The following is a 72,089-nucleotide window of genomic DNA, read 5'->3' as shown; positions in this document are numbered from 1 at the left end:
TTTGAGAAGTCACATGTGACTTCTACGACGCTGATGCGTGGGTCTAAAAAAAGTCATTATGTCAGCCTTTGGTGACGTCAAATTTTGATGTCATCCAGACGTCACCATGAGACCACAGTGAGACATTTAATTGTCGTAGTGACTTCACCGTGTAATGCAGATGTGACACATTCCCGTCTCAATTAAGTCACAAGATGACTGTGTTCAGAAGTGAATATGTCCCATCTTCGTTACAGTGGACAGCATTGAGAAGTGAATATGTCACATCTTTGTCACAAGGTGACTCAGTTGAGACTTGAATATGTCGAGTCTTTGTCATGGGTGACCCTGTTGAGGCATAAATGTGTCACAGTTTAGTCCGAAAGTTGTGACATGAATATTAATGTACTCTGTCAGACATGCATATTGAAGGCAGTGACGTCACTGCGACAAATAAATGTCTGATTGTGATCTAATGTTGACGTATTTGTGACGTCTCCAAAGGCGATCTTTTGGTCCAATCTTTTTAGACCCAAGGATGGACATCGCAAAAGTCATATGTGACTTCACAAATAAGTTTTTTGTAGCAATCTGAAAAAGGTGTTATTAGAGGGACAGAGTTTCGGTCGATTACCGACTATTCAGTCACCCAATAGTAATTTAATTTCAACCTTGATTTAGTTGACGCATTTATACAGTTCTCATTTAAAAGAAGAAAGAAATGAGAAAAAAAACTTACTAATAATATATATGGCAAACAAATTTTTTAAATTTAACAAAAATATCAAACTTTTAAATATTAAAAATAATTTATCAGAAGTAGCTCTGAATGATTTCTTATAGTTCTTTCTCCCTAACTGACGAGTTTTAACTGGTGGGTTATTAATCAGTGTTATAATTGGTGTTATTTTGTCGGGAAGAAATCTATTTCTCTAAGAAACTGGAAGAAAGTGGAAAAACTAGAAGAAATAGAAGAAACTGAACGAAATAGTAGAAACTAAAAACAACCAAATATATTTGTTACACAATTATATTTAGAGGATAGTTTAAAAAAATTTTAATTAAAAATTATTATTTTATTAATTTTTTTCAACTGCTTATCCTTTTTATAATGCAAATGTATTTTTTATGAATTATAAAAAGTAATTTTGCTTTTATTAATTTTCTTTATATTAAAACAAGCTAATATAATTGAACTATAAATTATAAAGTATTTATTTTTCACAGCAACATTTTATCTTTCACACGTTTTAGAGCAAGTGCTCAATAATTATAAATGCCTTTTAAAATGTTAATTCCCAAATTTTTAGGCATATTTTCATGATTTACAGTTCAAATAGTAAAAAACTTTCGTAACATTTTATATAATTAATCAAGGAGAAAAAAATTTAATTGGGTAATTAGTGATAAAGTATTTATTTTTCACAATAACATTTCATATTTCACAAGTATTAGAGTAAATATTCAATAATTATAAATGCATTTTAAAATGTTCATTCGCAAATTTTTTAGGCATATTTTCATGATTTTCAGTTCAAATACTAAAAAACTTTAGAATTTTTTACAACTTAAATTTCTTAAAATATTATATAATTAATCATTAATTAAAAATTCTTTTGGTTATTTTTTAAATTATAATTAACTTTTAGGATATGCGCACTAATAATTTTTTCCCCCTCAAATTGTTGAAAGTTCTTGGTTAACAAAATGCAAAATAGTTTTCAAAGTTGCATGGTCATTATAAAATAACTAGTTTCTGACAAAGAATTCTTTTCTAAATTATATTAACCACCATAAAAACAATTTATGCACAATTTTAAATCGATTCAATATTGAATGGATCATTCTATTTTTTAAATTAATAATTATTTTACAAAATTACGTGGAAAAAAATTCACAATTAAGCTAAACTAGTCAACTTTTTGAGTCGAATACTCAATATTCATGGCATAACTAATTATTAAATTTTATTTTTAAAGCACTCTGCTTTAATTTGAACGCATTTTAAGTATTAATACATAAAATTTAAACTCTAGAATTTAGATATTTATCTTCAATTTTTTTAACTGTTGCAACAATTATTAGAAATAAGAAATCAAAAAATACTAATAAATTTTAAGGAGAAATTAGTATTAAGAAAACGCTACCATATTTCACTTTCTAAAAATCGCTTGTAAAAATAAGGGGGAGATTTCCGTATGGCAGAATAATCGCCTTTAAAATTTATTCGTCACCTTGGCGATCGTAGTTAGTGCGACAAAGCACGTTACGGAAATATCCCCGTAAACACAAATAGATTTTAAACTTACAGTATTTTTTTTAAAAAAAACATATAGATGTTTGACCGGGGGTAGCTAGTTATTATGCCTTTCGAATTGGTCGTTTTATGCGATGTCTTTTTTAGTTTCCCTCGGGCTGCTGCCCGGAAGTTACCAAGACATGGTGATTATTCTGCCATACATCAAGATACGGAGATCTCCCCAAAAAAATTTTGGAAGGACCCAATATACATTTGATATTGAAAAATCAAAATTTTAAACTAAAATAAAACCCGAAATATATTAATTTCTGAACTATTCAAAAATTTATGTATTTAGTGATAAAAATACCGCTAAAATATTTCTTAAAAAATGTGCAAAAAATGAATTGCTCTACTAAAACAATTAATCTAAATTAGCAAAAAAAACAGAAAAAAAATATTGTTGATGGGTGGTATACTATTATAAAAATGAAGGGAACACTATAAACATGTGATCAAAATGAAATACCATTGACTTAACAGTCGAAAACCAACACCCAATAAGTATTAGAGAACTTAAGAGCCTTTAAACCAAATAATTAAGTTTACTTAATTAAATGAACTCAAAACATATCAATTTTCTTTAATCATCAATCTTAAAACACTAACTTATTCTAATTAACCTTAACTAACAAATACTAATTTATTCTCTAATTTAAGAGTTTGCATTCAAAAAAAAAAATAGTAATAATAATAAAAAGTGGGACTCACCCTTTAAATATGGTTTTTCTCTTTTTGCTGCAACTCCGAACAAAACGGAATGTACTAAGTTGAGAAATCACTTTTCTTCTTTTGAAGTAATAATCAAAAGATCAAAACTTCTTAAAATCACAAGCTTGGAATGCATAGCACTTTCCAAAAGAAAGAAAAAATATCATACGAGTTCTTCGTTTATAGTACAAGGAATCGAACAAAGTCAAAAAATGCCTACCATTTTTAAATATGTGGCATAACCCTTTTTCACCAAATAATACATTACAACTTAGTAACTAAACATAATCATAAAATCAACAGAACAAATAACATTTAATACAAGTGGAACAAAGCTTTTGTAAAGCAGTAACATATATCATCGTTTTCAATAGCTTCAACACAAATCAATGAATTTTAATAATGTAACATCTTTTGCAGACGACTAAAGGTTCAATTTTAAGTGATAGTATCAAAGTATCGGCTTTCTGAATTCACTCATTGGAGAAAAAATATGTGCTGACGATTAAAAATGGACGGCAGCTGTGGTTCACGTTCGATTTAAAATCGTTTGCTTTCGGCAAACAAAAATCAATTAAATTTTTATTCTTATGAATGTGTTTCACTTATCGTCAATCTCTACATTTACATTTTAAGTATTAAAATAAATTTAAAATTTTAAACAAATTATAATTTGCTTAATAAATTACTGATTAAGAAAGCTAAAAGTGTCAGAACACAATATATACTACCATGCTAAGTGCTTCATATTTTATTGAAAATCTGTTAACATTTTTTCCACAAAATAAATCTCTGCAGTTCAAACATTATCAATATTAGTCCAAATAAGTCGGACTAATGTACGCAAAATAGAATAAAGCATTTCTTTTTTTTTTAAATCAAATTTTTAAATTTCAATTTTTTCAAATTAATTAATCTTAAATATGCTACAACAATTATGGAATTTTTTTTGACATAAAAAATTTAAGAACATCATTTGTATCAAACTGAAAAATAACGGACATTCACCCTAAGAAAATAAATCTGAATGCGTAATCAACATTATGTATATTGTTACAAGAAAAATTGATCATTTTTGCTCTAAAGATACAAAATACAATCTTTATTGTTTCCGATTATTATATTCTGCTAGATTATTATTTTTTATTAGCATAAACTTTTTATTCACTTCAAAATGTTAAGGTTCATATTCGAAATTTTGATTGTATAAAAATTTAAAAAAAGAGGACATTTAATATTAAACGATAAATCCCCTTAAAAATTTTGATTTTAGGGGATAAAACACTCAGGGTAAGACTATTTTTGTTGCTCAAAACAAATATAAAATCGAAGAAAAGTCTCATATTCTACGTTTGACTTACTTGCAAATTAAAAAATAAAAATTAAAATCATGATTTCAGGAAAATTTCTAAGAAAATTAATGTTATTTGAAAAGGGGTATCAGGATTAAACCCTCTTCCTGAGCTGTGAATAAAAAATGCAAATTACGGGTAGGAAAACTCACACGAGTTTTGTTGGAATTCTAAATTAAGTAAAAAACTTAGAAAAATGAACAAAAAATCAAAAAAGGAAAAAACCTCTTAAATATTACGATTTTGAAGAAAGTTTAGTAATAATTATGATTATTGGGGGGGGAAGGTTGTGGGAGTGTTCTTCTCTCAGGTGGCTTTAAAATTTTTAAAATTCAAACCTCTGAATACATAAATTACAAGCCTCTTTCTTCTCCTCTAGCTTTCTTTGCTGAAGTAGGAAGAGAGCAGTGGTCTAAAAACTACATTACTTTTGTAGTTCGCTACAACTACAACTACTTTGTTACGAATGAAGTTAACTACAACTACAATTACTTTTTTTTTAAATTTAACTACTACAAACTAGTTTGGAATTGTTGTAACTACTTCACTACTTTCGAATTTTGCTAGAGAGCTTAATTTACACCTATTTTTAAAACAGTTTTGAATAAGAAATTGGCTTACATTTAATGTAAGGGAATAATTAAGAATCTTTTATTCGTGCTTAAATGCGCCGGTTTGTAATTCCGAAACTTTATTTTTCTTCGAATTGTATTTTAAATACGCAACTTCGATTAACGTTTAGTTGCAGCCATAGGATCGTTTTAATTGCATCCATTGATAAACCCGTGAAGATTTGTACCCAACAAATTCGAAATATTAATTAACTAACGTTAAAAGTAGTTACCAGAAATAGCTATGAACTACTGGTTTTTTTTTGTATCGCACAACTCACTGCACTACTCTTTTTAAGAAAAAAGTAGCTTGTTACACTGCAAACTACAATACCAAAAAAAGTAGTAGCTACAATGGTTTCATTACTTGTAGTGCACTTTTTTCGACCACTGGGAGAGGGAGACATCATTCCAATGATATAGTTATTTATTTTTATGCTCATGATTCTTTGACTTATGCCGACCGCCCTGTGTAGGGGGCAGGGAACTGTCCTTGCATTGCCTGGTTTCGAATCCCGGGCAAGGTATGGATGTTCTTTCCTTCTCTTTACTATCTGTCCATACTGTGGGAACGACGTTGGCCCACCTAATATGGCGCCCCTGTAAGAGAGGTCAACAAAATCGCCCTGTAGATGCCTGAATTGACGGATGTTAACACAGGCGGGCATTAGAAAAAAAATTCTTTAACTTATTATCCTAAGCACGCATTGTAGGTACAGCATTAGTAGAAAATTTTCTCTAATTTTCAACTATAAAATCAGAAATTTTCTATATGAAATCATAAAAAATGTATCGGTAGGAAACAAAAAAATTTTCCACATTTTTTTCTGGAAAAAAAATATATATACCGTAGAAAAAAAAATTGGTAGCGAAAAGTGGATTCGACACCCCAAAAAAACATAAGTGTGCAAAAAGTAGAAACTTTCGCCTATTTTTCCAGTAAAAACCTCGATTGCCTGAAATAATTTGCTAAATTAAACAAAATAACTAATTTATAAAATTTTGTTTTGTAATTTACAAAATTAAAATTTTGTAACACACTTTTACATAGACAATCATTTGCTTTATAAAGCAAATGATTGTCTATGTTCCGCAATGGAACACAAGAATGAATTAACTTTACAACAACATATTATAGATCTGAACTATGTACAGTTCCTGCAATCTAAAAAATATGTTTACAATTGTTTTACGTAGAGGGCAGTCAAAAATTGGTGCCTTCATTTTGATTCTCACATTTCTCTTTCCAACTGATTTTTTTTATTTTATTTTATAACCGTCGTTGAACAGCCGACCCAATTTAATGGGTTTACGACTACTTGCGTTCAACTCCGTAGCCTTGTAATTTTGAACCAATCCAGAAGACAAGGAAACTCCTGGATCAGTACCCCCAGAGGTATTGATTTGTTGTGGGAACATGGAGGACTTTGAGACTCGACAGAATTAACGTGCATCAGTCACCATTTACTACACGGGGAGTCTTCGGCCGGCGAGGATCGAACCCACGACATCTTGGATATGGGCCCAGCGCCCTACCGACCAGGCTATCCCGGCCCTTTCGAACTGATTGTACAAACTAAAAATTTAAACAATCAGTAAAAAAAAAATGGCTTACCCAAAAATAATATATTCGAAAAGAATTATTGTCCAATACGCACACATACTCTTATACACATTACGTTGTTCCCAGCACTTTGTACACAGTACTTTGCACACAGTACTTTGTATACAGTTTTTTTTCCACAATGACGTCTGCTCTCGACAGGATGTTCTGTAATATAAATTCTCAGAAAATATTTTTAGAATCACTGTCAAAACTTTCAATGCATTTAATTAATGTATCATGAATTTATAAACGTTAAAAAAAATTAATTTGTCAAGATAAAAGCTAAGGAAGGCAAGACTAAAAAAAAAACCCAAACAAAGTTGATTCCCTGAAAAAATTTGGAGGTGTTTCTAATAATCGCTTTTAAACAACTATCGGTGACTTCTGGCAAAGTTTTTTACTGTTTTTTCAATCGGCCGCTGTATTGTGCTTATAATTTTAGTTGAACTAAGAAAGTTTCGATAACGATTCACTCGATTCTGATAAAGATTATGTTTCTTCCTCTCATAAATTATAATTGACACACCCAAGTATTTTTTTTATTTAATTTTTTGACAATGATCCTAAAATGTGTTATGCACGTAATATATTAAAAAATTATATATTAAGGGAACACTCTGTAAGGTATGTAAGTTACTTGCTTAGTTTAGTTGTTTACAATCCTTATTATAAAATGAAATAAAAATAACTATTCACATTAAGAGTCGTGCAGTGCTGCCCTCCTGCAGCCGAGTTGAGTTGTATCTCTCCTGCTGCAAAATTGAGTTGAGTTGTTTCTGTCCTGCTGAGCTGAGTTGAGCTGTTTTCCTCCTGTTGCCGAGTTGAGATGAGTTGCTTTCCTCCTACTGCTGAGTTGAGTTGTTTTCATCCTGTTGCCAAGTTGAGTTGAGTTGTTTGCCTCCTGCTGAATTTAGTTGTTTACCTCTGCTGCCAAGTTGAGTTGAGTTGTTTGCCTCCTGTTGCTGAGTCAAGTATAGTTATTTCCCTCCTACTGCTGAGCCGAGTTGAGTTGTTTCCCTCCTGCTAAATCTAGTTGAGTTGTTTCCCTCCTGCTAAGTCTAGTTGAGTTGTTTCCCTCCTGCTGCTGAGCTGAAGTTGAGTTGTTTCCCTCCTGCTGCTGACCTGAAGTTGAGTTTTTTCCCTCCTGCTGCCAAGATGTGTTTAATCGTTTTCCATCCTGCTGCTGAGCTCAGCTACTTCCATCCTGCTGCTGAGCCGAGTTGAGTTGTTTCCCTTCTGCTGTTGAGTTGAGTTGTTTCTGCTATCGAGTTGAGTTTAGTTGAGTCGTTTTCCTCCTGCTTCCGAGTTGAGTTGTTTCAATACTGCTGCTGAGAGGAGTTGAGTTGTTTCCCTCTTGTTTCTGAGTCGAGTAGAGTTGTTTTCTTCCTGCTGCTGAGTCGAGTTGAGTTGTTTTCCTCCTGCTGCTGAGCTGAGTTGAGTTGATTCCCTCCTGCTGCTGATATGAGGTGAGTTGTTTCTGCTGTCGAGTTGAGTTGATTTGTTTTTCTCCTGCTTCCGAGTTGAGTTGTAACAATACTGCTGCGAGTTGAGTTGTTTTCCTCCTGCTGCTGAGTCGAGTTGAGTTGTTTCCCTCCTGCTGCTGAGTCAAGTATAGTTGCTTCCCTCCTACTGCTGAGTTGAGTTGCTTCCCTCCTACTGCTGAGCCGAGTTGAGTTGTTTTCCTGTTGCTGCTGAGTCAAGTTGAGTTGCTTCCCTCCTGCTGCTGAGTTGAGTGTTGTTGTTTCCCTTCTGCTGAGGAGTTGAGTTGTTTCCATCCTGCTGCTGAAGCGAGTTGAGTTGTATCTACCCTGCTGCTGAGTTGAGTTGTTTGAATTCTGCTGCTGAGTTGAGCTGAGTAGTTTCCCTCCTGCTGCTGAACCGAGTTGAGTTGTATCTCTCCCGATGAAGAGTTGAGTTGAGATGTTTCCATCCTGCTGCTGAGCTGAGTTGTTTCCATCCTGCTGCCAGGTTATGTTGAGTTGTTTGCCTTATGCTGCTGAGCTGAGTTGAGTTGCTTCCCACCAGCTGCCAAGTTGAGTTGAGATGTTTCCATCCTGCTGCTGAGCTGAGCTGTTTCCCTCCTACTGATGAGTTGAGTTGAGTTGTATCTCTCATGTTGCTGAGTTGAGTTGCATCTCTCCTGCTGCTTAGTTGAGTTGTTTTCTTCCTCCTGCTGAACTGAGTTGAGTTGTTTCTCTTCAGCTGCCGAGTTGAGTTGAGATGTTTCCATCCTGCTGCTGAGCTGAGTTGAGTTGTTTCCCTTCTGCTGTTGAGTTGAGTTGTTTCCCTCTTGCTGCCGAATCGAGTTGTTTCCCTCCTGTTGCCGAGTTGAGTTGTTTCCATCCTACTGCCGAGTTGAGTTGAGATGTTTTAATCCTGCTGCTGAGTTGAGTTGTTTCCATCCTGCTACCAAGTTGAGTTGAGTTGTTTGCCTCCTGTTGCAGAGTTGAGTTGTTTGCCTCCTGTTGCAAAGTAGAGTTGTTTCCCTCTCGCTGCTGAGTCGTGTTGAGTTGTTTCCCTCCTGCTGCTGAGTCGAGTTGAGTTGTTTCCCTCCTGCTTCTGAGTTGAGTTGAGTTGTGTCTCTCCTGCTGCTGAGTTGCGTTGTTTGCCTCCTGCCTGTGAGCTGAGTTGAGTTGTTTCCCTCCAGCTGCCGAGTTGAGTTGTTTACCTCCTGCCTGTGAGCTGAGTTGAGTTGTTTCCCTCCTGCTTTTGAGCTGAGTTGAGTTGTTTCCCTCCTGCTTCTGAGCTGAGCTGTTTCCCTCCTGTTGCTGAGTTCAGTTGTTTTCCTCCTGCTGCTGAGTTGAGTTGAGTTGTTTCCCTCCTGACAGCGATTTGACTTGAGTTGTTTCCCTCCATTGCTGAGCTGAGTTGAGTTGTTTCCTGACCTCCTGACAGCGTTCGGCTGACCTCCTGAATGGAACATATGCTCCTGCACCCCAGAGACCAAGGTCAAGAAAACTGAGATGGCCACAGTAGGCCTTGGCCCTCTATGGTCTGTAGCGCCACTGAATTTAGTTTTAGAATATTTTTGATTGTGATTGTAATAATTGAATTGAGTGTAATTAATAATTTATTGTAATAAATATTTATTTTGCATTATAATGTAATATATGCTACGTTTTTCAAGTTAGCGAGACAAAAAGGAATAATTTGATTTTGCCATTTCTAAAACAAAAAACGATGGACGCATCATATTTCTGAAGACGGAGAAGGGGTGTTGCTGGTGGTAGGATTATCACGAACTTTAATTCCGCTTTCTCTCTATCTCTAGAAAGTGATGCGCGTATATTTTTCGTTTTAGGTGTGACAAAAAGATTTTTTTTTCTTTTTTGCCCACCTGAAAACATAGTTCTTAAAATTTATATTTTATTTTTTCTTGTTTTAAATGTTACTTATTAATGTTTGAAAATCGTTAAAAATTTCAATAAAGCGGAGATAAATTTTGTTTTACAATCTTTAAGAAACAAATGTAACTTGAATTATTATCAGACACAGAGTTTAGGTTTCAGACAGAATTGAAATTTATAGATTCTACTCATAAAGCGAAGAAATTCGAAGTTTTGTTTCACGAAAAAAATTCTCTTTAGTGATAAAATGACGATAAACTTAGCTTTCAGTGGTCCGGAAGCAATCGTAACTGGTTTTGTCAATAGAATACTGGTAGAATTTGGAGTACTTTGTCTACTTGAGTAATTAAAATATCTATTTGCGATACATCGCATTTGCCGATTTAGTGTTAATAAACTCTATTTGTTGTGGTCAGGAAGCGACTTGAATTTTCAATAAGCACGGAGCTCAAGTACAGATTTGAATACTGTCGGAAAGTAGTAGATGTCTCAAATGCGTGTATCTCAAATGCAGGAAACGACTTGAATTCTCAATAAGCACGGAGCTCAAGTACAGATTTGAATACTGTCGGAAAGTAGTAGATATCTCAAATGCATGTATCTCAAATGCAGGAATCGACTTGAATTCTCAATAAGCACGGAGCTCAAGTACAGATTTGAATACTGTCGGAAAGTTGTAGATATCTCAAATGCATGTTAACATCGCTATAAATACGAAAGTGAGTTAATTCAATTCAGTTAATAATAATAAGTGCTGTAGGTAATAAGAGCAATTCTATAAACTCACAGAGAATTATCACAGGTATCCCAACGCTTTCAGAGATAGAAGAAAAATTGTTTGTTAATTTTATTGATTATTAATTCAATTTCGATACAGTATTAAGCTTTCGCAATTTTTTTTAATTCTCTATAGAAATTCGCTAATAGTCGATAATTTTTTTACATGAATATTAATTTGAGATCCACAATAAAAAAAATTTCTCTTACTTGTTAGAAAAATTTGAAAAGCATATAATGATATTACGGAACACCCGGAAAGGTTGAATAAAAAATTGTGTTATATTTCATAGAATTAAAATGAAAAAAAAAAAAAAAATAGCTTGTGGGACAGGGAATTTTTAAAAAAATAAAACATCAGAATTACCAAAATAATTTTAGTTCGGCTGTAAGATCACAATTATGTGATTAGCGTTGAAAACTCTTCAAAGAGTTAATTGAAATTTTTTTTATTCCCATTATAGATCCTCTTCTTGCAGTTATATAAATTTACTTTTGTAAACTTACTCAAATATTATTTAAGAAAAGTTTTTTTCTGTTATTTATGATGATATTTTTAATTACATTTAAGGAGCATCAAAGTTTTGTAAGTGCTTAGGACCTCTAAGGCTCTTAATCCGGCCTTGCTAGTCAAGCAGTTGTCTTTATTCTCCCGTCCAGTGTGGACGTCCTCTGCAATATTCCGCGGCACCTTGCTGCTTTTCGCTGATTCGCCAATGTCGGACTTACTCTACTCGACTATCTTTAGTAATTTTATTTATATCCTAGAATCATGTAAACTTTTTTTGAACTAACTTAATCTTTACTTTATTTATTATTTTTTTTAATTATAAACTGTGATGTTAAATTTAAATGTTAACTTTCTTTCTTGCTTAATAATTGAGTTAGCTTAACACCACAAAATTTGGGCGTACTTTTAAGCATGCACTTCATAATAGTTTTGTGTAATTTATAGATTTTAAAAGGTGATGAGCCTTTCCTCTTATATAACATCGTTTTTAAATGTCAAAAATATTTTCTGAAGTTTTTACGATGCTCTAAGAACTATGTTTGCATTTTTAAGTTTCATATAGTTACCTCACTTAAAACTTTTTATTCCATTTGGAAATAAAGATAGAAACTAACTCCCTTCCCCTATGACTGCGCACACGCTAATGGTGATAGCATGCTAAGTTATGCTATAGATGGATTCTCTGCTCTGCGCCACCTGTAGTCGCCAAAATCAGATAGCTTGTCTATCTACACACGCTAAAAATTTACAGATCTGAGTGAAACTCTGATTAATGGAATAAATTTTGGTACCGTTTACACTGCCTATGATTCGCGCAATCTGAGCGATGTCAAGAGAAGAAAAGAACTAGATTGGTACGTTTCAGAAGGAAAATATTTTTATCCAATCAGATTCTTATTTTTGAAATCGGATCAGAGGTTCTTTAATCACATCCAATGAGAGTGGCTGAGTGGCACTTATTCCACGAAAAAGTTAGTCATCTGATTCCAACTAGCATCTTATACAAATATAAAGGAGAATGCTTCCCTGATTTTCTGCCAAGGGAAAATATATTTCATCACACAGCAAGCATACAGTAAAACTGGCACTTTCAGAGTCATTCCTACTGGATATAGTTTTTTTGCGAGCTAAAGATTCGCATGCAAACAAAAACCTGAATTAAGAGTTTTTTACGTTAAATATTCCCCCCCCCCCATCTTGTTCTCATTCGCATGTGATTTATCCGCATTATAAAAAAGTTGCGCTGTTGAAAGTGAGAATGGCGCCTAATTTAGACCTGATAGATAACTAGATTGGTTCATCAAAATTGCATAGACTAGCCTTAATACAGTGAGAATATCTCTAGAAATGCTTTTTTTTCACTGGAATAGATAAACTGTAACCGAGTGGAAAACTTGTTTATTCGTTTCGATATCCGCGGTTTGGTTTCTTTACTTCCATGCTTTTTTAATGAAAATAAGGAATTTAGCTTATTAAAATTTGGCTTTCATAGACATGCATGCTCGTAGAAGAATCACCAATTTAATAAATTAAAATCAGTAATATATTTGAACTTTATATAATTAGAATTCCAGCTTATTTATTGAATAATGATAAAACGTGTTGAATTTAAGTAATTAGTTTTGTTTTTTCAACTTGATTACATAACTGCAAGCAACTTCGCTATAAAGCTCGTGCTCTAATGGTGAAACTTTTTTCATTCATTTAATTTTTATGTTTTATTGCTTCATAACATATAATTTTAAATAATGTTTTTGGAAGCAACAATGAATGCGGAGAGTAATGTTCCTTTGTCTGAAAGTGTTTGTGAACGTCCTGAACGATTTCCGTGCTCTGAATGTGGACGGCTATTCACGAAATTGGGCTTGGATTATCATAAAAAAACGTGTACTGAGAGAGAAGATTGTCAGTGTACTGTTTGCACAATCAGCAGGACGTCTAGTCAAAACATAGCGTCTTTGAATAATGTATTGCTTAATAATGTTAGTGGTGAAAATTTTCAGGAACAGGATGTAGAACCAACTTGTAGTAACGATAGTTCCATATTTGATAATGAATTAGAATCTGACGATGAGGAATCTCTCCTTGAAAATGGCAGTAATTCCGTAGAGAGCACAGAGAAAATTAAAGATAATTCTCAAATAGTTGCTGAAGTTGGAGACTTTGTTGATGATCATGGCGGTGTTCAATGCTCTCGTAAATTATACTGTAATGTTTGTTTTAATCATATATATTGGGAATCATATGGTGTGCACATATTACAACACTGTTCGAAGCTTGAGAACGATTTTGTTCAGTGCCCGGAGTGTGTTAAAAATTTCTCCCGCAAAACATTACTCTTAATGCATTACTTCATACACTTTTCTGCACATCCTTTAGACTGTTTAGAATGCCGTTGCAATTACGAGCACTGCATCGATGTTACGACGCAAACTGTTGCTGACCACTGCTACGCTGAAACATTCAAGTGCTACATATGTTTAAAAATTTTCAGCCATGAGCAATCGATTGTTAATCACATGCGATTACATTCCAAGGAAATGCCCTTCACTTGCACCGAGTGCAAGCGATCCTTCCGGCAAATCGGTAACTTACAAAGGCACATGACCACCCATCGGGGTGAGCGACCATTCCAGTGCCAGGATTGTGATAAATCATTTGCCGATCCAGCCACTCTGCGTAATCACATGCGAGTTCATACAGGCGAAACACCTTATGTGTGCACTTTGTGTACACGAGGTTTTACTCAAGTTGGGAATTTAAAAAGACATTTAGCTTTGCATTTGAAAAATGGAAGACAGACAAGTGCATTAGCTAGAAAAAGCTCATTTAACCGTAAGAAGTCTATAGAAAGCATAGAATCTATTGATTTTGATGATCCCAAGAACGAGAACATACCTCAGGAAAATATGCCCTCTTCTATTAATCCATTGAATTCCATCGAAACCTCGGCGGATGAAACATCTTCTAACCATAAAAAATCTAGAAAACGTAAGAGAAATGGAAAGTTCAAAATATTTTCGTGTCCGACCTGTCACAAAATTTATACTTGGAAACATGATCTGCAAGTTCATTTTCGAACTCATACTGGAGAGAAGCCCTACGGTTGTGATATTTGTGGTAAAAAGTTTGCCCAAAGCGGGGCTGTCAGAACACACTTAGCTCGTCATCACTCTGAAAGAGCAAAGGTCAGAAAAAAGGCTCTTGCCGATGCTAAAAAGAAGTGAATGTTAGGATGTCTTATCCATTGTGATTTCCGACCTTGTATTTTTGTTAACTTGTTTTGTGTGTTATCAGCTGCGTCATTTTGTACTACTAATTATTGTCAATGATTTATTGAATATTTGAAAATCTGTTGTCTTAAGTATGAATTTCACCTTAAGATTTCTTTATGTCAGCATTTTGTTTCTAAATTTCTTTGACCGACATTTGCTTTTTTGAAAGACTACATTAATTTATTAACTACTATATTAAAATATTATAATTTATAAAGTATTACTTTACCTACGTAATGTCATAGTAGTAGTTTCTTAATTTAGCATTTAGTTTTTTAACTACAAATATCACCATAACTATCTGTAATAAAATTCTGTGTTGATCATTGTGGAAATTTCCCAGTAATTATAGAGTGACAAAAAGTTATAATTTTATATTTCTTGCATAAAATACCTGGATATAATGAATTTCAATTTTATACAATTTTTATTATTCAATTAAAATTAAATGCTTATATTTATATACAAGTATATCAATTTTCTGGTTATGTCGTATTATGTTTCAAATTTAACAGTATACAATTACATTAGTAACACTAATATAACTTTAACATTTATGTGTAGAGCTTAAGGTTTGTTCTTAAACTTAAATTTTCTGAAGAAAATTTTTGTGAAGCGCATCTATATTGTATTGGTAGATTCATTTAAATGTTACTTTTAAATTGGGAAAGTATGAATAGGTTTTATAAAAAGTTTTATATCTAAAATGAACATTAAAAGTTTGGAACAAATCAGAAGTTTATTTCGAAATTAATAATCGTTTTCTGGCCAGTTAAAGCTTTATCTGAGCGATAAAAAGAAATAATTACATACTTTGATCTTTCCATATTAATTATACCAATATGTATAGTCAGATTGAGTTCTTTTTGTGCAGATCAGTCCCGTACATAAATGAGATTAATATCTATTGTGTGAAGATAGTTTTTCATTTTGAAAGTGACATTGAGATTGAGATATGATATTTATTTAAATTTGCCGCAAGATATGATTCGAAATTTGATTAAACAATATGTGTTTTGCACTGAGTTAGATTACTGTTGCTCAATTTATAATTGAAAATTTATTGCTAAGCACTCTTAAAGTTGTAAAATAATATTTAAAGTTATTTGAGAAAATTAAAAAAATATGAAAAGCTGAAAGTGTCTTTTAAATTATTGTAAGGGTAGTGCATATTTTTTTTACATACACATGAATGCTTCTTAATAATCTTAAGACTATATATAAGCAATGCTTTTATTCGAATTACAGTTAAGTATTATTTAAGATTTTTAACTGAAGAAAACTTCAAAGAGTCACTACTCTTTAATTAATTGAAAACTCACATTAATGAGGAGCCACAATTACATTCAAAAGACATTTTTTATTATCAGGGTTATTATGTCAAAGCATACTATAATAGGTGACTAGTTTTGCACATTTTTCATTACCTAACCATAAAATTAGATTATTTACCTTTTTTTTTAAATTTAACATTTATGCGCCTTTTCTTTTATTTAACATTTATGTACATTTGATTTATGTACCTTTTAATTAGATGAAGTTAAATAAAAAGAAATGCATTGTCTCCAAAAGTATAGATTTTTGCCATGATCTGTCATGTCAAAAACTTGCCATGACAACCCTGTTTGGGCACCAATGACTTCTGAGTCCCTATTGAAATTATACTTATGCTTGTAAACGTTTAAATTGAAACGTAAGACATAAAGCACCACTGGTTTTTTTAAGAAAATCCTTACCAGGCCACAATCCATGCTTAGAAGTACTCATATTTATAGTTTAGCAATGTGAAATGAATTGTTATCAGTTTGAAATAAATAAAAATTAAAGTAAAAATGATATAGTTTAAGTGCCTTACACTTGGAACAAAACTATAATTTTAAACTATATAAGACATCTTGACGTGAAGGAATTTGGGTTTCAGAACATACAAATAACTAATATATTTTAAAAGTTTACAGTTTTTTATAGGTCCAGATAATCGAGCACAGGAGTACATTTTTAAATATTAAAAAATTTCCACAAATGCTTTTCATTTTCTCAAAACTGTTTTTTCTCCATATGGACATATTGCACTATTTTCAGAAAAAATATATATTATGCTGGCTAAAGATAGGCTTAACATATCCTAACTGTTCATGATTAACTGTAGCAAACACACATTGTTATGAAAATGCATATTCATTGAAAATCATTTCATGCAACAACGAAACTTTCGAAAAGCAGCCTTAAATTTTTATAAACCTATCTGGTAAGACTAGAAATTTTTTTTTCTTCATTTACAAATGAACACGGTGGTGTTTACCATACTTTAAAATAGGATGCACAACCTTTTGAATGAAGGGCCGCATGTCCATTTATTTAGGCATGTTGACAGAAATGATCATTTTAATGTAAACTTCAGTGCTTTGGACATAATTCTTTTTATCAGTTAACTTAGTAATATATTTGAATAAAATTAAATTCTGCTCAGTAATAATGTCTGAAGAATACCAAACTCAAACTTTAAAAAAAAAAAAGATTTATACACGGACAGAAATAATATATTTTTTTTTATCACATTATGTGGCACAAAAGTTAATTTTAAAATTAATTAACTGTAATATTCAGAAGTGAAAATAAAAAAATAAATATTTACTGAGCAGTATAAAGGCAAATTAAGTATTTGAATTTAAGAAACGATTTAAAATAACACATTATAGCCCAAAATAAGATTTACGTTCAGTTTTCAGCATATTTTTGACTTAGGACATTTATATTAAAGAAATTGTAAGAGATTTCATGAACGTTGAACCTTAAATGGTTTCTTAAGCTACAAGAAATCAGACACAGTTGAAAAACAGTAAACAGCTTAAAAACCCATGTTCGAATCTCTTGTGTTGTAATAATATATTAAAAATATCAAGTTTTCTTAAACTAAACTAAAACTTTATAAATCAATTTGTTAAGAAATCATATTTATTCTTTATGAAATATTCATTATTAAAAATACATTCAATTTGTTAATAAAAATCTGTTGTGTATACCTCCCTTAATCATTCTAAAAGCTTGGCAATGAGCAGGTCACTTTTTGAGGCAATGGATTCCAAGATAAGAATTTATAGACTTCTAGTGACTTAAATTGTAGAAATACTTAACTTATAGAATATTGCATTGCATCATGTGTAGCAATATGACTGAAAAATTCAATGTCCTCAGCTTTTGTTTTTTGGATATTTACACCCTTTCCTCATGTGTGCATATTTTTTTCCCTCTCACAGTTATTTATTCAATTAGAAAACAGCTCTGAAAGAAATTTTTTATACAAACTTGTTCATTTGGTATTTCAAGTGTTAAGCATTTTTTTTTTTTGTTGTTGCTTTATAGTACAGAAAAGTTACTTTATTTTGCTGCTTTATAGTCTTGCTATAAATTGTGAATTGAATCAGAGTACTAAAATGCTGATTGAAAAATGAGCCGATTTTTTCCCCCAAAATCGTATGGCAGCGATATATAAAATAATAATTGTTTTAAAACTTAATATGTTCTTTTTAAACTTAAGCCTCCGAGTCAACAATTTTTAAAATATTTGTTAGTTTGATATTTTACTCTTAACATAAAATTAAAAGCATGATTATTTTTTTTATATATAATTTTTATTACTTTTCTTTTGACCTTTTTGTAAATTTTTTTCTTATGTAGGCTTTCATTTAAAATTGTTTCATACCTTTAAAATAAATGGAAAAAAAGAGAATGAATCATATAGTGTTGGAAGTTACTGTTACAGCTAAATGTATATTGTGTAACATAATCATAATGTGTACAAATTGATTTGTGTGAATTGTTTAATATGTGCAGGTGTGATTGTATGAAAATTTTCTAGCAGCATGTGTCACTGTTTGTTTAGCATTACAGATATTAAACAGGAATCCATTTTAATATAAATGATATACACAGTATTCTTTACGAATGAGGATTTCTTTAATGATAACTTTTTTATTTCATATTGTAGATAATTTTTAGCTTGACAAGACTTCTTATTTTTTTATTAAAAGTTTTTCTTTTGATTTTGTTTGTTTAATTGAGAAATTATTTACACAAAAATTTAAGTAACAGTTGCTTGAATGTTGTACTGTTTATCTTACTATGTTTTATCTAGAACTTAGTTACTTTCTAGCTCCATCGAAAAACAATGATTTATGAAAGACTATAAAACATGGCTAACCAATTTAAGAGTTTGTATGGTAACAGTTATTGATATGAAAAAATTATGAGGTTTGCCTAATCAATTAAACAGTTTGTATGAGTATTAACAATCCACATTTTTTTTTTGCATTTGGTGATGTAGTAAAATTAACTGTTGAGTATTGTTATCTGTATTTTCTTGTAACAAATTTTGCCAAAGTGGACTTTTAATGTCAGAGAATCTTTTGCTGACCAAGATGAAAAAAAGCGAAAACATGTATAATTAAAAAATTATGTTCTTTATGGATTGTCTATTGTTGTATGTTAAATATTTTCTTTAACAACTATTGTCTAAGAAACTTTACGTATTATGTTTCTGTCATTAATCAGGGGTGATTGTATTCCGGGGGTACCCTGGAATTCCCGGTCTAAAAACTAGGAGCGGGGCTTGCAATTATTGCCCAAATATTGCAGAATTCCACATAAATCAAGACCATTGGTTGTGGACTTCTGCTAATCTAAAACTTATCATTCGACAAAATTGTGAAACTTTTTCTAAATCCTGTTAACAAGACGTTTACATACATTCTTCCACTAATTACGTGATTCTTTTGGTTTGGCGGATTTTCACCTTTTTAAATATTTGGATTCTTATTCACGCAATTTTAATATTAAACATCAATGTTTGTATTTAACAGCTATGTGTGGCGATTCGTATTCATGTGATTTAAAAATCCAATATCACGATATACATTTTTAAAATCCAGTTTTGCAATTCGTATGTGCGCGATTTAAAAATTGAATATTGCAATCCATACTCACGAAATTTTAAAATCCCATAGCTCAATTCATATTCACACATATTTAAAATCCAATATTCTGATTCATGCAATTTTAAAACCCAATATCATGATTCTTGTAAGAAGTAAGTTTTTTCTTAAATTAATTACTCTAAAAGTGTGATATTCTGTGTTAGTAGGTAATTAATTTATTAACGTTAGTTCAAAAAGTTGTGTTAAGTCTGAAATACATGTATGGTATATAAATTTATTTTGATTTATTGCACATGAAATTTTCATTCTGTGCCACAATCACCCCTGATTAATTTAGTGTAATCAGGAGGCAGCTGGTGTACTTCAACTGAGACAGAAATAGCTACAAGCTTCGGGTCAAATTCTGCTTGTTTTGCAGCATTTTACTTCTACATCGTTCTTTCATTATTACCATCATTGCTGACACGGGTAAAGGTAGTTTTGTTTTTAATTGCCATTTTCTTTTTAAATATTTTAGTGACATTAATTATATATTGCTCAGACATTATTTGTGAACCTGTTATTTTATCGACAATTCCGATCAAATGTAGTTAGATCTAATATTGTAAACTATTTTGTTTGATTTTTCTTTGTTAAGTTTACTTGTTTGACTTAATGTTGCTAACAAATGTATTATAAGTGCATCCGTTATTAAGTTCTTTTTTAAAGAAACAATGAAATTTATCCTTCAAAATGTTTTCATTACTAAGGTTGGTAAATCCAGTGTTTCTACTGTCTAACTAACTAAAGAACTTCTTGAAATCTACGTCTGCTATGGAACATATTCCAAAATTGGTAGTCTTTAATACTTCACTTGCCGGCCCATGTCAAAGCCTGTCTTGAATATTTATTCCTACGTAAAATAGTTTAACCTTGTATCATTAGTCACTGACAATGTTGTAGATAACAGGAAAGAGAAGTTCTTTAGTTAAGACAGATAATAATAAATCTTCTGTATGTTTAAAGTCTTCCTAGATTATTTAATGATTTTTCTACAAAATTCTAAAGATTTTTTACTTATGGGAGAATTATTTTTTTAATTAAAATGATGCAATACTTCTTTCAATTTTTAATATTTATGAAATACATGATTATAAAATATATTTTTAAGCTATAAAATATTTTATAAAAGTGTATTACGTGTTTTGAATTGTGTTGTTCATTTTTAAAGAAAATTATCAGATCGTAAAACTATTAAGTTATTTCGACATGATAAAAATAAGTGTGACTGATATTTAGTTTTACTAAAAGATTTAAGTTGAGATAAGTAAGTTGAATAAGATTGAAGTTGAAAGCTGAACTAAATTACTATGAGGAGATAAAAATTTCTGCATTTATTTTGAAGTTAATTTAAAACACTGAACTGACTGAAAAATATAAAATTAGAGCTATGAAACATCTGCAGTCTTTTTAAATATCTATAAAATATGAGACAAAATTATTCTCTTACAGATTTTTGAAAAATCCATAAACCTTAATAAATTATCTAACTTTATTATTCATTTATCAGGTATGCATACATTTGAATAAAAAAAAGTTTTTTTTTAAGGTATGTGAATTTTTTTGAAAATTAAAATTTTAAAAGCTACAACTTTGTCTCCTCAGTTTTAATAACTTTAAACGGACTTTCAAAATTATTGGAGAATTAATGCATTTATCTTTTTAATTTTTTTTTTTCTGTACCTGACGCCATACCGGTTGAAACAATTACATTGCTGTAATATAGTTTTTTACTGTTGCCGATAACTAATCCTCAAGTTACTTTGATAAATATGTGACTTAAACAATTATAAATATGTGATTTATAATTATGTGACTTAAACTTATACAATTTTTTACCGGTTAAACAGATGTTATATCAGGGACTAATACAGGCTAATTTTACTATAGCTTTTATTTACTGGTACCTTCATAAAAATCCTATTTATTCCTTCACAAAAATCATATTTACCTATTGCTACCTTCACAGATTATATATTTTTTTATTTGTTAGCATCTTTGCATAACTTCTATTTATTGGCACCTTAACAAATATAAATAATAATAGAAGGAAAAAATTTATACTTTCCTGATAATTGAAATTTTTAAGTTTCTATTTGAGAAGCCATGTCTTCAGAAAAAAATTATTCTATACGCCAGTGATAGATTATTTATATTTCATGTCTGAAATAAAAAATGTCTTAAAATTTATTTTCAAATTTTGAACGACTTAAAAATATTGATATGTATCCGACCATATTGTCTTTTAATTTGAAGTCGTTCTCTTGTTTTTTTATTCCCAATGCTCTTAGTAATTTTTCCATTATGAAATTTTTAGATATATTGTTTAAACTACAATATAAAAAATAAATTTTTTCACCAAAATTTAGTTAGTTTTCAAATTCATTAGAAATGAATTGTGGATAAATAATTTTCACAAAAATAAATTTCAAGATAAAAAAAATCCTGTATTTGTCCCTGTATATTTTAATTGTGATATCTTTATTTTCTTCCAGCATGCAAGTCTTCAGTAAAATATTATTTGTTCAATAAGGCATTAATGTTATTTTATTTTGACTAGATGTATGTTTTATGTATAAAGCATATAGAATTATATGTAGTGTGATATGTTATATTTTTGATTTGTTTGTATTGTATATGTCATCATTGTTATGCATTATTTATTGTAACCGTAATTTATATTTTGAAGCATATCCTGTAAATAACTTCTATATTTTGTGTTATATTAGTAATTATATCTTGCAATTATTTATTTCATTAAATTTTAAATTTTTTCTAAAAATTTAATTCAAATGAAAGGTTTAAGGCCACAGCTGTTGGGAGAGACCGTGATCAAAGATGATTGTACTCTGGAAGAAATCCGGATTTTTTGCTAACCGTGATCCGGAAATCTAAGGTCCAGGAGTTTCAGGAAACCATCAATCACATTTATGCATGAAAATTCATGTATATTTTATTTAAAAATATTAGAACTAGAATATATACTTGGTATCTCTTTCATTTGTAAATATTTTTTTTTCCTGGTAGAGTAACAAATTAAATTAGAGATAAGAGTAAACTTATACATAATTATTAATATAAATTATGCTGCATATAATTTATTTGGAATTTCATGTTGTGAAAATATCAATAATTAAAATTTATAAAGACATTAATTTTTTGAAATGCTTCATTAATGATTTTACTCAAGAAATTTTCAGGATTTTTGAGTTGCGCTCACAATCACCCCTTCATGATTGTGTCTCCTTTATAATTAAAAATCTTTAAAAGTTCCCCTGAATATCTTAGATAAGCAGATAAAATTTTTGTCAATTTAACTTCATTAAAATTAAAAACAAGTTCTCAAGATTAATTCTCAAGATTAATTTTCTTACAAATGTTTATCATATTTAATATTTTTTTTTTGTATTTTTTTTGCTATAAGTGATGTTTAGAGAACTGGTGTGGCTGTGCATTTTAGTTTTGTTCTCAAAAATTGGTTACCTGATACACCATTGCTTGAGTCAATATAATGATAAGCCGCATCTTCAAATTGTTCAAGTGGGCGATTTTTGTGGAAATACGCCATGATTTTTTTTCAAGTACCAGTAAGACATTCATGTGTTAATGTGCAGTTAAGAAACTTGCTAAAGTTCAGAAACAATACTAAAGAGCAGTTCATGTAAAGATATGTTCTTTGGAACAAGGGTTGTTTATCTCTATATTTCTCTGCATTTCTAATCATTAGTAATATAAATTATTATCCTCATCTGTAGTATTAAATCAATAAGCATAATTAGCTTTTAAAAATTGTTGGAAGTTATCTGGTAAAAGTTTGGAAATCTGTTACATTAAAAATATTTATGACTTTCGAGAAATTACCAAAAGAATACAGACTCTATTCTTTACTGTGATTTATTTAATCAAAATAAATAAAAATTAAGAACCATTATAGTTTTTTTTTTTAATGCCACAACTTAAAACAGACATTTTATACTTAAATTTATTTTATAATGTAGTGTTAGCCACCATTTTTTAACATGCATAATAGTTCAGATGCTCCGAGAATTATATCTGGAAATTAGGTCCTATAAGTTGTGCAGCAATTTTTTAAAATTATGTGAGTAAGTTGCAGATGGTTCAAAATATAACAAAAACAAAAAAATTTGAAAAAAAAATTTTTTTTTTTTCTTTCTTGCTTTAATTTAACAATTGCAGTAATATTTTAACTTAATTACCTAGGAAAATAAAGAATAAGTTGTTTGTAGGATTTTTAGACTTAAAAAAGGCGAAATTATGTGGGACAAAAAAAATGTCAGAAGTTTTCCTGTTTAAGATAACATTCCGCAGGAAAGTAAAAATTATGCAAGTAAATGTTAATTATATGGTTTTCTGCATCTTTGCACAATTTGTAGAGCCTTACACATAGTTGATTATGATTTTTTTTTTACGTGAACTAATTTTTTACCCAATGTCGAATGAAAGGTATGGTAACTTTCCATTTATGTCCCTGCTATCTATCAGTTGCAGAAACTTAGATCTCTTCTCCCCCCCCCCCCTCCATTAGAAAATTTAAATATTTTTTCTCGTGAATTAGAAAGCTTGCTTGTTTAAAATGCATAATAATTTTTTTAGAAATTTTTAACGATTATTTATTGTTCACAGTTCAATTTTCCCTGCCAAAATGTTACTAGTATATTTTTCTGTTATAGTACCTATTAAGACTTAAAATCTTTTCAATCAAATCAAATATATTTTTTTAAGAGTAATTCCCTTCTATTTTTTTTTTTTAATACAATTTTTTGTGTTTAAAAGCAATTTTCTTATGCATTATTTGTACTAACTCAATGTGTTCGCCAACCTAATATTATATACGATCATCGTTTGATGTAATTTGGGATCGTTTTATATTCAAATAAGCAGTATAGTTACAAAAACGTTCATATGTGATTATGAGAAATGTTTGAACTTGTATGCCATGTATGGAAGTGTATGCCAACTTCTACAAATATTTAGTTGAACTACATTTCTCTTTGTTTGAAAAATGTAAATTATAATTTCTTTATAAAATAATGTACAAAATGAAAATGTAGTGTTTTTCTCACAAAATGTCTTCGTAAATGTAATTGAAAATGCATTCTTGAAAAATAAAATCTTTTAAATAAATTTATCCTTATTATTTTATTCAAAAAATAATGATGAAAATTTCATAAATTCCAAAATTTTGCTTTTTAGAACCATTTGAATAAGATTCCTTAAAGGTTCTAGAACACATTCTTAAAGGTTCTAGGGGGTGATCTGAAATATGCTAATTAGTTAGATCGATGATGTTTTATGTTACGAAATCAAACACAAAAAACGTACTTTCTCTGAATAACCATTTTTGTTTCAACGTATTCGGATTTCTGACCCTAAGATGTAGGGGACAATCGCAATACTGAGCCACTAATTTGGTCTGGAAAGCTGTTCGAAGTTTGAACCTGCTTATGTTAATTCTATTTGTGTATTTCACCATATCACGAGAAATTTTTACAAGAATTAAAAAAAATTTGCTCACAATAACAAAATTTGTTTGTTTGAAGATAATACCATGGAAAATAAAAAACATTTATTTTTAATAAATGCAGTTTGTAAATATTGTCTATGACCGGGGTTCAAACCCCTGACCTAGCAATTTCTAGTTGCCTGTCACTTAACCTTAATGGTTGTCCGAGTTATAACAGGTTTTAAGTACTTTCCCGCTTTTTTTCAATGGAACCAAATTGTGGGCCTCTTAATTTGTCTATAATTATTTCCTTTGGTACTGTGGTATAGTGCATTATAATATAATTTCTGGTTGTGTTTGAAAATTATAGGTTAATATTTAAGGGAGATTTGGAGCATTTATATTTACAGTATATAGTATGAGCAACAATTTCTCCATTTTACCAGGGCTAAAGAGAATAGAAGGGCTGTTTCACTCCTTTGAAGTATCTCTCGCCCCGCCGATCCTCTGACGTCACTTTGGCGCAAAGCTCGCACTTTTACTTCAAGAACGGAGCGTTTGGCCTTACTAGCTCTAACTAATATTGGATCATTTCTTTTTGCGAGATATTCTAAGACATTTATTTTCTATAATGACTTTCCTCAGTTTTTACAGTGAATTTACAAGAATTTAAAACCATTATCGAAATGCCAGTTTGCCTTGTACCTAATGTTTAAGTATGAACAAATTGCTATTAACGACATATTTTAAAATCAGGGATTCTAAATTTAACTTAACTTATCGTTATAAAAGAATATGTTGATAAAAAAAGTGTCGATATATGCCTTCATTTTTCTTAATAGTTAAAGTTAAAACTGAACTTTTTAAAATAAAGTATTTATCGTGTCACTTTCACCAACTAGCAAAACATTTTTATAAGTTTAAAATGGTATTTTTTTTAATATAATAACCAAGAAAGTTTTTTTTGAACTATGTTTATGAACGAAAATAATGTGTTAATTACGTAAAAATTGAAGGCTAATAACCAGAAAAAGTCTAACCTATTTTTACAAAGAGAAAGATGCAAAGTTATCATATCTTTGCTTGCGATCTCCGAGATCTGTGGACACAGTGACGTCATGAGGGGGGAAATCGTAGCTTCAGCTCTAAGAGCGGAGTGAACTAGCCCTTCTATTCTCTTTAGCCCTGCCATTTTACAGCTATCATGCTCACTTAGAAAAGGAGAAAGAAATAATTTTAAGTGAAAAAAATTTTTTACGTTACACTATTGTGAAATAAGTTTTAGAAAAAATATTTTTATTATAGACAATTTTAGATTATTGACGAAAACCGGGGTTCGAACCCCGAATTCTCGGGACTAGCAGTTTCTTACTTCCTATCACTTTGCCCTAACGGCCGCACCACACCTGGTTGCGTATAAACTACCTTTCCATCTACAGTTTGTAAAGAAAGAGTTTGTGTGCGTTGATTGGATTTCTCGGAAAATCCTTCGGTTACCCCTTTTTGTAGCTCCTCCCCAACATCAGCTTTATTTTATTGACCGGTTCCTAGCTGGTACGTCTCTATTTGAAGCTGGGTGATCTTCCCTGAGTCCCAGTTCTTCACGGTTCAGTCTTAACCACTGGCTCATCACTGCAATTTTATAAACACAGGGGTTGGGGATATTTTTTTAAAACTTTTTATTTACGGCAGAATATATTTTTTTCTCAGCTTTCTTTATTTCCTTTTCAATTAAAAAAAAAGTATTTATAATTAGGTATTAATTGAAAAGTAACACATTTTTAAAAAAAAATTTGATGAGTTTGGAGGTGGCTACGAAAATAATATTCGGAGCTTCATTTTGAATTAATTTTAAATTGCAAGATACTTTTTATAACTTCCTAAAAAGTTTTTTTTTACATATAGGTCATTCTCACGAAAACTGTCATTTTTCAGTTCATAAAATCCCAAAAAAGAAAAGTGAATAAAAAGCTCTGAAACTTTTTATATTAATAGAAATATGTAATAGCATTATAAAGAAAGTATATATCCTATAAATTATACTTAATATTTAAATTAATTAATTTTTAAATAATTAATTTATAATTAATTAATTTATAATAATTAATTTAATAAATAAATTAATTTATAAATTTTTTAATTTATTTTTCAAATTAATTAATAAGTAAATTAATTATTTTCACTATTTAAAAAGTGAGGGATGAGGAAATGACACTAATAGTGAGGGAATGATATTTTATTTTAATACATGTATTTATCTAAGTTACATCTACCTAGTTACATCTACTACCTAAAGTTTGAAAATGATAACATACTAAGTATATCTAATATTTATTATAATTTAGTCTTATATATTTAATAGTTTTTACAGGTTTGGGAAATAAAATTGGCTGGCACGATTGAACAAAAAAAAATTTAATAATATACTCATCTTGAATCATTCCCTCAATTCAGCGTCATTCCCTCACTTTATACACTAGTGAGGGAATGACGAATTCAATAAAATTTAAAAATAACAGTTAGGCCTAATTAATTTCTGAAGTCAATCACATACAATTATATTCATACAAGAAAGCAACATATGATTATCCACTTTCTCGATGAAGTTGTGTTTTATTTTACTCTAAAAAATGACATGAGGGAATGACAAATGTAAAAAATTTTACCTGGTTTGATTTATTCAAATTTATTCCACAGTAAAGCTTCTTTAAGTTGAAGATGGAAACATAATGCAATTTTGTTCTATGATGCCAGTTGTTAACTTCTGAAGTTTTTATTAAAATATTATTATTCGAAGAAGATTGCAGGTGATAAGAACATTGTTGTGAGGGAATGACGCGAAACACTGGGGACAAAGTTTAAAATAGTGCTGTGTTAATATTTTTATCAGAAATTAAATTTAAAATTGATTTTCTGAATTCTATATTTCAGTATTCTGAAATAAAAAACACGAATTTGTAAAAAAAAAAATTTATTTCAGAAACAATTTTTTTCTTTTTTTAAATCAGCTGTGGGGGACAAGTGAGGAAATGACATATTGGTATATTTTAATGACCTAAAATAAATAAAAAATAAAAATTTATAATTTTATTTTTATTCTTTCGTTCTTTCATTCTGAAGGACACTTTCCCTGAATTTTTTTTTTTCGTAAGCTGTCAAACAAACATAAAATAGACTGGGGACATGAAAATGACTGTTTTTGTGAGAATGACCCATATAAATCACAGTTTATAATAAGATTGGAAAAAAAAAGCGATGCGTCATGCTAGTTTTTTCTTTTGATAATGACGTTTTTCGGAACATTATAAAAGGAATATTTTGCATTGTATTAAAAAATTACAGAAAGAAATAAATTGTTATATATATATATATATATATATATATATATATATATATATATATATATATATATATATATATATATATATATATATACAGAGAGAGAGAAAGCATGGAAAAAATTACAGAACAATGAAAAAAGGGGAAAAAATAATAATAAAAATAACAAGAAACCGGAAGAAAAACAAACCGAAAAAAAGGAGAGAAGAAAATTAATAAAAATTCGGAAAATAACATATAATCTTTTCATCAGCTCACGCGATTATATCCGCAAAAATTAATTTTTTTCGTGTTTTTTTTTCTTTATATATATAAAGAAAGTATATATATATATATATAATAAGCATATATATATATATATATAAGTATATATATATATATATATATATATACTTAAGTATATATATATATATATATATATATATATATATATATATATATATATATATATATATATATATATATATATATATATATATATATATATATATATATATATATGCATTTATATGTATGCATTTTTGTCGTATACTGAAAAAAGGGATTTATTTGAATATCAAGGGATTGTCCCACCCCCCAGGCTTCTGCTACAAAGAAAATGAAACTTTTTTGGAAATTCCGGAATGCAAAACTATGAACAATTCGCTATGTAATAGTGATTGAAATACTGGACTTTAATAGAACAAAAATAAGACATTTTACACAATCAACTGTTTTTTTTTTCTTTCATTGACATACAGTGGAATTTATAAATAATAAAAATAAAGCAGCCTTTATTCTAGTTTATAATTACCCTTGGAGTGAATGTTTTTTTGGGGTTATTTTCATTTTTGTGTCGACTGGAGAAAAATGGCGGAAATGGCAGTGAAAGTAAATCAATTAGATGTTCACTGATCCGTAAATATGTTGATTAGAATAAGCATGTTGACACTGTTTAACAGAATTTTAGAAAGCGTTTTATATAAAAGCTCTTGGGTACAACAAGTTCACAACATTCACTAACAATCAGCGATTGCCGTTAACAACTAGCAGAATATTGCAACTCATAATGTTCACAAAGGTAAGATTTTATTTTTCTTAGATTTTTTTCGAGAAAATTTTTTTGCCTGATTCCCCCCCCCCCCACCCATTTCCAGATATCTAGAGTCTTCTGATTAATGACATGGGCTATAAGGCTTTCTAAAAGTCTTGCCCACAACAGTAAAAATAATGTTGAATTTTATTAATGTACAAAAAAGTAACAAAAGCTCGTAACCGTGATGGCTCAGGGGATAGAGCTTTCGCTTCCCAATGACGAGAACCGAGTCTGAATCCCAACTATGGATGGTCGATACGACTTCCGCATCCGACTAGCACCGACCTCTGTGCTGGCGTAAAATATCCTCTGTGTTAGACGGATCATGGGTTAAAGTACTCTTGCCGTCAGGCTAACCGTGGGTTGCTTTCGTGGTTTCACTCTCCGTGTAACGCAAATACTGGTTAGTTTCATAAAAAAAGTTCTCCACGAAGGCAAAAACTTTCTCGCTACATGATCCAGAAGTTCCCATGTCTTCTGGATTGGGTTCAAAATTACAAGGCTACGTAATGAATGTCACACTGGAGCCGTGGCAGCTCAAGGGATAGAGCGGTTTGACCACAGTGCTGATGTAAAATATCATCAGTGGTAGACAGATCATGGGTCAGAGTTCCCTGCCGTAAGGCTAATCATGGGAGGTTTTCGTGGTTTTCCTCTCCGTGCATAATAAATGCCGATTAGTTCCATAAAAAATTCTCCACGGAGGCCAAATTTCTCTCAATACTTGATTCAGCAGTTCCCTTGTCTTCTGGATTTGGTTCAAAATTACAAGGCTACGGAGTTGAACATTAGTAGTCGTAAACCCAAAATTGGGTTGGCTGATCAACGACAGTTATGAAATAAAAAGGTAAATGAATGATCCTTGCATTTCTGTAATTACAAAAAAGAATTATGATGTTTGAATGCTGGTTACTGATTTAAAAATTTAGGATTTTCGAAGAAATGAGGTATTAAATATTAAGGTATTACTGATTAAGGGTATTAATGATTAAGAAATGAGGTATTAATGATTAAGACTTTTTTTAAAATTTCATACAAAGTGTTAACTGTTTCTTACCTCGTTTAAGCAATCTCTACTGCTCACTGAAAAGAAGGTAATCAGTAAACAGAATTGACCAATGATCAATTCCTTTTTTCCAGAATAAATTTTGTGTGTCCCGTGTTTCCAAAATAATGAAATTTTCACTATTTCAGTATCTGTGCCTTACTGAATAAGATTTATGTCATAAAAAAAGCATCTGTAAATACAATTAAGCTTTAAAATATTAAAAAATTAAACAATCATTTACATCCTATTTAAGAGCTTGAAAAGTGTTCTCTGAATTATCATTGTTGGTCTCATTATTTGTCAGTCAGGCACAGCTTACTGCGCAATTCCTTGTTGACATTTATTCCACTAGATAAATGCTGATTCGCGGTGGCTCAAAGGATAGAGAGATCGCGTACCAATGAGGTAGCCTGGGTTCGAATATCAACGATGGAAGGTCAACACGAATCCCACACCTGGCTTGCACCGACCATAGCGCTGACGTAAAATATCCTCAGTGGTAGACGAGTCATGATTTGAATACCATAACTGATAGATGGGAATAGAAAGAATGTCATAACAGCTTTAAACAGCTTAGAAACAAATATTTCTTTTTAGAAAGAAAAAAAAGAAAGAGCTTGGAAAAAGTTAGTGTACGCTTTGTACAGAAAAAATTATTTTGATCTGTTAGAAAAATTTGTGGGATTTTCTTAAGTGTTCAAAATACTGGATATTTTAACAATATTGGTATACGATCTGCGATATCTCTGGGGAAAGAGCATTCGCCCTCCAATGAGGTGAACCGGGTTCGAATCCCAGCCATGGCTGATCGATATGAGTTCCGCATCCGGCTTACACCGACCACAGATGTAAAATATCATCAATTGTAGACGGATCATGGGTAAGAGTCCCCTTGTCGTCAGGCTGACCATGGGAAGTGTTCGCGGTTATACTGTTCAAGCTATGCAAATGTGAGCAGACCCAAATTTTGGTTTACGACTACTAAAATCCAACTCCGTAGCCTTGTAATTTTGAACCCAATCCAGAGGACATAGGAACTCCTGGATATAGAATAGGGAGAAATTTACTGATTAGTATAGGGAGCTTACCCGCATTTGCATTACATTGAGAGGAAAACCACGAAAACTTCCCACGTTCAGCCTGACGCTAAAGGGATTCTAACTCATGATCCGTCTACCTCCTTCTATCATGATGCTCTATCCTCTGACCCATCGCGGCTCAATATTAAGTACAGTAAATATTTATAGTAAATCTGATTTTTCTTTTTTTTTTTCAGATTATCCTCAGTTTTCTTTTGATAGCAGTTACTGCAGCTGCTCATCACCATGATCATCATGAGGTGACGATTTTTTATATTAGATTTGTTATAATAAATTCAAGCTCTTATTTAAAATTAAGAACTTCTGAATATATTGAAGAATTCTAATGTGTCATATTTTAAAATTGATAAACTTCTTCTCCAAAAGGAAATATATCGGAAAAGCTGCTAGATAAATTTTTTTACTCTTAATATTATGCATAACGTTTCCATTTATACCTTTGTGTCTATCACGGTGGAATATCATAATTAGAATTTCGACCCATTTCCAACTAACTAGAGCATTTAAATGTCCACTGGAGCTCTGGTGACATTGTAAATTTCATGTCATAACAAGTTAAGAACAATTTCTTGCCCAAAGGAATTTATTGCTAATCCAAAATCCATTTTTGTCTCAGCCAAAGTGATCAAACTAAATTGACAAACTAGAATTTATGTTTTTAGTTTTTCATCAAATATTATTTCTCGTTAATAGAAATTTGGCCCGCTCTGACTAACTATCCCTGGAAGCATGTAACCTTACGACAATCTTGCGTCGGATTTTTTTTTCTATTGTCACGAAAATGTTTGTACTAAAAACCTTTATGCAATGAAGCAAAAATATCGCTGTTACTAACCTTTCATCCTAAAAGGATAGAAAATTATTTTTTAAAAAGTATTGCCAATTAGGTAAAATGGTATGACGTTTTAGCTAACGTCACACTAACGATAGGATCAAATTGCATCGTCCCTTTAAATTTCAAGACAAGGTGGATTTCAGCTGAGCAAACAAGACTTAACGTCTGGTTTCTTAGGACAAGCGCCGTATCTGGGCGTCAGTGGAAAGTTGACGTAGAGCTGACGCCATAAAAATACTTTTTTGTTAGCTCAGCATGAGCAGTCGGCCCAACGCAGACATTATCTCTCATTGCGCATGCGTTAATAACGTAAACAAATATTTATTTTGAATTTGTATTGATTTTGTTATTGTCGAGCAGTGTTTTAGAGAACAAATAATGACTTTGTCCAAGAAAAAACACATTATGGCTGAGCTAAATGAAGAGTGCTATGTTTAATGAAGAAGCTATGTTTAATGTCAAAATCAAAATCTTGGCTGATTTCAATGCGCTGTTGGATGTTGTCCGCCATTGCTTCTGTGGTTAACGTCACGTTGCAATCCAACTGCAGTTGAGTTGGACGGCAATTGTAGTTCAAGACGAGCGTTCGATGACGTATACTATCAAACTCACAAATGGACCAATCAGAGGTAAGCGCTGATTTCCAGCTGACGGCGTCCTGTCCTAAGAAACCAGGCCTTTAGCAAAAAGAAACCATATAATGACGTAGATTTAAGATTATTTTCACCTTGAGACTAGCTTTATGAAAGGATTTTTTCACGCTTGAAAACCCTACGTCAACCTCGATTTAAGGTTTTTATATGGAAGCGTATTTTCCAAGGTTTTGGATTAGGGTAATGTGCGTGGATTAGAGCAGATCGTCACAGATCTCGTTTTAAGGTTAGAAGGTTTACACGTAAACCGCATTACAAATCTTTTTAGGTTTACATTAAAAGATTTCCGCTGAGTGAAAATGAACCTTATTTTGCTGCTAGAACTGACATTTCATTTTGACAAAAACCCGATAGTTGTTTCTTAAATGGTATAAGCGAAACATTCCATCAATCCAACACCCCATGTCCTTCGAATGTGACAAAATAAGTATGAACAACAATAAGATGATTATTGTCATTTCAGTAAGCTTAAAAAAAAATATTAAAATTGTTTTTTTCTTCTTTCTCTTATTCACTTTTCGGAATGTAAGATTAAGTTTTCTAACTGTTGTGCTTCCTCTCTAAATCAACTGTATAAGAACAGTTAACGGGAAAAAAACTCTTATATATTGTAGACAAAAAGTAAAATCAACATTAGGGAGATTTCTCAAATTTACGTTAGCTTCCGTATTCACCCGTACTTAAGATTTTAAGTAATTGCGCATGTGTCAGTTCAGGGAAAATGCGCATGCGTCCGTGGAAAAATATCAAACTCTCGTAAGTGAAAATAAGAGATTTTGCAAGAATTCGTAAGTTAAAAGGGCTAACGTAGTGGAATGTCATTTTAACTTCGACCACGAAGTCAAAACAAACATTTACAATTAACGTAGGCCATCTTTTTAAAGCTGTGGCATACGATTCAATATGCTTTACTCTTAGTAAAAATATAGATCTGTGATCAGAAATATTTTGTAGATTATAGATTTTGATGAATTCAGCGATAAAGAATGAAGCTTATTATTATTATTATTAATATTAAAAAAATATTGTTGAACTTGTATTGATTATTTGGCTTCTTTTAACTAAATTGTACAGTTAAAACAAATATATTTTATAATTTCAAAATAGCGAAGATATAGTTTCTTATGGAATTGGTGCAATAAATAAACTTTATATGTGAGAATCTTTTTGTAAGAATACAGAATGCGTCACTTAAGAGGACTGATACTTGACGGACTGAAGTTACTCGAAATAGAATGGAAAGAACAGTTGCTTATGTAAACAAAGCCACGTAAAATTTGTTTGTATTTTTATATTTTTAAGACATTTCTATCAGAATTTAAAACTTCATGGTTCAGTTAAACTTCACAGTAGATTGATCGGAAGACACGGATCCTAGTCGATAACCGAAGCCAAGCGGCAGCAGTCACTGAGTGAGACCCCATTGATCAGCCTGCGAAGGGACCGAGGGAATGCAGTATTGATCCCAGTTAAGCTCGTCCACCATAAAGTGTTCCACTTCGCTAGTAAATCACCGGGTTACTAAAGGCGGTGGAGCCATTTCCTTTTCAGAGGATCAAAAATTTTGATGGCATGTATTAAATCCAGTTTTAAATAGAGTTTTACTCCTTTGTGTTAAATCGAGAGTCACCTGCGTGCAGCTCAAGTGTGGTGTAAATAAAGTAATACTACTCTTCTCTAAACTTTAAATTAATTATGCAGGGTAATTTGCTATGAAATTTTTTTTCCCGTGGTATCCTCTAAAGTTGTTTTTCATTTTCTCTGACGTAACTGTTAAAAACTAAATTGTTCTGTCTCGCCTAGCATCATCATGCTCACCCCTACAAGTTCGGATATGTAGCGAAAGGCAAAGACGGATCCCACCACAGACACGAGGAAGGTGATGGACACGGAGGAGTGAAGGGCAGCTACGGATACGTTGACCATCACGGAATCCACCGAGAAGTCCACTATGTAGCGGATAAGGGAGGATTCAGAGCAGAAATCAAGACCAATGAACCCGGAACGGCCAATCAGGATCCAGCTCACGTCAAACTTCATTCTCATGCTTCTCACCATCATCATCAAGAACCTCATCATCATCATCATCATCACCAAGAACCTCATCATGCTCATCATCATCATCAACAAGAGCCTCACCATGCTCACCATCATGAGCACCACGGACACCAATGGAAACATCATGCTTAAATTTGAAAAAAAATAAATAAATAAAAATCTCTTAACCTGGGATATATGCTCAATAAATTATAATTAATCTTTCTACATAGTATGTAGTTACAAATGCATTTTAGACTCCTCTAGTTCATCAAATAATTTCTAGATGTCAAAATCAATTGGTTAGATTAATAAATTAATAATTGATTCCTCCAATTAATTAGTAATTTTAAAAAGCAGATGTTTACTTATTTCATAATAGCACATAAACAAATTAGTTCAGATGTCTAAGTATAAGAAGTTAGGAACAGACTTTTGATGGCTAATAAGTGCTACTTTGGTCTGAGGAACCAATTAAAATCGAAATTCCTCTCCATTGGTACAAAAGTAAATCTATACAAAACCTTAATCAGACCAATTATTCTATATGGTAGCGAGACCTGGGCAATTAATGAAATAGAGGAAAATAGACTACTCCTTTTTGAAAGAAAGATCCTTCGGTCAATTTTTGGAGCAGTTAAGGAAAATAATATTTGGAGAAGTTTATATAATCATGAGATATACAATAAATATAGATTACCAAATATTTTGAGGGTTATTAAGGCCTACAGGATCAGATGGCTGGGGCACGTTTTGGCGTGAAGATTTGGACCTAGTTAATAAACTTACTTTTACGAAAATTGAAGGAACTAGAAGAAGAGGGAGACCAGCTACAAGATGGTTGGACAGTGTTGAGTAGGACTTAAAATTGTTGGTAATAAACAGGTGGAAAAATCTAGTTCAAAGTCACCCTGCCTGGAGGCAGCTAAATGAGAAAGCCTTGGCCTGCACTAGGCTGTAGTGCTGACGAAGAAATCTAAGTATAATATTCATAAATTCTAAAAAAGAAAAAACAAAAACAGAACTTAAGGGAGTTCTTTCTTCTATCTCTTTTTTCAGTCGTAAGTATAATATAGGCAGTAGCAAGATTAAGTACAGTTGTAGTATTAATTTTCTTAAATTTATTTTCGGTTCACAACCTGTTAGAATTTATAAATTGCAGAAAACTCTTATGAATGGTAAAATTGCGCGTAAATTTAATAAAAAAAATCACAATAATAAAACTTCCAAGAATATTAAGCCTATTCACATATCGCCTCGTACGCATAAACTAAGCGGAGGGATACACCGGAAGTTTCCTAAATTTCTTCCGGTTTTAGGAAGTTTGTTATTGTTTACATTCAGTCAACCATAAATAAGAAACATCTGTAGTATGAAAATAAAAAATATTTTTAAAAAATAAAATGATAAATATTCCGTGACGATATATATCGGGTGCTTTTAAATTAAAAATGAAAATTAATATAGCAGAATATTTGGATTTCGTGGTGTGCTGGAGTCAAATTCTGATGGTTAAAACAAGTGATTTATTCTTCCTTTTATTATTAGTTTATTTTTTCCTATCTTCTAGGTGTTGATTATTACTGTTGAATAAAATAATAATCAAGAAATGCTTATTGTTGTGTTCAAAGAGATGTTGGGTTTGAAATATTAGTTTACATATTCTTAATCTTTAAATAAATGGCTACTTATCGGTTGTGGATGGTTGACTGAATGTAAACAATAAAACCGGAAGAAATTTAGAAAACTTCCGGTGTATCCCTCCGCTTACGCTATGCTTGCGAGGTGATGTGCGAACAGGCTTAATTTTCTAGACAGTTTTATTATTGCGATTTTTTTATCATATTTACGTGTAATTTCACCTTTCATAAGAGTTATCTGCAATTTATAAATTCTTACAGGTCGTGAGCCTAAAAAAATTGAGAAAATTAATATCACAGCATAAATTAAGTGCAAGGTTTGCCATGTTTTGAGTGTTATCCCTCATTTGGCTATACTTGTGAAAAATAGTGCCGTTTGTAATTTTTTGAGTAATACATCATAGCAAGCCTGCGGAGTCCTCCGAATTAATTTGTTGCTTGTTTATTTGAATTTAGATTGAAAGAACGTGTTATATTATAAACACTACAAGTATAATAATATTGGAGGGTGCGTTTCTTCAAGCAAAGGCGTAAAAATCAGTCGGAAATAGTAAACCAGAAATCTTACAAGGAATTTTAACCCCTAGCGTCATCTTTGTTTAACTTTACACAGTCAACCATCCATAGGGACTATGTATTTCCCTCATACAGCGATTATCAACAATAACAATCAGAGAACGATCAAGACAAATTCAGGCCCAAGGCGCACCTAATTTTCCGGGCCTCTTACAAAATATTTTGAACATTCTAAGAAATTTTGAAAGCAGGCAATTGAAGATTATTTTTCTACGATAAAGTTTACGTATCTATAAATTAAAGCAAAATATAAAACAACAAAACAATGTCATGTCAAAATAAAAATAGTTTGGTTACCACAAACAATTGAAATCAATGAATTATGCTAAAAGTCACTGATTAGCTGAATTATTTTTTTATTGTAAGCTGTAAATAGTTTTTATTTAGTACTTAAACCAACACAAAGCTATCCCAGCTTTCATTAGATTTTTCCTAATTTTTGAGGCCCCCCAGAAATTGAGTGTCCTAGGCCCATGCCTATTGGGGTCTAGGCGATAATCAAGCCCTAATAACTATACGCAATAAATACAATAACATCGCGAATGTTATCGTTCTCATAATATTACAAATATAATACATAACGATAATTATTGCATATGAATTTGAATGTTGATAAAATTTATGTGGGTAACGAAAGTATTGAGCGATGTTATCTTTGTTTATTAATTTATAAATTCAGTTACGATTGAGTTATCACGCTATGTTGATAAATACTGATATTTACTGATAATGCTTCGCGATATTTAACTTATAGATTATAGGGATATGTCTAAAAAAGATGTCACAAACATTTGGTCCTTATGACCTGCTAATGGCCAATAAATTTTATGTTAATTTAGAAAAGTAAAGACAATTGTTAGATCGATTAAAGATGTCATTGTAAGATAGAGTAAAGACGTCATTGTTAGATAGTAAAGACGTCAGTTGAATAAAATTTATTAACTTTTCTCAGGATTATGAAATGATATTAATTTATATTCCTGTTGTGTTAAACCATCAGTTAAAACACGTGTTGCTTTTTGTTTTCTTAAGAGGTTGGTAATTTTATTATTTAAATTATTTTGGAAGAAATATAGTATTTCCCTGAGACCGGGCAGAAAATCCGATTTTTACTTCGGAAGAAAGTAGACTCATAATTACGATTACATATTTTCGTTACTTCACTTTTTTTAAATTGTCTTTAATAATTGCTTTTTTTTTCATTTTTGAAAGGATAGTCACAGTTAGGATAGTTGTCAGTTATTGGCGATCGAAATGGGCTAACTCTCTACCTATGGCAGTGTTTCCCAAAGTGTGGTACGCGTACCTCCTAGAGTACGGGAACAGTTTAGTGGGGGTACGCGTTCCTATGCGAAATATCTTGCAACAAACGAAAATTTCAAATTTTTTTTATTTAAAAACAAAGTTAGCCATGAAAATTTACGGTTACGTATTTTTCTATTGGCTATTTTTTGCAGAGTTAACAGTTAATAATTAGTAGTGTCAACAGCCAGTTGCGATTTTCAACTTTTGTGCAATTGTTTAATAGTAAAAATGCATTCATTTATTTATTAGTGGTACACAGCGTTTAAGAAAAATTTAGAAAGGGTACACAGAAGTCATAAGTTTGGGAAACACTGACCTATTGCAACACTTCGCACGCTGCTTTCACCATTAGCGACCTGTTTGAATTTATGAATTACAGAAAACTCTTACGAATGGTAAAATTACGCGTAAATTCAAACACAACTCATAATAATAAAGCTTACTAGAGTATTTAACCTGTTCACACATCACCTCATAACATAAGCGGAGGGATACATCGGAAGTTTTCTAAATTTCTTACTGTTTTAGGAAGCTTGTTGTTGTTTACATTCAGTCCAACCATCCAAATTTTTGACCTTCAGCTTTTGAAAGGGGCTTTAACTACGGAACACCCGTTATTATCTACTCTTTAAAATGTATGGGTTATATTATATCTGAAAAACAGAGATTTGATTCCCACTGGTGACCCATATTCAAATCTATGGGTAGCAGGTCGGGTTGGGAAGTGAAGGTGCTAAATGCTGGCCACAATATCGCAACCATACCATTGATCACGGCATTGTGAAGCTTGAACTTCCGTGAAGCTTAAACTTTCCCCTGACCCACTATAGGTTGTTGCGGGACAGAATTACGGTTTTGCCATATCACACTAATTATTCATCAAATCAATATCAATTGAGGGTTATGAATTATCAGGCATACAGACTATTTACAATCCCCAATCAGGAAAGAATATTTTTTCTTCATTTAAAGGGAATGGAAGAAATCTTTCTTGCCTAAAGTTTCATCAGTTCGCCTATTTCAAATCTATAAAACAGTTAATACCGGATAAGTTACGGGTTGCACGTCTCCGAAGTTACCTATTGAGTCGTTTTTTCTTTAAAAAAAATTATTACATTTACACTAAATTTTAATTCTTCTGGTTATAAATGTCGTTCGGGTTGTGAAATTCTACATTTAATGAATGAATTAACGACAGAATAAAAACAGCAATACCATTTCTAAATTACACTCAGTGGCACGACAGCCCATAGAGGGCCAAGGCCTACTGTGCCCATCTCAGTTTTCCTGACCTTGGACTCTGGGATGCAGGAGCAGATGTTCCGGTTAGGTGGTCAGCCGAGCGCGGGAGCCCTGTGTGTAGTCCCCAAGCATGCTTGGTGCTCATTTTATAGACCCACTAAAGAGATGAAAAGCTAATATCATTTCTATTGAACCTTAAAACTGGACTAAAAGTTAATATCACGGAAAAGAGCAAAAACTGCTAAAAAAATCGTTTCATTTTGTTTTTGAAAACATATCTATGTAGATTTTTTTAACAATTATGACATACGTGCGAAATAAAAAGTAGCCCGTAGATCTAAAACCACTAACATTAGACTCGGACTTCCATAAAATAATTATCAGCGGTTTTCCGTGCCAGAGATAGATGTAAAGGGATGGTACGTTATTTGATTTTTTTGACTTTCGGTTTCAAGTTTTGGACAGAGTTTTTGTCACGAAAAAGCATATTTTAAAATAATTATGGCAATACAACATTCACTGTATTATAATTATCTTTTCAAGTTACTCTTTTTTGTAAAAAAAAATTCTATTGGGGCATGAAAATGAACTAGGGAAAAGGTGTACAGACTAAATTTTAGTAACAGCAATGAAATTTTCTTCATTTCTGCCCCTGACATACATTTCTACACGAGAAAAAGTAAACAATGAAGAACACGAAAAAAAAATGTAAGAACTAAATTGTAAGATTGGTAAGAACTTATTTCGGTTCTCACTAAAACCAACCAGAATTGGAATGGTTTTATAGAACCAGTTTTTTTTTTAAAAATCTTTCCCCCCCTTACTTTCAGCTCAGCTTTCAGACCTCTTTATTTAGTTCAAATCGGTATTTTTTTTTCATTTAATATAAAATGAGAATGAAGTTTTTACGCATCGCCTGTAAAAAACCTTCTACCAAAAAGGTCTTTAATCTCATTATAACACAATAATTTTTTTCATTTCCTTCATACTTTGAGTTAAACATATATATGATACGGACAAAAAATATATATAATTAAAGATAAACCATTCAAAACTGAATCTGACCAATCCAAGTCAGAGTCCAATATTAGGCATTAGATAGGTTGATAAAGCAAAACGTATGAGGTAAAAACACACCCTTGACCGATAAATAGTGTCTCTCGTATGATAATAACATTCACTTGACTTTTTTTTAAAAAGATTAAGGGGCATAGCCCAGTAATTAATATACAGATGTTTATTTTAAGGGCATCGCCCAATATTCCATTCCCTAATATTTTTTTAATAGCGTTAATGGTCATTCACCCATAATATTATATTACATGCTGTAATATAAAGTAGGCGTATGACCATTGACCCATATATATATATATATGCCAAGAAACTGAAGCTGTCGTGAGATATTACCTGATTAAAAACTTCATTCGACTTCAAAAATATTCAAATGGAAAATAACAGTTGGCATGTTTCAAGTCCTTCAAAACTAGGCGCCCATTTTCAAGACTTGACACAGGTGAATGAGAAGAAACAAACGTCATTTGAAATAAGTGAAAATGTCAACGAAAAATAAAGGTGTGAAATAAAAACTAGAAAACCACAGCAGCTGAGAAAGAAGAAAGATGAAAAACAGAACAAAACAAAAAAATCCACAGTGAACGAGAAGGGCGAATAAGGGTAAAATGCATTTCTACGAGCTATGAAGAGGTGGGGAGGAACTAATGCTGTTAACAAGAGAATACGCATTCTTATGAATAAAAAAGGATTCCAGGGTATCAAGATGAGCTGATGTGACTGGGGTGGAAATAATTTTGGAGCTGTCGAAATTGAATTTATGCCCTATTTTATTTGGAATTTTGGTGGCTCAAACAGAATGAAACTGAGATGGCTCAGGAAATGGAAACTCAACTTCCGACTAGACGAGGCAGGTCGATTCGTATGCTGCTTCCGGTTTACATTGAACACAGTACTGACAAAAAATACTTCTAGTAGACGGATAATACATTAAAATATTCTTGTCATTGGGTTAACAGTGAGAAGTTTCATGGTCTTCTTCTCAGTGAAACACAAATGCGGGTTGAACATTGATAGCCTTAAAATGTGCATGTTAGATATTGGCTTCATGCATTAATCGTTTAGCATGCGTCATTCCCAACTTTATCAGCTTAAACCAAAGCTTATCTTTCATTCTCCCTTTATCCGAAACATAAATTTCTTTTAATTTCGAGATGACTCAGGGGATAGAGCGTTCGCCGTCCAATCAGGTCAGCCGGGTTCGAATCCCAGCGATGACTGGTCGATGAGAATTCCTCACCCGGCTCGCGCTGACCACAGTGCTGACGGAAAATATCCTCAGCGATAGACTGATCGCATGTAAACTACCTTTACATCTACAGTCTCTAAAGAGAGATTTTGAGAGCGCTGATTGGATTTCTCGGCAAAGCCTTCTCTTACGTAACTCCTGTAACTAGTCCTCAATATCATTTCTTCATAATATGTTCACAAAATGTAAATCAATTATAAATCAGTTCTAGTATATTTCTCATACTAATTTTAAGACAAAGTTTCGTACAAAAAATAAAACAGCGTCATTAATGGTCTTTTAATAACAACACATTTATTGAAATCTAGTTTGCTTTACATTTTATTCTTATATTTTTCTTTATTGATAAAACATAAAATTAGTACAATAATTATTCAAAATAAATTGAGAACATATATTTTAAAAGTAAATGAATTTAAGAATTGATTAATATTCAGATTGAATAGTATTCTTATGCTCCTAGAAAATTAAAATCTCTAACTTAAGTTTATCAACTATGAATGGAGAACCAAACAAATAAAAACTACACGTTCAGTTTAAATTTCTCTATATAACATAAAATCATAATAGTCTGATATCGTTTTCCATTGTTGTCGGCGCATTTTTATTGGCCAGAAAATCACGTGGCAGGATCCAGTTTCCCCCCATTCATTTCCATATTGTTTAGGTATCTAAATGTTTAGAATACTAATAGATAGTAATATTTGGAAGTGGGAAGTAGAGGCGCAAGAGCGTAAGTAAACAGAATTCCTTTTAGTACATAGATGTTAAGTGAATATTTTTAATTTTAGTAGAAAAACTGTTTTCTGGCAATAAGAAACAATTATTGCGAAGCAATCATCGGGGTTGGAGAGCGGTAGCAAACAGGGGGCTTTTCCCCCTAGTATTATATAAGATTTTAAAATGTATATAAATATTAAATGTATCTAAATAATAAATTATTTTTGATTTTTTGAAAAAGATTTATATCTTAGAGGAAGTTATTCTAAAATGTTATAATTCAGCAAAAAATAAATAAATACAGTACATTTATAATTAGTAAAATTTATTTTATAGCGAGTAGCATGTAACAAGTTTACAAGTAACAATAAGTATAACATGTTACAAGAAAATAAAAGTAAATATTAAAGTTGGAGAGTATTATTATTTTATAGATTTTCCATTTCCTTCATTCAACGCATTTCTATCCTAAGTCAGAAAATCGAAATCAGATGTTTGAATGTTATGGAAGTTTATAGCATTTAAAAAAATAAATAAATATAAGAAATGAAAGGATAGAAATAGATTTCAAGAGATAAAGCTTAGTTTAATTTCTATGGTTTCATAAAAATAGTTGAATGAATATTGAAATGAATGAATATTTAACTGACACGAGAAAATATTTGAAATAAATTTTAAATTCTAAGATTTACATACTTTATTCATGCAGTCTTTTTCATTGAGTTCTGAAATAAAAGAGGGCGCCACAAGCTGAATAAATCTGCGTGAAATTAATAAAACAGATAAAAAAAAATTATACAGACTCATTCTTCGCGTAAAGAAATGAAGCTTTTTTAATAGTATGCAAATAGAATTGACAGCTTATAACAATTTTGAAACAAAACCAAACAAAAACTTAAGAACCAAACAAAGGGTTTTTTAAGGAATAGTAATATAAAATTACAACAAAGCTTTATCAATTTTTGGAATTCATCATGCTTTTGAAGTTCAAAATTAAATTTACTATATGTGCAAGTTGAACAAAAGTTTCTAATTAAAATCCATTATGTGAGAATCTTTGAAGCTCTGGAATTCCATTTCGTATTTGTCAGTTCCCGAAATTCTTTTACCCACTTGTTGCACAAATTTAAAACGTTATTATCATTTTAGAATATTATTATTTTTAGTTTAAATATTTTATAACCGTCGTTGAACAGCCGACCCAATTTTTGGGTTTACGACTACTAATGTTCAACTCCGTAGCCTTGTAATTTTGAACCCAATCCAGAAGACAGGGGAACTCCTGGATCGAGTAGTGGAAGAAATCTGCCTTCATAGAGAACTTTTTGATAGAGCTAGCATGCATTTGCGTTACATGGAGAGGAAAACCATGTTAACCACCCATAGTTAGCTCGACAGCAAGTGGACTTTAACCTATGATCCGTCTACCACTGAGGATATTTTTACGTCAGCACTGCGGTTGGTGCAAACCGGATGCGGAATTCGTATCTACCAGCCATCACAGGGATTCGAACCCAGTTCACTTCGTTGGAAGGCGAACGCTCTATCCCCTGAGCCATCACGGCTATAGATTAAATTTTGACTATATCCGAGTTTTGAACCCTGAACCTTCGGCATTAGCAATTCGTGGTTTCATATCACTTAACCCTCCTGGTCACATAGTAACACGTTTTAAGATCATATCAATAAACAAAATAAACACGTGGTTTCTGATTACCTTAGAAATACAAATTTGGTGAAGTAGTCCTCCTATGCTACCACGATGACGTTGATCATTCTGATAACCTGACATAAAAGCATAAAATTTCATTAAGTATTACAGAAATTCCGACTAGCAATTTTTTTTATTAGGTCACTGATGTTATATTTAAGATATTTGATAAAGCTGAATTGTTTGTAATTTATTTTAAAACAATGGCTTGTACTAAGCCAGTGATAAAATTCAATTTTTAAATGTCTTTTTGAATAAAAAAATATAATTAAAATATCAAAAAACGATTTTGTAATTTGTTTACAATTGTATTCATTTGAGCCTATTTGCCTCAGGGGATAGGGCGTGCGCCTTCAAATGAGATGAACTGCGTTCGAATCCCGGTCATGGCTGGTCGATACGAGTCCCGCATTCGGTGTGCATCGACCACAGTGCTGACGTAAAATATCCTCTGGGGTGGATGGATCATAGGTTAGAGTCTCCTTGCCATGAGGCTCAACGAAATAGTACTATTTCTTCATTAATTTTGTTTTACAGTACAAAACTTACTGATCGCAAATCATTGTCCAGTAGAACACCGCAGTCAGACATCACTGGCTGCGATCAGGTGGGTGACCACTTTGATTAGACTGCGTAAGGACCGAGGGTACGCGTTATCGGTCTCCGTTAAACTGTTCTACCGTTAAGTGCTCGACTTCGCGCGTAGGTTGTTGGACTACCAAAGCAAGGGAGCCTTCTGTAAAGGATCAAAATTATGATGGCATGTCTTTAGATCTTCCTTAGGAATGTTTCCCAGACCGTCGCCAATAGCCTATTGTGCAGCTCTAGTGTGATTTAAATAAAGTATCCACTTACCTACCAACAAAATTATTTTTTATTTCAATATAGACTATTTTAAATTATTTAGTTCTATAGTAACACGTTTTAAAAGCATAACTATAAACGAAATAAACACGTTTTATTTGAGTGACGCCGTCCGCTTACGCTACTATGATCACGCTAATCATTCAGGTAATCTGGCCTAACGAATAAAAATTCATCAAGTATTACAGAAAGCAAAATAAGCAATTTTTTTATTAGAGTTATAAGCTAACAGATATCATTTATGTTATCTTTAATTTATTTGACAAAACTAAATTCTCTATAATTTATATTAAACCAATTTATTTATAATTTTTTCTTCCAGCTAAGCTTTTCAGAAAATTCCATTTTTTCAAATGTCTCTGAATATATAATTTAAAAAAAAATCAACCATCGAACTTCGTAATTTGTTTACAATTGTACGGTGCACCACACACACACACAGACAAAAGAAAAAATGATAAATAAATAAATAATAATAAACATACTCTTTTTTCAACGAATCAGGATTTCTGACCCCCAAAATATAGGGGCATCCGCAATCTGGAAAATATGGTCCCCATAGTTTGGTCAGGAGAGTGATCTAAAGTTTAGACCCCATAATGTTGATTTTACTTTTTGATATATCCCGAGAACTTCTTAAGCGAATTGAAACGTTTTTGTACGCAATTTTAAAATTCGTTCATCCAAAAATAATTTCATGCAAAAAGAAAGTTACTAAATTTTTATTATTTTTAATTATTTTGTATAACAATAGCCGGAAAATTTTCTTTTCCAGTGATTTAAGCTTTCATCATTTTAAAGTACGTAATTTTACATGGCAAAATCGGTTAAATAGTTGCCGAGAAATCGAATTTTTAAAAAAGTCGTATATTTAAAACTCGATTTCTCTGGAGCTATTCAACCGATGCTCTGAATAAGTTTTTTTTTTTTTTTTTTTTTTTTTTTAACTCACGGTATTTATTTAGCTTCATGTTAAATGTTCTATTTTTAGAGTTAACGATAAGCCCGCTATCCGGTAAACAGATACGAGGACAGACACAAAAATTCTTTATTTTAGTATAGGTGCATAGATTATGAGTGATTTGTCCTCTTGCATTATTAATCAATCAAATTTTTTTCTTAATCGCACGCTTTTATTGAATATTTATCTTTGGTTCCCTTTGTTATGTTATCACAAATAGAATCATCATTAATAATTTCGCAACTTATTTTTATGACGTGGCCTAATTCATAGTTTAAAAGGTATATGAAACCACGTGTTTTATATACTGATACTTTATATGTTTTAAGAGCATGCTTCTATAAACTTAAATAACGGAAACTCAACAAGAACTAATAAACAAAACTAGTGGGCTGCTCCCCTGCTCGCCAACCCCCGAAAATTGCTACGCAATCTTATATGCTCGCTTCGCTTATATCTCGTTTCGCTCGCTACTAACTAGGTATATTGCAAATGCACAAAATTCTAAGAATTCAAAACAATCATTCAAATCCATAAAAAAACTTTTTTAAAAAAAATTACATCTTTTTAGTAAATACTAAGTCATTAAAATAAATTTGAGTTCAAATAAATGACATGTAATTCGTTAAACCTATTAGAAATGTGCTATAGTATAATTCGTGATATAAATCAAAAATCGTCATATAAATGTGTAATATATAAATTCGTGAAAAAAAGCGTTTTCGACAAAATACTAAAATAGAGATCTATCGACAAAGACTACTCACTTCTGCCTAGCTTAATAGTATAAGATTGCCGCAGCTGATGATCTCTGGTTATTTCAGTTTCCGTTTTTAAAAGCGCTATATGTTGAGTCTCCTCAGCTAGATTTGGCATGTGACATTTTTAGCAGCAATCATTGGTCGATTTTCTAGCGTTGCCATTCGGGGAGTTGTAATGAGGCTCTTTTTTGTCGCCGTGTAAGAGAAATAGTAACGTAAACAAAACAAAGCAAACGTTGCCACCGTCGGAAAAGAAATACAGCCAGAATTTGGGAGCCACGTAAGAGAATTATATATATATTAGATTTTATATTTTCTATTAAGCCATGGGTATAAATTCTGAATGCCAAATTTTAAATTATACTTTAAGTATAGTTAATCTTTTTGGTGTGCTGAAGTTCTAACTCATATTATTCTAAATCTAATAGCATGAAGCAGCACCGGAACATGCAACAAGGAATAAAAAAACTGAAGGTTTGTACATTAGGTGCTATGAATGCGTAGTATTGTAATATTAGGGAATTTATCCATTTCGGATTGTGGATAAAAACCTATTACAACCATATTTACATTAGACTACTATAATTGGTTCTAAAAGTTCTCTTTATCACAGCACATATAGCACCAATATCAGTAGTATTTAATGCCAACGTCTGTATTAGTTTGGCAATTTTCCACGCTCTTCGAAAAAAGTACCGATACTAGTTCATTCGCTGAAAATGATTATGAAAATATTAATCTTCATATTAACAATTTTAAAGAATTCAAATCAATTAATTTTGGCATTAGAAATTGAAATAAAAATAATTCTTATATTAAAAAGCTAAGTTAATATGGAAAAGATATTTGCAAATTAGAATCGTAAAAATTTGTCATTTCGTTACGATCGCCAATGTTACTCAATTAATTTCGGTAATAAGTACAAATTGAAATAGAAAAAAAGTTCTGTTTTAGAAAGGTAAATTAATGGAGTAAAGGTATTGAATTCATCCAGGTAAACCGTAAAAAAATCTCCTTATTATTATTGTCGCCAACGAATTTTAATTAATTTTAGTAATGGGTACCAATGGTATTATGTTAATTGGTGCTTTTAATAGGTACTAAATATACTAATATTGGTACCAACATATTTACTATTTGTGGCATCGGAAGTGGTTTTTGGGGCAGCACATAAAAAAAGAAAAGTTCCGAAAAAAATTGTTGATTACGGTACTTTCTAACTTTCGGGAGTTAACCTCGGGTAAAAACATTATGCCATGTCAAACGATAATGAGTCTAATTAATCGTTATTGTGACGACGTGAAGTTCTAAATTAATCTGATAACATAAAGTCTCCATAGAAAGGGAAACAAATTAAAACAGGAAAAAAATGGAATTGATTTAACTTAATTAACTGTGTCGGGATAGGTTTCTTAGTTTTGCGTAGTTACTGTTGGTTAGTACCTATTTATTGATTATTTACTTTTTTATACCCTCCCATTGAAATGGTATTCAGATAATAACAAATAAACATTGGCACTTTCATTGGTTAGTCACTACTACTGTTTATCGTAATAAATAAATTTCAAGTAAATATTATTAATTGGAATCGTAATTTTAATGTATGATTGGTAGGTAGGTATTTTATTTACGTCGCACTAGAGCTGCACAATGGGCTATTGGCGACGGTCTGGGAAACATCCCCGAGGATGTTCCGAAGACATGCCATCACAATTTTGATCCTCTGCAGAGAGGATGGCTCCTCCGCTTTGGTAGCCCGACGACCTGCACGCGAAATAGAGCACTTTACGGTAGAGCAGTTTTAACGATGACCGATACTGCGTACCCTTGGTCCCTATGTGGGCTGATCCAACTGGTCACCCACCCGCTTACTGACTGCAACCAGTGATGCTTCGATGATCTACTGGGAAACGTGTCTTTACGATCAGTCTACAGTGATACAATGTATGATTGTGATAGAAAGTAATCGTTTACTTGTAATAATTGATCTAACTTTTTTTTTGTTGCAATTTTGAATATTTATTAGCCAGCGTATTTAAAACAAGTAATGTAAGAAAAATTTAAAGTCAATGCCTACTTAGGTCAACAAGGAAAATTTTTATTTCAGTTACGTTTTATTAAATAATTGCAATTAATATAAATATGGATATACATATGACAGAATCACAATATTAAGTGTGCAAAATAGGAAGTGAATTTTCTTGCAATTTTCTATTTTTCTTTCTATATATGGTGTTGAACTATTATTTTTGTTTGTTGCTATTTATTCGCTTTTTATAATTTTTTTTTCGTTTTAATTTATGAAGTTTATGGTGGTCTATAATTTCTCATTTTATCCATCTCTTGCAATGCTATTATATCCTGCTAAATATCTTTTATACGTGAAATTTTTTTCTCCTATATAAAACTAATATTAATTAATTAAATTTAGTTAATGAATTATTATTTGAAAAAACTGTATTAACACCAAGTGTCATCCTCTACAAGTTTAAAAAAATGTATTTGAACTTAAGCGGACGAATAAAAAGTACTTAATTAACGATTGAAAATTTGAACAAGATATATATATATACATATAGGGAGAGGCTGAACTAACAGTAAGAATTGAAAAAGAAAAATATTTAAAATAATTATAACTAGTGGGCTGCGCCACCTGCTCGCTAACGCTCGCCAACCCCCGAAAATTGCTACGCAATCTTACATGGTTTGCTTTTGAAACCAAGCTCGCTTCGGTCGCTACTAACTTAGGTACATTGCAAATGCACAAAATTCTAAGAATTCAAAACAATCATTCAAATCCATATAACAGCATTTATTCTTAAAAAAATTACATCTTTTTAGTAAATACTAAGTCATTAAAATATATTTGAATTCAAATAAATGACATGTAATTCGTTAAACCTATTGGAAATGTGCTATATTAGTATAAAATCTTAAGATAAAATTTCTAAAGCTGATATCTCTTTAAAAAGGTTAAAATTTTGGAGTGAAAAAAGGGCTTTCGACAAAATACTAAAATAGAAATCTATCGACAAAGACTACTCACTTCTGCCCTGCTTAATAGTATGAGATTGCCGCAGCTGATAGGGTGAATTTCGGAAGAGATCACATTTGATGAGAATGCTCTCTCTGGTTATTTCAAGTTTCCGTTTTTTAAAGCGCTATATGTTTAGCCACCACAGCTTGATTTGGCATGTGACATTTTTAGCTGCAATTATTGGTCGATTTTCTAGCGTTGCCACTCGGGGAGTTGTAATGAGGCTTTTTTTTTGTTGCCGTGTAAGAGAAATATATATGTATAGATTGTAACTTTAATGCATGATTAATCAATCAATAGCAATCAATTGATTATCATTAATTATTATAATTTATTGCAATTGGGTATAATGTAAAAAAAACACAACTACTTCCACTTAGTAGGAATAACATTTACCATGACGCAATGCTAAATTCTATGCCACTATCCACATAAATGCCACTATCCACATAAATCAATTATTAATCGAAAATCGAATATCAATTACTTTTCTTTATAATGCAATAAAATCTGCCGAGCAGCTATTTAAACGATCAAACACTTCGTTTGTTTATTTGTGGCTTGAAGTTAGTCTCGCAGAAAATGCCGTTCATGGGTTAAATTTAGTAGGAATAACACAACCTGTGACGTAGGCTATAGTATACCCAATTTTGGATACAAGCCCAGAAAGCATGTAACCTTACGACAACCTTGAGTTTTAACTTTACTTTCATTGTTACGAAAAGGTTTGCGGTAAAAACCTTTTTTCAATGACGTAAAAGTATTGCAATTTCCAACCTTTCCTCCTTAAAGGAAAACTAAATGATTTTTAAATCTTTTTTTAAAAATATTGTTATTTAGGTTAAAAAACAAGCAAATTGTAAACCTTATTTTTTGCATTTTTGTTTGCTGTCATGATTAGATTAGCAGAAATATTAAGCGAAAACCTTTTTCAAAGGAAACGAAATAAAGCAAATATTAACTTTTTCAGCGAAAATATTAATAAATAATAAGAAAATATTTTGCAAAGCGCCTCATTTAAAGGAAAGCAAATAAACGAGCATAAGACCATGATTTTGGATTGTTCTTTTAAAGTCTGCGAAAGTACAATACGAAAACTTTCTTTGAAAGGTTTCTCGACACAAGTATAAGTAATAGTTCATTTTTAGAAACTTTTCATTCGAATAATCTCATTAAAATAATAAATAAAATTTGAATCTGGAGTTTAAAATTGACTCTTCAATATTTTGTTACATATTTTTTTTCATTCTCGAATTGGCTTTAGGGGTCCTATGCGTTGCGGATCCTTTATAATGTGGGGCCTTCTCTCGTTCATTTTAACATATTGCAAACCTAATTATGGTACACTCTAAAAACTGTACCTCTGATTTCAGAGGCACATTTGAATCATTTGTGCCTCTGAATTTTAAGGGCACAACGTACCTTTAAAAATGAAAGGCACAATGTACCTCTGATTTCAGAGGCAAAATCAGATGTACCTCTTAACTTGGAAGGTACATTGTACCTTAGATTTTGCTTTTATGCACCGCTTAGTGAAACAAGCATTTAGTGGTAGCAAAACCTGTTATTTTCCAGATTTGAACACATTTTTTTTTACCTATTTGTAATTTGCTAGCACTTTATATAAAAAGGGACTTTCTGTTTGGTTTACACTATTACCAAGATTAATTATAATAATTCTTAATGAAAAATATTTCTCAATTCTTTGAATATTGGCCACTTGAAAGTAATCATTTCAAGGGATTCCATCTAAGGCTTTTTCATAGACAATTATAAAATATGTAAATTTATACCATTTCTTTAATTATGTAGCGTTTAATGATACTTCAACAACTACAATGATGCTTTTCTAATCAGATATAGGTACAAAAAGATAATATTTATTTCTGTTAAGCCAAGTCAATATAATTCATGGATTTTTTTTCTTTTCCAAAAAGCATCCTCAAAATGGAAATTTATTATAAATTTAGATATTTTTTAAATATTTAGAGATTTCATAAAATAGTTTTATAAGGATCAAAAATTAAACACTAAATATCATGAAATCTAATATCTTTTATTTTCACACATAAAGAACAATTTTACATAATTTAGTAACAGTTGCAATATGATGTATACAGTTGCACAAATTTGGAAAAACATAGAATATTTTAAAATGATAGATGTAGATTTTGACAACTTGGATATTTTATAACAAGAAATATGCTTAAACAAATTACTTAACAAGTGTAAAATAAAAGATTTCTTTCCATTGAAATGAATTTTTTTAAAATCCAGATTTTGGCGAAACATATTAACCCGTTAGGAGCCATCATTCCCATTTTGGGAACATTAGCTTTCAATTTTTTTAGAACTAACTGTACTTAATATTATTTAATCGATGATTTTATTTGAGCTCAGAATATATGAAAAGCCTTCTGCAATTTTTTTTGTTTCAGAATTTTTTTTTATTGTATTTTAAAAAACGTGAAATTCTGCATTTTTGTCCCAATCATTAAACATGCATTTGTTTTATAAATATTATTAAAATAAAAATTACTTTCGTGCTTAAATTTGATTACAACAATCGGATATAATTCTCTTTTCTATAATCCAAATTTCGATGTCTACAGTATTTCTTAAAATGTCCAATTTCACCACAATAGAAACATTCACGTTCAGATCTAAATTTCTTCACAATACTTGGCGAATTCCATTTCACATTAAAATTTTCTTTCTGGCGATTGTTATTATACGGAATAACTTGTGGATCATACTGAAAATTGGCAATGAAATTTTCTTTAAAGTAATAATAATTATCATCATAAATTTCTGACCTTTCAGCAGGAATAAGCTGTAAAGCACACGAAAACCAAAGATCGAAATTCACATTAAATCTCTTCGCTTTCTGTTCAAAGAGTTCGAAGTACCGTCGAATTCCACACTTCTTGGCATCAATTTTAAACATCTCATTCACTAATTTTTTCTAAAGTAGGAAATACTTAATAACAATAATATTTGTCACCAATTCTTTCAAAAACTTAATAAAACATTTCTGGAACGGATACCACCGCTGCCACCAATTAATACATAGCTGTAGCGTATCAAGCTGTACTAAAGAACTGTTCAGTTTTTTTTATAAAAACATTTATTTCACACCACAACAAATACAATAACAAATATAAAGTACCCGTAACGGGATAGTTAAATCTTATAAAGGCAACTAGAAAAAGTGCCCGTAGCGGGATATATGAAAACTCACCCGTAACGGGATAGATAAAATATCAAAAAACAAACTAGATAAACCCGTAACGGGTAATATGAAAACTCAAATTCCACACAAAACTAATTCTAAAAAATCAACTTTCTAGTGTTCTAATTTTATCGTCTGCTTTTATTATTTGTATTTCGTCATAAAATATTTCATTGATGTGCGCATGCGCTTCTTCTCCGTTACATCGTACCGAAGAAAAAAAAAGGCAAGCCCATTTGAGGGGCACAGGGAACCGGTAAAATCCTTTCGTACCGGGCATTGAATCGCGTTTGCTTTGGTGCCTTTCATTTCTTGTGGTGCCTCTCATTTTTAAAGGCACATTAGTTATGTGCCTCTAACGCGAGAAAATAAAGGGTACATTTAGCTTGTGCCTTTTATTTAAGAGGTACAGTTTTTAGAGTGTATAGCAATAAAATATTCGCGCGAAGAGAATTTTATTTAAAATATTTATGTGCAGAAAAAATTCGCCCAACAGTCTATTGTGAGCTAGAGGGTCATCGATATTAAGACTCCACGATTTATGACTAACGAGAAGTGGTGGTGAAAATAAAATCAGCATTGTGCCCCTACCGCCTTTATTTCCCTGACAAGCTGGTACCCGCTCTACAGCAGGGTGGATTCAAAACCTAGACCCACAGTTTTTTTCATCATATCTTTGGAGTGAATTTAAGAACATTTTGTTCACAGAACTCGATGTATAGTGTTCAAAATAAAAGCCAGACCACCCTGAATAGATTTTGATCTAATGATTGAATTTTCACGTTTTATAAATCAATCTTAATATACCAAACAATCGTACCAAAGGGAATTTTTATACACTATTTAGGGGGCACATAAAGAACCAAAATGGATTTTGTTAATTAACCGGAAGGAAGCTTTTTAAACTATATATTCGTGGAAGCAACCTGTGAGTCGTGGTGTGGTTGTTAGCGCCATGGGTAAAGAAGTTTGTGGACTCGGTGGTCATGGGTTCGGTCTTGGTCGCGGATTAATTTTTAATTTTTTTTCTATTTACTTTATTTGATTTTTTAAAATTTATTTTTCGATATTTCAACGTGAATAAAGTGTTATATATATAAAAATAATTAATTTTCTTTCGGAAAGAGGGAATAATAGCTGAAAAACGGATAAATTTCGACTCCGGAGCAACGCACACGACTCACTCCGTAATTCCCTTTAATATTATTTTATAATTTTCAAACTCTGCCAGAAATTAGAGTTTTATATACCAAACAATCGTAATAAAGGAAATTTTTATACACTAATTAGGGGGCACATAGTGGGCCAAAATAGATTTTGTTAATTAACGGGAAGGAAGTTCTTTAAGCTATATATTCGTGGAAGCATCGTGTGAGTCGTGGTGTGGTTGTTAGCGCTATGGGTAATGAAGTTTGTGGACTCAGTGGTCATGGGTTCGGTCCTGGGCGCGGATTAATTTTTAATTTTTTTTCTATTTACCTTATTTGATTTTTTAAAATTTATTTTTCGATATTTCAACGTGAATAAAGTGTTATATATATAAAAATAATTATTTTTCTTTGGGAAAGAGGGAATAATAGCTGAAAAACGGATAAATTACGACTCCGGAGTTACGCACACGACTCACTACGTAACTCCCTTTAATATTAACTTATAATTTTCAAACTCTGCCAGAAATTAGAGTTTTATATACCAAACAATCGTAATAAAGGAAATTTTTATACACTAATTAGGGGGCACATAGTGGGCCAAAATAGATTTTGTTAATTAACGGGAAGGAAGTTCTTTAAGCTATATATTCGTGGAAGCAACGTGTGAGTCGTGGTGTGGTTGTTAGCGCTATGGGTAAAGAAGTTCGTGGACTCGGTGGTCATGGGTTCGGTCCTGGTCGCGGATTAATTTTTAATTTTTTTTCTATTTACTGTATTTGATTTTTTAAAATTTATTTTTCGATATTTCAACGTAAATAAAGTGTTATATATATAAAAATAATTATTATTCTTTGGGAAAGAGGGAATAATAGCTGAAAAACGGATAAATTTCGACTCCGGAGTTACGCACACGACTCACTACGTAACTCCCTTTAATATTAACTTATAATTTTCAAACTCTGCCAGAAATTAGAGTTTTGTATACCAAACAATCGTAATTAAGGAAATTTTTATACACTAATTAGGGGGCACATAGTGGGCCAAAATAGATTTTGTTAATTAACGGGAAGGAAGTTCTTTAAGCTATATATTCGTGGAAGCAACGTGTGAGTCCTGGTGTGGTTGTTAGCGCTATGGGTAAAGAAGTAGTGGACTCGGTGGTCATGGGTTCGGTCCTGGTCGCGGATTAATTTTTAATTTTTTTTCTATTTACTTTATTTAATTTTTTAAAATTTATTTTTCGATATTTCAACGTGAATAAAGTGTTATATATATAAAAATAATTATTTTTCTTTGGGAAAGAGGGAATAATAGCTGAAAAACGGATAAATTTCGACTCCGGAGATACGCACACGACTCACTACGTAACTCCCTTTAATATTAACTTATAATTTTCAAACTCTGCCAGAAATTAGAGTTTTATATACCAAACAATCGTAAAAAAGGAAATTTTTATACACTAATTAGGGGGCACATAGTGGGCCAAAATAGATTTTGTTAATTAACGGGAGGGAAGTTCTTTAAGCTATATATTCGTGGAAGCAATGTGTGAGTCGTGGTGTGGTTAATAGCGCCATGGGTAAAGAAGTTTGTGGACTCGGTGGTCATGGGTTCGGTCCTGGTCGCGGATTAATTTTTAATTTTTTTTCTATTTACTTTATTTGATTTTTTAAAATTTATTTTTCGATATTTCAACGTGAATAAAGTGTTGTATATGTAAAAATAATTAATTTTCTTTGGGAAAGAGGGAATAATAGCTGAAAAACGGATAAATTTCGACTCCGGAGTTACGCACACGACTCACTACGTAACTCCCTTTAATATTAACTTATAATTTTCAAACTCAGCCTGAAATTACTGTTTTATATACCAAACAATCGTAATAAAGGAAATTTCTATACACTAGTTAGGGGGCTCATAGTGGGCCAAAATAGATTTTGTTAATTAACGGGAAGAAAGTTCTTTAAGCTATATATTCGTGGAAGCAACGTGTGAGTCGTGGTGTGGTTGTTAACGCTATGGGTAAAGAAGTGTGTTGACTCGGTGGTCAGGGGTTCGGTCCAGGTCAGGATTAATTTTTAATTTTTTTTTCTATTTACTTTATTTTACTTTTTAAAATTTATTTTTCGAAATTTCAACGTGAATAAAGTGTTATATATATAAAAATAATTATTTTTCTTAGGGAAAGAGGGTATAATATCTGAAAAACGGATAAATTTCGACTCCGGAGTTACGCACACGACTCACTACGTAACTCCCTTTAAAATTTTCAAACTGTGCCAGAAATTAGAGTTTTATATACCAAACAATCGTAATAAAGGAAATTTTTATACACTAATTAGGGGGCACATAGGGGGCCAAAATAGATTTTGTTAATTAACGGGAAGGAAGTTCTTTAAGCTTTATATTCGTGGAAGCAACGTGTGAGTCGTGGTGTGGTTGTTAGCGCTATGGGTAAAGAAGTGTGTTGACTCGGTGGTCAGGGGTTCGGTCCTGATCAGGATTAATTTTTAATTTTTTTTCTATTTACTTTATTTGATATTTTAAAATTTATTTTTCGATATTTCAACGTGAATAAAGTGTTATATATATAAAAATAATTAATTTTCTTTCGAAAAGAGGGAATAATAGCTGAAAAACGGATAAATTTCGACTCCGGAGTTACGCACACGTCTCACTACGTAACTCCCTTTAATATTAACTTATAATTTTCAAACTCTGCCAGAAATTAGAGTTTTATATACCAAACAATCGTAATAAAGGAAATTTTTATACACTAATTAGGGGGCACATAGTGGGCCAAAATAGATTTTGTTAATTAACGGGAAGGAAGTTCTTTAAGCTATATATTCGTGGAAGCAACGTGTGAGTCGTGGTGTGGTTGTTAGCGCTATGGGTAAAGAAGTTCGTGGACTCGGTGGTCATGGGTTCGGTCCTGGTCGCGGATTAATTTTTAATTTTTTTTCTATTTACTGTATTTGATTTTTTAAAATTTATTTTTCGATATTTCAACGTAAATAAAGTGTTATATATATAAAAATAATTATTATTCTTTGGGAAAGAGGGAATAATAGCTGAAAAACGGATAAATTTCGACTCCGGAGTTACGCACACGACTCACTACGTAACTCCCTTTAATATTAACTTATAATTTTCAAACTCTGCCAGAAATTAGAGTTTTGTATACCAAACAATCGTAATTAAGGAAATTTTTATACACTAATTAGGGGGCACATAGTGGGCCAAAATAGATTTTGTTAATTAACGGGAAGGAAGTTCTTTAAGCTATATATTCGTGGAAGCAACGTGTGAGTCCTGGTGTGGTTGTTAGCGCTATGGGTAAAGAAGTAGTGGACTCGGTGGTCATGGGTTCGGTCCTGGTCGCGGATTAATTTTTAATTTTTTTTCTATTTACTTTATTTAATTTTTTAAAATTTATTTTTCGATATTTCAACGTGAATAAAGTGTTATATATATAAAAATAATTATTTTTCTTTGGGAAAGAGGGAATAATAGCTGAAAAACGGATAAATTTCGACTCCGGAGATACGCACACGACTCACTACGTAACTCCCTTTAATATTAACTTATAATTTTCAAACTCTGCCAGAAATTAGAGTTTTATATACCAAACAATCGTAAAAAAGGAAATTTTTATACACTAATTAGGGGGCACATAGTGGGCCAAAATAGATTTTGTTAATTAACGGGAGGGAAGTTCTTTAAGCTATATATTCGTGGAAGCAATGTGTGAGTCGTGGTGTGGTTAATAGCGCCATGGGTAAAGAAGTTTGTGGACTCGGTGGTCATGGGTTCGGTCCTGGTCGCGGATTAATTTTTAATTTTTTTTCTATTTACTTTATTTGATTTTTTAAAATTTATTTTTCGATATTTCAACGTGAATAAAGTGTTGTATATGTAAAAATAATTAATTTTCTTTGGGAAAGAGGGAATAATAGCTGAAAAACGGATAAATTTCGACTCCGGAGTTACGCACACGACTCACTACGTAACTCCCTTTAATATTAACTTATAATTTTCAAACTCAGCCTGAAATTACTGTTTTATATACCAAACAATCGTAATAAAGGAAATTTCTATACACTAGTTAGGGGGCTCATAGTGGGCCAAAATAGATTTTGTTAATTAACGGGAAGAAAGTTCTTTAAGCTATATATTCGTGGAAGCAACGTGTGAGTCGTGGTGTGGTTGTTAACGCTATGGGTAAAGAAGTGTGTTGACTCGGTGGTCAGGGGTTCGGTCCAGGTCAGGATTAATTTTTAATTTTTTTTTCTATTTACTTTATTTTACTTTTTAAAATTTATTTTTCGAAATTTCAACGTGAATAAAGTGTTATATATATAAAAATAATTATTTTTCTTAGGGAAAGAGGGTATAATATCTGAAAAACGGATAAATTTCGACTCCGGAGTTACGCACACGACTCACTACGTAACTCCCTTTAAAATTTTCAAACTGTGCCAGAAATTAGAGTTTTATATACCAAACAATCGTAATAAAGGAAATTTTTATACACTAATTAGGGGGCACATAGGGGGCCAAAATAGATTTTGTTAATTAACGGGAAGGAAGTTCTTTAAGCTTTATATTCGTGGAAGCAACGTGTGAGTCGTGGTGTGGTTGTTAGCGCTATGGGTAAAGAAGTGTGTTGACTCGGTGGTCAGGGGTTCGGTCCTGGTCAGAATTAATTTTTAATTTTTTTTTCTATTTACTTTATTTTACTTTTTAAAATTTATTTTTCGAAATTTCAACGTGAATAAAGTGTTATATATATAAAAATAATTATTTTTCTTAGGGAAAGAGGGTATAATATCTGAAAAACGGATAAATTTCGACTCCGGAGTTACGCACACGACTCACTACGTAACTCCCTTTAATATTAACTTATAATTTTCAAACTCTGCCAGAAATTAGAGTTTTATATACCAAACAATCGTAAAAAAGGAAATTTTTATACACTAATTAGGGGGCACATAGTGGGCCAAAATAGATTTTGTTAATTAACGGGAGGGAAGTTCTTTAAGCTATATATTCGTGGAAGCAATGTGTGAGTCGTGGTGTGGTTAATAGCGCCATGGGTAAAGAAGTTTGTGGACTCGGTGGTCATGGGTTCGGTCCTGGTCGCGGATTAATTTTTAATTTTTTTTCTATTTACTTTATTTGATTTTTTAAAATTTATTTTTCGATATTTCAACGTGAATAAAGTGTTGTATATGTAAAAATAATTAATTTTCTTTGGGAAAGAGGGAATAATAGCTGAAAAACGGATAAATTTCGACTCCGGAGTTACGCACACGACTCACTACGTAACTCCCTTTAATATTAACTTATAATTTTCAAACTCAGCCTGAAATTACTGTTTTATATACCAAACAATCGTAATAAAGGAAATTTCTATAACTAGTTAGGGGGCTCATATTGGGCCAAAATAGATTTTGTTAATTAACGGGAAGAAAGTTCTTTAAGCTATATATTCGTGGAAGCAACGTGTGAGTCGTGGTGTGGTTGTTAACGCTATGGGTAAAGAAGTGTGTTGACTCGGTGGTCAGGGGTTCGGTCCTGGTCAGGATTAATTTTTAATTTTTTTTTTCTATTTACTTTATTTTACTTTTTAAAATTTATTTTTCGAAATTTCAACGTGAATAAAGTGTTATATATATAAAAATAATTATTTTTCTTAGGGAAAGAGGGTATAATATCTTAAAAACGGATAAATTTCGACTCCGGAGTTACGCACACGACTCACTACGTAACTCCCTTTAAAATTTTCAAACTCTGCCAGAAATTAGAGTTTTATATACCAAACAATCGTAATAAAGGAAATTTTTATACACTAATTAGGGGGCACATAGGGGGCCAAAATAGATTTTGTTAATTAACGGGAAGGAAGTTCTTTAAGCTTTATATTCGTGGAAGCAACGTGTGAGTCGTGGTGTGGTTGTTAGCGCTATGGGTAAAGAAGTGTGTTGACTCGGTGGTCAGGGGTTCGGTCCTGATCAGGATTAATTTTTAATTTTTTTTTCTATTTACTTTATTTTACTTTTTAAAATTTATTTTTCGAAATTTCAACGTGAATAAAGTGTTATATATATAAAAATAATTATTTTTCTTAGGGAAAGAGGGTATAATATCTGAAAAACGGATAAATTTCGACTCCGGAGTTACGCACACGACTCACTACGTAACTCCCTTTAATATTAACTTATAATTTTCAAACTCTGCCAGAAATTAGAGTTTTATATACCAAACAATCGTAAAAAAGGAAATTTTTATACACTAATTAGGGGGCACATAGTGGGCCAAAATAGATTTTGTTAATTAACGGGAGGGAAGTTCTTTAAGCTATATATTCGTGGAAGCAATGTGTGAGTCGTGGTGTGGTTAATAGCGCCATGGGTAAAGAAGTTTGTGGACTCGGTGGTCATGGGTTCGGTCCTGGTCGCGGATTAATTTTTAATTTTTTTTCTATTTACTTTATTTGATTTTTTAAAATTTATTTTTCGATATTTCAACGTGAATAAAGTGTTGTATATGTAAAAATAATTAATTTTCTTTGGGAAAGAGGGAATAATAGCTGAAAAACGGATAAATTTCGACTCCGGAGTTACGCACACGACTCACTACGTAACTCCCTTTAATATTAACTTATAATTTTCAAACTCAGCCTGAAATTACTGTTTTATATACCAAACAATCGTAATAAAGGAAATTTCTATACACTAGTTAGGGGGCTCATAGTGGGCCAAAATAGATTTTGTTAATTAACGGGAAGAAAGTTCTTTAAGCTATATATTCGTGGAAGCAACGTGTGAGTCGTGGTGTGGTTGTTAACGCTATGGGTAAAGAAGTGTGTTGACTCGGTGGTCAGGGGTTCGGTCCTGGTCAGGATTAACTTTTAATTTTTTTTTCTATTTACTTTATTTTACTTTTTAAAATTTATTTTTCGAAATTTCAACGTGAATAAAGTGTTATATATATAAAAATAATTATTTTTCTTAGGGAAAGAGGGTATAATATCTGAAAAACGGATAAATTTCGACTCCGGAGTTACGCACACGACTCACTACGTAACTCCCTTTAAAATTTTCAAACTCTGCCAGAAATTAGAGTTTTATATACCAAACAATCGTAATAAAGGAAATTTTTATACACTAATTAGGGGGCACATAGGGGGCCAAAATAGATTTTGTTAATTAACGGGAAGGAAGTTCTTTAAGCTTTATATTCGTGGAAGCAACGTGTGAGTCGTGGTGTGGTTGTTAGCGCTATGGGTAAAGAAGTGTGTTGACTCGGTGGTCAGGGGTTCGGTCCTGGTCAGGATTAATTTTTAATTTTTTTTTCTATTTACTTTATTTTACTTTTTAAAATTTATTTTTCGAAATTTCAACGTGAATAAAGTGTTATATATATAAAAATAATTATTTTTCTTAGGGAAAGAGGGTATAATATCTGAAAAACGGATAAATTTCGACTCCGGAGTTACGCACACGACTCACTACGTAACTCCCTTTAATATTAACTTATAATTTTCAAACTCTGCCAGAAATTAGAGTTTTGTATACCAAACAATCGTAATTAAGGAAATTTTTATACACTAATTAGGGGGCACATAGTGGGCCAAAATAGATTTTGTTAATTAACGGGAAGGAAGTTCTTTAAGCTATATATTCGTGGAAGCAACGTGTGAGTCCTGGTGTGGTTGTTAGCGCTATGGGTAAAGAAGTAGTGGACTCGGTGGTCATGGGTTCGGTCCTGGTCGCGGATTAATTTTTAATTTTTTTTCTATTTACTTTATTTAATTTTTTAAAATTTATTTTTCGATATTTCAACGTGAATAAAGTGTTATATATATAAAAATAATTATTTTTCTTTGGGAAAGAGGGAATAATAGCTGAAAAACGGATAAATTTCGACTCCGGAGATACGCACACGACTCACTACGTAACTCCCTTTAATATTAACTTATAATTTTCAAACTCTGCCAGAAATTAGAGTTTTATATACCAAACAATCGTAAAAAAGGAAATTTTTATACACTAATTAGGGGGCACATAGTGGGCCAAAATAGATTTTGTTAATTAACGGGAGGGAAGTTCTTTAAGCTATATATTCGTGGAAGCAATGTGTGAGTCGTGGTGTGGTTAATAGCGCCATGGGTAAAGAAGTTTGTGGACTCGGTGGTCATGGGTTCGGTCCTGGTCGCGGATTAATTTTTAATTTTTTTTCTATTTACTTTATTTGATTTTTTAAAATTTATTTTTCGATATTTCAACGTGAATAAAGTGTTGTATATGTAAAAATAATTAATTTTCTTTGGGAAAGAGGGAATAATAGCTGAAAAACGGATAAATTTCGACTCCGGAGTTACGCACACGACTCACTACGTAACTCCCTTTAATATTAACTTATAATTTTCAAACTCAGCCTGAAATTACTGTTTTATATACCAAACAATCGTAATAAAGGAAATTTCTATACACTAGTTAGGGGGCTCATAGTGGGCCAAAATAGATTTTGTTAATTAACGGGAAGAAAGTTCTTTAAGCTATATATTCGTGGAAGCAACGTGTGAGTCGTGGTGTGGTTGTTAACGCTATGGGTAAAGAAGTGTGTTGACTCGGTGGTCAGGGGTTCGGTCCAGGTCAGGATTAATTTTTAATTTTTTTTTCTATTTACTTTATTTTACTTTTTAAAATTTATTTTTCGAAATTTCAACGTGAATAAAGTGTTATATATATAAAAATAATTATTTTTCTTAGGGAAAGAGGGTATAATATCTGAAAAACGGATAAATTTCGACTCCGGAGTTACGCACACGACTCACTACGTAACTCCCTTTAAAATTTTCAAACTGTGCCAGAAATTAGAGTTTTATATACCAAACAATCGTAATAAAGGAAATTTTTATACACTAATTAGGGGGCACATAGGGGGCCAAAATAGATTTTGTTAATTAACGGGAAGGAAGTTCTTTAAGCTTTATATTCGTGGAAGCAACGTGTGAGTCGTGGTGTGGTTGTTAGCGCTATGGGTAAAGAAGTGTGTTGACTCGGTGGTCAGGGGTTCGGTCCTGGTCAGAATTAATTTTTAATTTTTTTTTCTATTTACTTTATTTTACTTTTTAAAATTTATTTTTCGAAATTTCAACGTGAATAAAGTGTTATATATATAAAAATAATTATTTTTCTTAGGGAAAGAGGGTATAATATCTGAAAAACGGATAAATTTCGACTCCGGAGTTACGCACACGACTCACTACGTAACTCCCTTTAATATTAACTTATAATTTTCAAACTCTGCCAGAAATTAGAGTTTTATATACCAAACAATCGTAAAAAAGGAAATTTTTATACACTAATTAGGGGGCACATAGTGGGCCAAAATAGATTTTGTTAATTAACGGGAGGGAAGTTCTTTAAGCTATATATTCGTGGAAGCAATGTGTGAGTCGTGGTGTGGTTAATAGCGCCATGGGTAAAGAAGTTTGTGGACTCGGTGGTCATGGGTTCGGTCCTGGTCGCGGATTAATTTTTAATTTTTTTTCTATTTACTTTATTTGATTTTTTAAAATTTATTTTTCGATATTTCAACGTGAATAAAGTGTTGTATATGTAAAAATAATTAATTTTCTTTGGGAAAGAGGGAATAATAGCTGAAAAACGGATAAATTTCGACTCCGGAGTTACGCACACGACTCACTACGTAACTCCCTTTAATATTAACTTATAATTTTCAAACTCAGCCTGAAATTACTGTTTTATATACCAAACAATCGTAATAAAGGAAATTTCTATAACTAGTTAGGGGGCTCATATTGGGCCAAAATAGATTTTGTTAATTAACGGGAAGAAAGTTCTTTAAGCTATATATTCGTGGAAGCAACGTGTGAGTCGTGGTGTGGTTGTTAACGCTATGGGTAAAGAAGTGTGTTGACTCGGTGGTCAGGGGTTCGGTCCTGGTCAGGATTAATTTTTAATTTTTTTTTTCTATTTACTTTATTTTACTTTTTAAAATTTATTTTTCGAAATTTCAACGTGAATAAAGTGTTATATATATAAAAATAATTATTTTTCTTAGGGAAAGAGGGTATAATATCTTAAAAACGGATAAATTTCGACTCCGGAGTTACGCACACGACTCACTACGTAACTCCCTTTAAAATTTTCAAACTCTGCCAGAAATTAGAGTTTTATATACCAAACAATCGTAATAAAGGAAATTTTTATACACTAATTAGGGGGCACATAGGGGGCCAAAATAGATTTTGTTAATTAACGGGAAGGAAGTTCTTTAAGCTTTATATTCGTGGAAGCAACGTGTGAGTCGTGGTGTGGTTGTTAGCGCTATGGGTAAAGAAGTGTGTTGACTCGGTGGTCAGGGGTTCGGTCCTGATCAGGATTAATTTTTAATTTTTTTTTCTATTTACTTTATTTTACTTTTTAAAATTTATTTTTCGAAATTTCAACGTGAATAAAGTGTTATATATATAAAAATAATTATTTTTCTTAGGGAAAGAGGGTATAATATCTGAAAAACGGATAAATTTCGACTCCGGAGTTACGCACACGACTCACTACGTAACTCCCTTTAATATTAACTTATAATTTTCAAACTCTGCCAGAAATTAGAGTTTTATATACCAAACAATCGTAAAAAAGGAAATTTTTATACACTAATTAGGGGGCACATAGTGGGCCAAAATAGATTTTGTTAATTAACGGGAGGGAAGTTCTTTAAGCTATATATTCGTGGAAGCAATGTGTGAGTCGTGGTGTGGTTAATAGCGCCATGGGTAAAGAAGTTTGTGGACTCGGTGGTCATGGGTTCGGTCCTGGTCGCGGATTAATTTTTAATTTTTTTTCTATTTACTTTATTTGATTTTTTAAAATTTATTTTTCGATATTTCAACGTGAATAAAGTGTTGTATATGTAAAAATAATTAATTTTCTTTGGGAAAGAGGGAATAATAGCTGAAAAACGGATAAATTTCGACTCCGGAGTTACGCACACGACTCACTACGTAACTCCCTTTAATATTAACTTATAATTTTCAAACTCAGCCTGAAATTACTGTTTTATATACCAAACAATCGTAATAAAGGAAATTTCTATACACTAGTTAGGGGGCTCATAGTGGGCCAAAATAGATTTTGTTAATTAACGGGAAGAAAGTTCTTTAAGCTATATATTCGTGGAAGCAACGTGTGAGTCGTGGTGTGGTTGTTAACGCTATGGGTAAAGAAGTGTGTTGACTCGGTGGTCAGGTGTTCGGTCCTGGTCAGGATTAACTTTTAATTTTTTTTTCTATTTACTTTATTTTACTTTTTAAAATTTATTTTTCGAAATTTCAACGTGAATAAAGTGTTATATATATAAAAATAATTATTTTTCTTAGGGAAAGAGGGTATAATATCTGAAAAACGGATAAATTTCGACTCCGGAGTTACGCACACGACTCACTACGTAACTCCCTTTAAAATTTTCAAACTCTGCCAGAAATTAGAGTTTTATATACCAAACAATCGTAATAAAGGAAATTTTTATACACTAATTAGGGGGCACATAGGGGGCCAAAATAGATTTTGTTAATTAACGGGAAGGAAGTTCTTTAAGCTTTATATTCGTGGAAGCAACGTGTGAGTCGTGGTGTGGTTGTTAGCGCTATGGGTAAAGAAGTGTGTTGACTCGGTGGTCAGGGGTTCGGTCCTGGTCAGGATTAATTTTTAATTTTTTTTTCTATTTACTTTATTTTACTTTTTAAAATTTATTTTTCGAAATTTCAACGTGAATAAAGTGTTATATATATAAAAATAATTATTTTTCTTAGGGAAAGAGGGTATAATATCTGAAAAACGGATAAATTTCGACTCCGGAGTTACGCACACGACTCACTACGTAACTCCCTTTAAAATTTTCAAACTCTGCCAGAAATTAGAGTTTTATATACCAAACAATCGTAATAAAGGAAATTTTTATACACTAATTAGGGGGCACATAGGGGGCCAAAATAGATTTTGTTAATTAACGGGAAGGAAATTCTTTAAGCTTTATATTCGTGGAAGCAACGTGTGAGTCGTGGTGTGGTTGTTAGCGCTATGGGTAAAGAAGTTTTTGGACTCAGTGGTTATGGGTTCGGTCCTGGTCGCGGATTAATTTTTAATTTTTTTTCTATTTACTTTATTTGATTTTTTAAAATTTATTTTTCGATATTTCAACGTGAATAAAGTGTTGTATATGTAAAAATAATTAATTTTCTTTGGGAAAGAGGGAATAATAGCTGAAAAACGGATAAATTTCGACTCCGGAGTTACGCACACGACTCACTACGTAACTCCCTTTAATATTAACTTATAATTTTCAAACTCAGCCTGAAATTACTGTTTTATATACCAAACAATCGTAATAAAGGAAATTTCTATACACTAGTTAGGGGGCTCATAGTGGGCCAAAATAGATTTTGTTAATTAACGGGAAGAAAGTTCTTTAAGCTATATATTCGTGGAAGCAACGTGTGAGTCGTGGTGTGGTTGTTAACGCTATGGGTAAAGAAGTGTGTTGACTCGGTGGTCAGGGGTTCGGTCCAGGTCAGGATTAATTTTTAATTTTTTTTTCTATTTACTTTATTTTACTTTTTAAAATTTATTTTTCGAAATTTCAACGTGAATAAAGTGTTATATATATAAAAATAATTATTTTTCTTAGGGAAAGAGGGTATAATATCTGAAAAACGGATAAATTTCGACTCCGGAGTTACGCACACGACTCACTACGTAACTCCCTTTAAAATTTTCAAACTGTGCCAGAAATTAGAGTTTTATATACCAAACAATCGTAATAAAGGAAATTTTTATACACTAATTAGGGGGCACATAGGGGGCCAAAATAGATTTTGTTAATTAACGGGAAGGAAGTTCTTTAAGCTTTATATTCGTGGAAGCAACGTGTGAGTCGTGGTGTGGTTGTTAGCGCTATGGGTAAAGAAGTGTGTTGACTCGGTGGTCAGGGATTCGGTCCTGGTCAGAATTAATTTTTAATTTTTTTTTCTATTTACTTTATTTTACTTTTTAAAATTTATTTTTCGAAATTTCAACGTGAATAAAGTGTTATATATATAAAAATAATTATTTTTCTTAGGGAAAGAGGGTATAATATCTGAAAAACGGATAAATTTCGACTCCGGAGTTACGCACACGACTCACTACGTAACTCCCTTTAATATTAACTTATAATTTTCAAACTCTGCCAGAAATTAGAGTTTTATATACCAAACAATCGTAAAAAAGGAAATTTTTATACACTAATTAGGGGGCACATAGTGGGCCAAAATAGATTTTGTTAATTAACGGGAGGGAAGTTCTTTAAGCTATATATTCGTGGAAGCAATGTGTGAGTCGTGGTGTGGTTAATAGCGCCATGGGTAAAGAAGTTTGTGGACTCGGTGGTCATGGGTTCGGTCCTGGTCGCGGATTAATTTTTAATTTTTTTTCTATTTACTTTATTTGATTTTTTAAAATTTATTTTTCGATATTTCAACGTGAATAAAGTGTTGTATATGTAAAAATAATTAATTTTCTTTGGGAAAGAGGGAATAATAGCTGAAAAACGGATAAATTTCGACTCCGGAGTTACGCACACGACTCACTACGTAACTCCCTTTAATATTAACTTATAATTTTCAAACTCAGCCTGAAATTACTGTTTTATATACCAAACAATCGTAATAAAGGAAATTTCTATAACTAGTTAGGGGGCTCATATTGGGCCAAAATAGATTTTGTTAATTAACGGGAAGAAAGTTCTTTAAGCTATATATTCGTGGAAGCAACGTGTGAGTCGTGGTGTGGTTGTTAACGCTATGGGTAAAGAAGTGTGTTGACTCGGTGGTCAGGGGTTCGGTCCTGGTCAGGATTAATTTTTAATTTTTTTTTTCTATTTACTTTATTTTACTTTTTAAAATTTATTTTTCGAAATTTCAACGTGAATAAAGTGTTATATATATAAAAATAATTATTTTTCTTAGGGAAAGAGGGTATAATATCTTAAAAACGGATAAATTTCGACTCCGGAGTTACGCACACGACTCACTACGTAACTCCCTTTAAAATTTTCAAACTCTGCCAGAAATTAGAGTTTTATATACCAAACAATCGTAATAAAGGAAATTTTTATACACTAATTAGGGGGCACATAGGGGGCCAAAATAGATTTTGTTAATTAACGGGAAGGAAGTTCTTTAAGCTTTATATTCGTGGAAGCAACGTGTGAGTCGTGGTGTGGTTGTTAGCGCTATGGGTAAAGAAGTGTGTTGACTCGGTGGTCAGGGGTTCGGTCCTGATCAGGATTAATTTTTAATTTTTTTTTCTATTTACTTTATTTTACTTTTTAAAATTTATTTTTCGAAATTTCAACGTGAATAAAGTGTTATATATATAAAAATAATTATTTTTCTTAGGGAAAGAGGGTATAATATCTGAAAAACGGATAAATTTCGACTCCGGAGTTACGCACACGACTCACTACGTAACTCCCTTTAATATTAACTTATAATTTTCAAACTCTGCCAGAAATTAGAGTTTTATATACCAAACAATCGTAAAAAAGGAAATTTTTATACACTAATTAGGGGGCACATAGTGGGCCAAAATAGATTTTGTTAATTAACGGGAGGGAAGTTCTTTAAGCTATATATTCGTGGAAGCAATGTGTGAGTCGTGGTGTGGTTAATAGCGCCATGGGTAAAGAAGTTTGTGGACTCGGTGGTCATGGGTTCGGTCCTGGTCGCGGATTAATTTTTAATTTTTTTTCTATTTACTTTATTTGATTTTTTAAAATTTATTTTTCGATATTTCAACGTGAATAAAGTGTTGTATATGTAAAAATAATTAATTTTCTTTGGGAAAGAGGGAATAATAGCTGAAAAACGGATAAATTTCGACTCCGGAGTTACGCACACGACTCACTACGTAACTCCCTTTAATATTAACTTATAATTTTCAAACTCAGCCTGAAATTACTGTTTTATATACCAAACAATCGTAATAAAGGAAATTTCTATACACTAGTTAGGGGGCTCATAGTGGGCCAAAATAGATTTTGTTAATTAACGGGAAGAAAGTTCTTTAAGCTATATATTCGTGGAAGCAACGTGTGAGTCGTGGTGTGGTTGTTAACGCTATGGGTAAAGAAGTGTGTTGACTCGGTGGTCAGGGGTTCGGTCCTGGTCAGGATTAACTTTTAATTTTTTTTTCTATTTACTTTATTTTACTTTTTAAAATTTATTTTTCGAAATTTCAACGTGAATAAAGTGTTATATATATAAAAATAATTATTTTTCTTAGGGAAAGAGGGTATAATATCTGAAAAACGGATAAATTTCGACTCCGGAGTTACGCACACGACTCACTACGTAACTCCCTTTAAAATTTTCAAACTCTGCCAGAAATTAGAGTTTTATATACCAAACAATCGTAATAAAGGAAATTTTTATACACTAATTAGGGGGCACATAGGGGGCCAAAATAGATTTTGTTAATTAACGGGAAGGAAGTTCTTTAAGCTATATATTCGTGGAAGTAACGTGTGAGTCGTGGTGTGGTTGTTAGCGCTATGGGTAAAGTAGTTTGTGGACTCGGTGGTCATGGGTTCGGTCCTGGTCGCGGATTAATTTTTAATTTTTTTTCTATTTTCTTTATTTGATTTTTTAAAATTTATTTTTCGATATTTCAACGTGAATAAAGTGTTATATATATAAAAATAATTATTTTTCTTTGGGAAAGAGGGAATAATAGCTGAAAAACGGATAAATTTCGACTCCGGATTTACGCACACGACTCACTACGTAACTCCCTTTAATATTAACTTATAATTTTCAAACTCTGCCAGAAATTAGAGTTTTATATACCAAAAAATCGTAATAAAGGAAATTTTTATACAGTAATTAGGGGGCACATAGTCGGCCAAAATAGATTTTGTTAATTAACGGGAAGGAAGTTCTTTAAGCTATATATTCGTGGAAGCAACGTGTGAGTCGTGGTGTGGTTGTAAGCGCCATGGGTAAAGAAGTTTGTGGACTCGGTGGTCATGGGTTCGGTCCTGGTCGCGGATTAAATTTTAATTTTTTTTCTATTTTCTTTATTTTATTTTTTAAAATTAATTTTTCGATATTTCAACGGGAATAAAGTGTTATATATATAAAAATAATTAATTTTCTTTCGAAAAGAGGGAATAATAGCTGAAAAACGGATAAATTTCGACTCCGGAGTTACGCACACGACTCACTACGTAACTCCCTTTAATATTAACTTATAATTTTCAAACTCTGCCAGAAATTAGAGTTTTATATACCAAAGAATCGTAATAAAGGAATTTTTTATACACAAATTAGGGGGCACATAGTGGGCCAAAATAGATTTTGTTAATTAACGGGAAGGAAGTTCCTTAAGCTATATATTCGTGGAAGCAACGTGTCAGTCGTGGTGTGGTTGTTAGCGCCATGGGTAAAGAAGTTTGTGGACTCGGTGGTCATGGGTTCGGTCCTGGTCGCGGATTAATTTTAAATTTTTTTTCTATTTACTTTATTTGATTTTTTAAAATTTATTTTTCGATATTTCAACGTGAATAAAGTGTTATATATATAAAAATAATTATTTTTCTTTTTGAAAGAGGGAATAATAGCTGAAAAACGGATAAATTTCGACTCCGGAGTTACGCACACGACTCACTACGTAACTCCCTTTAAAATTTTCAAACTCTGCCAGAAATTAGAGTTTTATATACCAAACAATCGTAATAAAGGAAATTTTTATACACTAATTAGGGGGCACATAGGGGGCCAAAATAGATTTTGTTAATTAACGGGAAGGAAGTTCTTTAAGCTTTATATTCGTGGAAGCAACGTGTGAGTCGTGGTGTGGTTGTTAGCGCTATGGGTAAAGAAGTGTGTTGACTCGGTGGTCAGGGGTTCGGTCCTGATCAGGATTAATTTTTAATTTTTTTTTCTATTTACTTTATTTTACTTTTTAAAATTTATTTTTCGAAATTTCAACGTGAATAAAGTGTTATATATATAAAAATAATTATTTTTCTTAGGGAAAGAGGGTATAATATCTGAAAAACGGATAAATTTCGACTCCGGAGTTACGCACACGACTCACTACGTAACTCCCTTTAATATTAACTTATAATTTTCAAACTCTGCCAGAAATTAGAGTTTTATATACCAAACAATCGTAAAAAAGGAAATTTTTATACACTAATTAGGGGGCACATAGTGGGCCAAAATAGATTTTGTTAATTAACGGGAGGGAAGTTCTTTAAGCTATATATTCGTGGAAGCAATGTGTGAGTCGTGGTGTGGTTAATAGCGCCATGGGTAAAGAAGTTTGTGGACTCGGTGGTCATGGGTTCGGTCCTGGTCGCGGATTAATTTTTAATTTTTTTTCTATTTACTTTATTTGATTTTTTAAAATTTATTTTTCGATATTTCAACGTGAATAAAGTGTTGTATATGTAAAAATAATTAATTTTCTTTGGGAAAGAGGGAATAATAGCTGAAAA

At 31.7% G+C, this 72,089-nt stretch overlaps 1 protein-coding gene across 1 annotated transcript; it reads left to right on the top strand.

Annotated features, from left to right (window-relative positions):
- The first annotated feature begins 29,223 nt into the window (after nt 1-29,223).
- LOC107448916 (cuticle protein 16.8-like) lies at nt 29,224-35,206 on the top strand. Its single transcript, XM_087160408.1, has 3 exons — nt 29,224-29,304; nt 31,644-31,706; nt 34,759-35,206. The coding sequence occupies exons 1-3, from the start codon at nt 29,293-29,295 to the stop codon at nt 35,143-35,145; spliced, it is 462 nt and encodes a 153-aa protein (XP_087016534.1). The 5' UTR covers nt 29,224-29,292; the 3' UTR covers nt 35,146-35,206.
- Nucleotides 35,207-72,089: the final 36,883 nt, after the last annotated feature.

Source organism: Parasteatoda tepidariorum, chromosome 4 (assembly GCF_982258835.1).
Source record: "Parasteatoda tepidariorum strain Cologne lab strain chromosome 4, Ptep-v5.0, whole genome shotgun sequence".
Lineage (NCBI taxonomy): Eukaryota > Metazoa > Arthropoda > Arachnida > Araneae > Theridiidae > Parasteatoda > Parasteatoda tepidariorum.
Note: the sequence above shows the minus strand (reverse complement) of the source record. Positions and strands in the feature narration are given on the sequence as shown.

What these genes read in the sequence shown, in the direction of transcription:
- LOC107448916 (XM_087160408.1), top strand. An exon ending in ATCACCATGATCATCATGAG is followed by an intron (nt 31,707 to 34,758) that starts GTGACGATTTTT and finishes TGTCTCGCCTAG; the next exon opens with CATCATCATGCTCACCCCTA.